The sequence below is a fragment of the Mauremys mutica genome, chromosome 9, assembly GCF_020497125.1.
Source record: "Mauremys mutica isolate MM-2020 ecotype Southern chromosome 9, ASM2049712v1, whole genome shotgun sequence".
In the NCBI taxonomy this organism is placed as follows: Eukaryota; Metazoa; Chordata; order Testudines; family Geoemydidae; genus Mauremys; species Mauremys mutica.
Genome location: NC_059080.1, coordinates 7,568,301 through 7,631,188, shown reverse-complemented (window position 1 = coordinate 7,631,188; position 62,888 = coordinate 7,568,301). Strand labels below are relative to the sequence as shown.

At 42.7% G+C, this 62,888-nt stretch overlaps 1 long non-coding RNA gene across 1 annotated transcript; it reads right to left on the bottom strand.

The window, feature by feature from the left end:
• Positions 1-13,900: 13,900 nt before the first annotated feature.
• LOC123377112 lies at positions 13,901-16,478 on the bottom strand. The gene is made up of 3 exons (XR_006582090.1): positions 16,405-16,478; positions 15,382-15,577; positions 13,901-14,430 (listed from the first exon to the last, which is right to left on the bottom strand). It is a non-coding gene; the product is annotated as an uncharacterized LOC123377112 (long non-coding RNA).
• Between the last annotated feature and the right edge of the window lie 46,410 nt (positions 16,479-62,888).

The following is a 62,888-nucleotide window of genomic DNA, read 5'->3' as shown; positions in this document are numbered from 1 at the left end:
ACCATATATTCATAGCAAAGTGTATAATTAATCCATAGAGTAAAACATTTCACCAAAAAAGCGTGTCAGACAATTAAAACCAAGGAAACTGCAACTTGCTTGTAGACATCCATGAGCAAAAACAGAGGATACATTTACCTCATAAATTATTGTATGCAAATTATTTGCTCAGATCTCATGTACACGTGGACCTAATTCAAGATTTGATTTATTCTGAATCACATAACTCATTTTGGACATAATTGTATCACTCTGAGGGTACATCTTCACTACCGGCCGTATCGGCGGGTAGCAATCGATTTCTCGGGGATCGATATATCGTGTCTCATCTAGACGCGATATATTGATCCCCGAACGCGCTCCTGTCGACTGCGGAACTCCAGCAACGCGAACGGCGGTAGCAGAGTCGACATGGGGAGCTGCGGACATCGATCCCGCGCCGTGAGGACGGTAAGTAATTTGATCTAAGGTACTTCGACTTCAGCTACGCTATTCACGTAGCTGAAGTTGCATATCTTAGATCAATCCCCCCCCAGTGTAGACCTGCCCTCTGAAATGGCTTAACAGACAGGATGAATGTGCTTAGGTATAGATTGGGGAATAGCACAGAGGCACACTTAGCTTGTTAGAACTTAAAGAGGAGTTCAGCAAGCAGTCACATAGATCACAGCACACAAACTGAAGCCACGCATAGCAGAAACGAACGTTGGATATTGCCACCTGAAGGAATAGTCTGTGTTTGGTCAAGAAGGGCAAGATTGCACATTTTTGTTTTACACATTGTCATTAACTTTGTCAGCCAAAAATAGGAGGCATATGCCCTAACTGGAACTGTCAAAAAAAATCTGTGATCGCATCTCAGATTCAATATGGTGCACTGACTCGGTAGTTGGAAAATGCCTGCCAGAAAATTATGGGAGAAGAATGTAGTCTTGAGTTGAAATTCCAGTTTTTATGTTAGAGAGGTCCAGGAGCTAAAATGGACATATCTTGATTTCCTCCTGACCCTAAAATAGTCAGAATATAGAAAAAAATTTGCTTTCAGTAAACATCCAGGACAGATGGCTTTTATTTTTGAGCCCTTCTGAGACAATGATTCAAGATCAGTTCAGAGATAGCGTACTTGAGCCATATAGCTTCATAGATTCTAGGACTGGAAGGGACCTCGAGAGGTCATCGAGTCCAGTCCCCTGCCCTCATGGCAGGACCAAATACTGTCTAGACCATCCCTGATAGACATTTATCTAACCTACTCTTAAATATCTCCAGAGATGGAGATTCCACAACTTCCCTAGGCAATTTATTCCAGTGTTTAACCACCCTGACAGTTAGGAACTTTTTCCTAATGTCCAACCTAAACCTCCCTTGCTGCAGTTTAAGCCCATTGCTTCTTGTTCTAACCTTAGAGGCTAAGATGAACAAGTTTTCTCCCTCCTCCTTATGACACCCTTTTAGATACCTGAAAACTGCTATCATGTCCCCCCTCAGTCTTCTCTTTTCCAAACTAAACAAACCCAGTTCTTTCAGCCTTCCTTCGTAGGTCATGTTCTCAAGACCTTTAATCATTCTTGTTGCTTTTCTCTGGACCCTATTTTGAGTCATATTTGATTTCTATATCTGCTTTTGGTGACCTCCTGGCTATCACAGGGTATGTTGTATGCCTATTATTTAGAAAGGGAGCAAATATGTCATCTAGGCTGTCAGTAATTCTGGGATATAATATATGCTCCCTTTAAAGATGAGGAAATGTCCGGCTGTATACATTCACAATGAACATAGACTATATATGCCAGCAAGTCACAACTATGTCCCTTCATAAAACAATGCCTGCTAACTCACACCAATAGTACAGTACTTGATTAAGGGTGGGGGAGGACGGGGAGACAGGCTTTCCATCTGGTTTCCCAGCTGTCTTGATAAAAGGCAAATCTCTCTATTCCAAAAATGTTTGTAGCACAGCCCTTTCAGAAAAAAAAGACAACATTTTGTGACTGACAAGTCCTTTAAAGATTGACACGAGTCAAGTTTTGTCTTGCATACATTACAGTAATTGTATTTGGGAGACTTTGGGGAGTTATATAGATAAGAGATGAGATAAGACAGAAGAAACTGTCAGAATATGCTACAAGGAATATAATATTTTTAAGTTAAAGAAAAAAGACAGCACAGCGTAGAGATGTAATCTGTAAGGAAATGTTTGCATTTCCTTGACTCTTATGACTGAAAAACATTGTCCAGCAGGCCAGAGGGGAGAGATGAACAAGCCCTAGAACTGGTCAGAAAAAAAAGCTTTTTTACAGCAGAAATTTCAACTAAAATTTTAAAAAAAAGTTTTTGTCAAAATTTTCTACAGAAAAGAACTATTCAGTGAAAAATGAAAAACGGAAATATTTATGTTGAAAACCAAAATATTTCAGTTTGGAAGTGCTGTTATTGTGCATCTTGGGACTTGTAGCTCGGGTGCCTCATGCTCAGATTCTTCTCCATATGCGCTGTTCCCTCATCAAACTACATCTCCCATGATGCACCATGGTCTCCCCACACAATAAAGGGAAGCGGGTGCACCGTGAAAGTTCCTGACCTTGATGCATCATCCAAGGTGTAGTCCAGTGGGGGCAGGGATTAGCCCATAGAGGAGAATGGGGACATGAAGAAACTTAACTACCTCTCCCATACGGCATTGCAACAAGGTGTCAAAGAGAAAAACTTTGGTTTTCGGCAAACGTATTTCCATTTTTTGGCTGTGTGTGCGTGTGTGTGTATTGTTGTTGAAAACAAATGTATTGTCAAAAACAGTTTTGACAGAAAATGTTCAACCAGCCCTACAAATAACAACACACAAACTGTCTACGTTAGCAGTTTTCAAACTGTGGTATACATGTAGGCCACAATCAGGTGGTATGGGGGCTGGTTTAAAGAGCAGACTCAGAATAAGCACATGCATTATAACCACACTGAATAAAATGAGGACAGAATGCCAAACACTTTGGAGGGTTTGATCTGATACAATTTAAAAGTCTGTGCACTGCTGTTACATGTAATCCAGGAGCTCAGTAAGGAAGCTAGGAAGTGTGTGTGGAGATGGGGGGAACACCGGGTGCTTACCCTACCTTATGTACCCTGTGCAAGGGCCAGACAAAACAGCAATCCTGGAATTCTGCAGCCTTGGGAGGGCTGCCCCTTCTGTACTGGCCAATGGAACTATCTGGGATGCAAGCGAGGGAGCAAGACACACAATTGCAAGGGATAGTGCAGCTTACACACTGCTCCTGTGTGCAGGGGACCTTGGGCATAATCTCCCCTCCATGGCTCCTTGGAGCACCCCCTGAGGCTGTGAGGCTCTGTGCCACCTGCAATGAGGGCTTGTGCTCCCGAGAGACAATCCAGCCCTAGCCAGATTGTGATAAAGCAGAGTCTAGCAATCACACTCTAGCAAATGTCTGCGCTAACTCTCCTGGGACGTTTTATCATTCTGCACTGGGGAGAAAGAGTGGGTAGGGAATGCATTTCCCTGACAGGCAAATTTGTGCCTGACTCACAGTGCTGATGAATGCTGAATGGAAGAGACAAGGATGCTGTGGAAATAACAAGCAGAGTCAATCTCTGCCTCCCTCCGAGGTGAGTAAAACCCAAATAATCGGGATAATTTCCCCAGATATAGTTACTGTCCGGTCCAGTGACCGTCACACACCAAGAGTGGCAGATAGAAAGTTAACTGCTCTGATTCAGCCTGGTGCTTGCCAGTATATTACCCAATGCTCCAGCATCAGAGAAGTTTCAGGAACACGATTTCTGCAATTTGCTCGTCTATGACAGACCATAAGAAATCCCAGGAACATCCCCCTTCAATCTGAGATGACCACTAGCTCTTTGAATCTTGTGTGTTTTGTTTCTTTTACTTTGATTTGACCGCTTATTGCCTTGCATTCTGTGCGTATGACAAATCCATTTACCTGTGCTCCTAATATCACTGACACTGCAACAGCCATGGCCCCGTGTGTGACAGTCTCGCTCACTTTCCTTCTGTCTGTTGGTTAGTTACTAGATGTCTCTCTTCCTTGCAAGCGTGACTGGGCATTGCCTGTGTGGAGCATTGCTGTTGCTTTTACCATCTCTGATCAAGATGAGCAGGATTTTTGTACATATACATAAAATAATTTAAGAGAAAACATCCTGAGACTTCACCTTATTAATTACTGTATTGCTTAATGGCTTTTATAACAGGGGTGAGTCTTCTTTTTTGCTCATTCAGCCTCAATGGTTTGCAGTTACAGGTCCTATGATTGTATCACTACCTTCTGGAGAGTGTGCTGAAACTTCCTCCCTTCCTCTGAAACAGTGCTTCAGAAATTCAATACTTAAAACTCATTTTAGGGTACAGGTCAACATTCATCACCAAGCACCACCACCCCCCCCGTTTGTTAGAGATGCATCGCCCTCCTGGCTTTAAAGGGGTTATCTTTAATCAAGTTTTATCATTCAAGTCCCAAACCTCATGCTACTCTCCCCTAAAGATGGCTTAAGCAGTTGTCTTAATTTTCTTCAACATTCAGTGCACTGTACCAAATTCTTTGCTTCACTCACTTCAGACAAGTGAGTAGATTTATGAGGAGAATCCAAGCCCAATAAGCCCGCCAGAACACACATATTATGAACGTCTCCACAATTTACCGAGAGCAGCATCTCATTCTAATATCTCAGTGGGTGGAGCCTGGATTGTGGGTGAAGCCTGGCAAGCAACCAGGCCTTTTCCTTTTGCATTCAGAGCTTTGCTTTCATCAGCAGAGAACTTGGCCCTTTTTCTCCAGGTCTTCTCTTTGCTAGCTCTTGTACTATAGTGTAGGATAATACTAACATTCTTCCCTTTCTAAGAACAGTTCTTTTTATTGGGTAGTAAATCCTGTGATTAATTGATCTGTAAGTTCCACAATATGTTCCATACTTCCAAAAGATTATTCTTATCATTGTGAAGGCTGATCTCACTGGTTTTGCTTTTTCTTTTCTTTAATTTTGCTGACTGATAGCACACATGACACCCAAGAGATAGTCTGCAGTGGCAAAGTTCAATTAATTTGGAGCTGTGCGGCGAAGTGTCAATAGCCCTCAAAAGACCCATAAAACCAGGCACAGAAACATGCAGATAAACTCCCCACAGAGTATTTATATTACTCATATTCCTTGTTGCAGCAGTACTCTCAAGGCTGATAAGTTTTCACCAAGGGGATTGAAATGAACTCAATTCTTCCTAGTACTTCTTCTTGTCTTCATGAGAAAAGTGGAGTTCTTCTTCTTGAATTCTGATCAGCAAACTCTCCTTAAATTTCAAGTGTAATTGAGATTTGCTTGGGTTAACTGTTGAGGAGGAAATCAAAGCAACCCAGATCTGAAGATGTAACATGGAATTTCACTAAAATGGACCCTGTTCTCAATCGTCTCATTCCAATTGTCAGCATATTCCATTCTAGTTCTCTTATTGTTTCTTTAAAACATGGCAGGAAAACTAGTTTGTGCATAAAATAATTTTGGTATCAGCAAGTAGAAGAAGCAGAAAAGGGAGTCAGAAAAGGACACAGAGACAGAAAAAACAAGAGGGAAGACGGAGAAAAATGGAGAAAGTGGAACACAGAGGCAGAGTGAAGTAATTTATATCTACATCTGCAGTCTACATGCATGGAGGGATTGAAGTTATGGGTTGTAAGGAAGAGCAGAGTTTACAGTTAAGCTTGTTTACATGTTTTGCTGGATCAGGACCACAGTGGCCAGCAGATTGCAGGCTCAAACCCAGAGGGAGTTTTTAAGGAAAGGGATGAAAAATACAATAGAAGTCTAGGGGCCAGATCCTCAGCTGGTGTAAATCCCCTTAGTCCCATTGACTTCAGAGCTCAGCATTTTAATTGCAGCTATGCCGATTTATACCAGATGAGGATCTAGCCCAGTGTACCAGTAGTAGTTGTTGCAAGACGCTCTATCAAAGTAATGCTTTCTCATATCGGCATATTTGCCTCTCCGCTTTTTAGAAACCTGATTACAGATGCCTGCTGTTGTCTCCCATGCAAAGGGCACACCTCTGCTGCAGGGAACCTTTTAATTTGTTGATTTAAAATTTTCAGACAAGCATGTGAGAAGCAGGCTACTGCGCATAAATCCTGTCCATTTCTTTATATATTCCCCCTTAGAAAAGCCTTATAGAATTTAATAGGGATGAAACCTGTAGGAGTCTATAGAAATTTAATAGGTTCATTAGAAAATACTCCAAAGACAACAGTATATGCTTTCCCTATGTCTTTTGAACTCTTATGTAGAATCCTATATCAGTGATGCAATTCTTTATTCAGTTTTATGGGATAGTTTAAAAAAAACAAAATTATGGAAAGTTATTCTATTAAGCTCTATTGATTTTTCTTGAGGCTTATTGTATTAATAATCACACTTGATCACTTATATAGTATGTGTCACCTTCAAAGCACTTCTAAATTTAAACTAATAATTAATTTATATGACAGCCTTGTAAGGTAGGAGAAAAGTCCATATCATGTCCACAAAAGAGAGGTGAGCCCAATCAACCCCTCAAATCTGAACTCTGGATTCTGACCCAAGGTCTCCAAAATGAGCCGTTGTTAATATCCCTCTCCTGAATTCTCCAGAACTTGAAGGGGTGGCAGGTGGGATTGAAATACGGATTTCCTCTGCTACCAATAGAGAACCTGACACTGAGAGAGGTGTCGAGGCCACATTATGTGGTTGAGGCCATACAGGATGTCACAGTCAGAGGCAGGATTAGAAGTCAGGAGTTGATAGAATTGGGGGAAACATGGAGAAGGAATGTCTACAAGCATATGAGTCCAATCCAGCTCCCACTGAAAAGTGGATCAGTCCCAAACAGTGTCTGTAGAAAATGACAGGTTTCAGAGTAGCAACCGTGTTAGTCTGTATCCACAAAAAGAAAAGGAGTACTTGTGGCACCTTAGAGACTAACAAATTTATTTTAGCATGAGCTTTCGTGAGCTACAGCTCACTTCTTCGGATGCATAGATTACTGCTACATATGAAGCCAGCTAAAATGTTTACATTCAATCTGTTGTGCTTGAAATTTATTTCTCTTCGTTGCCTATATTGCCTGGAATTTTTATTCTTTTATATTTGCAAGGATTAGAAACATGGAAGCTACCACGGCCAGCTAGAGAAATCTCTCGTGTTATGTCTGTAATTCTGTACATTACTGCAGCTGAATCTCAGACCATGACCCTCATGGTCTATAGACAGCAGCTCTCCCTGGTGAGCTTCCCCATGCCCAAGCCAATAGGATCTCTGCTAAATGTGCTCCAGCTGGAAATAGCTTTCTGCACATACAGTGTCATATTTGATGGGCAAAATTAATGTCTAGTATATTGACACTAACTTCTGTGCCGTTACCCCACACATGCATTTGTCCCATTTTGTCTAAATAATTTGGTCACGTGTCTAGAGATTACATATTTTATACACATTTTTCTGAAACTCTGGATACACTTTGCTAATAGCATGAACTTTAATACAGTAGCATCCCATTTAAAACATGGATTCTCCTCTGCTTTTAAAATAATTTCCAGCCAGCAACCAACACCAAACATCTAAAAATTAACCTCATAACAGTAAAATGTAGCATTTTGTAATCCAATACATCACATTTAATCTTAGCTAGAGCAGTGGCTTTTTGCTAATAGCTTATTGCTCAGCTATAGCATGTCATGTGAGGTAATTTCTCCCAAAGTTATCAGGCTACATAACAGACAGGATTTTCAAGTAACTGTGACATGAACCCAGGGGAAATAAGGTACTGTTAATCTTAATGAGTTGTGATTAGAAATAAGAAGCTAAAAATATCAGAAACTCATTTTTTATATTATTATATTGTACCACAATCTTGGTGTCTCTCAAAGTGTGTGTGTGGATTTGTGCAAATATTTGTAAGTTGCACGTATAATTTTTCCCTCCCAGAAGTTGGTACAGAGGAGAAAATAACAGGAATTTAAAACAGCTAAATGGAGAAGTAATTATATTATCAATGCTCCTGTTAAAGTCAATAGGAGTTTTGCCATTATCTTCTCTGAGAGTAGGGTCACATCCCCATATCTTGCTTAAATTACTCACATCCGTAGCCCCAGCAAAGTCAAGCAGTAAAGCGCATGTGGCATTCCAGAAAGTGGCGCAAGGCTGTGGAAGCAGAAGAAAATAGCTTCTGAAGCTGCAGAAAGTATATGTGAAGTTTTTGTAGTGAATGGAACATTAGATTTAGTCCTAATTCACAACTGCATTACTCTAATTTTATGCCTGTGTGACTCCACTGGATTAAAATTGGAGTGACATGGTGGACAAAAGGCCCATTTTATTTTATTTCCATTGGGCAAGTACAAGGTATGCTACAGAGATCAGCACTGCGAATTGAGCAGGATTTTGCCCTAAGGGCGTGATCCTGCCTTTCTTCTTGGGCAAATCTCCCTTTGACATAATGGAAGTTTTGCCAAAGTAAAAATATCAGGAACAGACCCATAGCTTGGCTGAAAAAGGGATCCCACCGATTCTCGCCATATTCATCTCTACTGACCAAACTTGACCTTTGCAAAGTTAACTTGCTTTGCAATACAGCTGTTATCATGTCATGTCAGGGTCTGAACCAGATGGCCAATTAACTTATTGCATTCTGGGACCTCATCTCCCCAGACGGCAAGCTGCAAGAGAGGACAGCCTACAAGGTCAGTCGGAGAAGAAGAGGTTTTCATCCTCTATGTGGCAGGTGAGTGCTGCCTAGATGTTACAATGAATGACACAGAAGAGCTCTTATCAACAGTGGAGTGGAGGGTGGAGACAAGTTCCAGAGAAGCCTTGTGCTCAAAGACCCTTTTCAAGGTGCAATGACAGGAGAAGGTTGTGTTATGACCACACTAATCCTGTGGTCATCAGCAGGATCCATTATCTCACACATGTATTGGATACTAATATTAGATTTCTTTATGGCTTCACGCAATAACTCAGTTTCAGATTGCTGCAGTTTGAATAAGTCTGGCTTAGTATTTTCAATAGCTACCATTTAGTAGGAGCTTATGCCAAATAACCTTCTAGTCTCTAAATTTTAATTTAACTCCAAGACTGTACTGATAACCATATTGGCTTTGAAGTAATCAACAATAAAAGGCAGATTGGCATATAGGAAAAGGATAGGTAGTCCTTTAGCCACTAATTAATATTGCTAGACTGAGCACTTTGAGAAACACAGGGACCTCAGAGTTCTTGTGTCCTAGCTGGAAACAGTTCAGTCAGACTGATTTTTGGCTTTCATCCATATATATTAATTTTGCCCAGACGCATTCCAGAAACTTAATTAAGCTGGCAGGTTGGGTCTCTCTTACGGTCCATCTTGAATATACAGTTACATGTTTTAAATTTAGAGCAGAGAAGAAATTCAATTTTGGCTTCCCATATCAAACTGTACACTCAAAAAAGGAGAGAACAAAAAAGGAAAGGTGAAAAAAATTGCTTCAAGAATGATATTTACTTTGCCATCAAAAGCTGGCTTGCTTATTTAAATATATATTTCACAAATTTACACCCTTTGCCAGAGCAACAATGAGAACTTCGCATGTAAATAAGTGGCCTAGGCATTAAAGGTAGCTGGGCTCTCACCTGCCAGTTCTTTCCTGCAGAATTACAGTTCATACCCTGACATTCTGCCATATACTAAAACCTTGACTCTTCACTGACTTTTCTATGGCTCATCACTCCTTACTTTTTTTAAGCACCCATGAAGGTCTTTTCATTTATTACAAATCACAACTAGAGATGGGCCTGAACCAATACGTCACCTTTGGAAGTGTTCTGAATCCTAACCTGAATGTCAGTGGACTCTAATTTCTAAAAAGGAATAGAGGGTAGATTTTCCAAAACAGCCATGGTTTTTTTCACCCTCCTTCCCTCTCTCTCCCTGCCAACTTGAGCTTGTGTAACCCACCGGTTCCCCTCTACACCCAGCTGCTGAGGATATGAGCTGTTACAGCCACAAACCTCGGCTCTGGGTCTTTAGCTCAAGCTGAAGCAGCTTACACTTTTAGTGCTGGAGTGGGTCCAGAACGTCAGCCAAGAGGGCAGCCATCATACATGCAAGCTATGGTGCATAGGTGTCTTATGAGCACCACAGGACAGATTCTCGGGCAATGGGGCTACATCGATGTATACCAGCTAAGAATGTGACTCCATTTTTGGAAATTACAGTAGCCCTTACATCTCCCCTATGCATCTCAATTTAGGTTATTACTCTGCTTTGTGGGTGCTCCCTGATAGAAAAAAATGGGTATTTTGGGAAAACTGCAGGGGAGAAAGGTCCCCCATAAGCAGTGGCGCTGCTTGGCTCTGGGAAGGTCAGCTTACTAAGGGATGGGACCCTGGGCTTTTTCCAAGGGAGAAATCCTATCTCACACTTCCAGATGACAGAATAAGGAGTAGGAAGTTCTGGGCATGAGTTTGAATTCCACTGCATGGGTTCTTCCCACAAAGAGCCAAAAGTCTTACAACCCAGTCCTGCAACCATTAATCCTGAAAGCATCCTCATTGCCTTCAAGGCCTATTCAGCTGAGTAACGACTACACGATCAAAGGCTCTTCAAGTGCAACATTAAAGATTGTGAAGATCTTTGAGATCTACTGATGAAGAGTGCTGCTTAAGAGACAGGTATTTCTATTGTTGGTTTGTATTTGAACCCAACATGAATTGTGTGGGGAGAAGAGGGGTTTGTTTACTTTATGATCTGTTTCATTAGATAGATTTGCATGCCTTACTTCTGTAACGGGAAGGTCCTCTTGTGAAACTGGAGAATATTATTTCACTGACCCTTCTTTTGTCAATATCTGTATAATGCATTGACTGAAAAGAATTTGCAATAGGCTAATTCAATGAATAGTTGCATGAAGGTTACATGACTTCCCAATGCTGAATCCACTCTTAGAAGGTAGAGATTTGATCAAAACAAGGAAGCTCTTTGGTTTTGTTACTCATTAAGTCCCTAGTCATCTATGTTCAAATAACAAATTCTCTAGTCTGCCTATAGAGGATTTAACTGAAAGAAAGTTATTCCCTACCCAAAAGAGAAAATTATGTCTATTCAAGAAACAAAGTTAGAAATTGAATTTCAAATTATTTAATTACACTATATAATTACCTTCCTGAATCTGTAAGGTATTCACTTAACAATAGCAATTCTTACCTAATTCCCCGACACACATTATGCCTTTGAAATATAAAATATCTTAATTTTTTTTCTTTCACTGAGCTCCTGAGAATGTCAAATTACACTAGTAAAGGTTGACTGAACAACTGAAAAAATGGTTTCAAACATTATTTGGGATGATATAGTATGTTTCAAGAAGGGAAAACATAGTTAAATACGTTGCTGAGGCATGAATCCAGTTACCAGTGGTTAATATCAGTGGACATTTTTAACTATGGTTTCAGCATTATTTCTCATCCATCCATCATTTAGGAACTGTAAACCCAAATAAATGAAATTTCATAGACAACTGCTTTGAAAACAAACAAACAAAACTCTCCTAGGGTCATTTAGTTAACATGCTCGGCTACAGAGTTAAGGTTCTTTAGTTTAATTCAGATTATTTCTAATTGTGTTAGCTATTGACATGCAAGGGAAAGAGAATGCATGACTGATGCCTTAGCAGGCACTTTGTTGTCTGCTAGTTGGATCTAAGAACTCTGGATAGTAATTTCTCGAATTCAGAAGAGAACATCCTGCTTTCTTCCAGCCAGGCACTGTCACTGAGACATTCAAAAGAGCTCAATTTAGTTAGGTACCCAAATCCCATTGACTTTCAGTGGGATCTAGGTACCTAACTCCTTCAGGTTCCTTTGCAAATCATGGCCCATATGTCAGCACCACGTGATAATAGCTATGTGTGGAATTCCAATGTATTTTTTAATTTTAGCAACCAGTTTTATGGTGTCCATCTCCAAGAGTCTGCATCACTATATGAACGCATGGCCAATTTTTCAGTCCACACATTCATACAATGATGTACTAGTGAGTCACTTACATGACTGAGTGCTTCAGAATTTTGGATGACAAAATAATACATAACATTCAGATGTGGGGGACAACAAATAAGGCGATAGGGCCAGCAGTAGCATAAGCACACTAAGCAATTGCTTAGGGCCCCAAGCAGCTCAAGAGGGACAACAATATTCCTGCTTAACGCCCCAATGGGCTAGCGCCGCCTCCGTGCAGCGGGGATAACACAATGACACTTCTCCACTTAAAGGCAATGGGAGTTAGGTACCTAATTACCTTTGCTGGTCTGGGCCTAAGACATGACCACAATGGGGGCCAAATAAGGAGATGGATAGAGGCCTCCTGCACAAGACCCAGGTTCATTTGCCATCCCTATAATACGCTCAGCAGAGTGCAGGACAGATCCTTGCAACCTGGCAAACCATGGGAAGAAGACAGGTCTACGGCTTCCCCACCAGCCTGTTGAGGAGGCTCAGAAAAGGAAGCGAGCTGTAGTCATCCTAAAGGAGCCACATGAAGGACTGTGCCTCACAAGCCTCTGTCTGACCCAAAAGAAACTAGGAGGGTTGATCCTTAAAATGAGAGGGGAGATATTTTGCTATAAAATAAAACTTAAAACAGTGACTGACCTGGACTGAGCCCTGTTGTGGAAACGAATAATTCTATCTGCCTCAGAGTAGAGAACAGATACGGAGGTCTGAATATTTCATGTGTGTGCTAGGAACAAGTTACCCCATACCTGCACTGGCCTTTGTCAAACTCATCATCCCTATCTTCTCAGTGCTGGCCTTAGAACTCTATCCACAGCTGCCAGCCTACAGTGGCTCCACAGGCCATGGGGACTAATCCATCTTCTTACTCCAGCTTAACAAATGTTTCCCTTTTTAGTAGCTGTGACACAGCACGTTAGACACCCAACCTGGCCCTCTGCACTACCCGAGAGCAGACCGTTGCAGAGACAAACTGAACAAAACCAACACCACCGAAATAGAATCTTACTCTAAGTGTTATTACTGTCTATTTGTGTGAAGATACAACTGGTGCCACTGTGCTATTAATATTAGGCCAGGCCGAAAAACAGAAATTCTGTTTTGTTAAAAATGTTGATGTTTCACATTTGTTTTTTGTTCTGTATCAGAACAAAACCGAGACCTTTGGGAATTTTACATGCAAAAAACACACAAACATCCACTCCAGAATAGACTGGTAGGTCAGGCACTCACCTACGATGTGGGAGGCACAGGTTCAAATTTCCATTCTACCTAATTCAGAGTTGGGATTGAAATCTGAGTCTCTCACATCCTAGGTGAGTACCCTAATCCCTTCCCCCTCAGGATATATAGTCAGACTATGGTAATAATCACTGTAGTACTTTATTATATGCTGAATGGCAGAAAATTGCACAGAGATTCAGAAACATCATGAAACAAAGATCTTTAGTACATAAGAAATCAATATAATGTGTTTTCCCATGTAATTTAACACAGTAAATTAGCTTAGCTATGTGCAGGGATATTAGTTAAATCTGATCTTTGGGTTTTGCATTTTTGGCTCTTCACCTAATTTACTCTGGATACTTCACAGCTTCGCAAGAGCCTAGCTAATTATGTAGGCTTTTCATTTGGCTAAGATGACAAAACAACAGAAAATATGTATCACTAATGATGTGAAAGATTGCTTTCTATTTGTATTTCTTATTATTTAATTCTCTATGCATTACATCTTTAGCTTCTTGGCTAAGATGTATTTATATGACAGTGGAGCCTCCACCATAGTTAAGATTGCACACATGGTTTCATTTCAACAGGTTGAAAACCTATAAATTCTCTGTGTTGGAAGATAAATTTCAAATGTGTATTGTAGCTTATGAACTGCTTGAATGTTTAAGGACATGTTGAATTAAATAAGCAATATGAGTTTAGTTATAACCAGGGCCTGTGTATTCCCCAGTTCTGTCATGCAAAGCGTTAACAGTGACCTCAATAAATGTTAAAAGCAGAATAACTTTTCCAAATAAATAAACTATGTGACAATGGAGTCGGACTCAACGAATGCCTGAGACAAGAGACTATGAGGTCATCATTAAGGTTTTGCATGACAGAGCACATTGGAGGAAGCTGATATATGTATTGGTTTTCAGTACGTGCTGGAGACAGAAGTGAAGGTTTTATCGAGTACTGAAGTGTGCTGTCAACAGCATTGCAGGTGAAAAAGGCAAGGAATGCTGGAGACTTGTCCCTTGTCTTCGTGGCTTCAAAGATTTGGGTAGGTGAGGTACAGACTTAGCTGCCACATTATACAGTTCTTGTTGATACATGCAGAGATAGACAGATGCACAGGCAGGCCGTAGAAAAGAAAGATAAGTGGAAGGCATGGGACTCCTATTAAAAAAACCAGGGACTTATTCAGCTTAGTGGAGTTGTTTTGATGCAAATTGGTGTGAAGCATATTTTATTAATCTATTGTCCTGGTGACATTTATTAAGTTTAAATACATTGTAGGTATAACTGTAAAGAGTGATAATTCAGGAGCCTTCAGGTGTCAGGTGCAGTGTTTTATCTCCTACACATCTTTAATGTTTTGGACACCACAGTACCTCTACGACCACCACCACCACCTTGCACAGTATTCACAACAGCTGGGGTCAATCAAGGCACTTGAGAAACCCCTGCTTTAAAGGGGTGGAGTGCAGGCAGCCTGTTCAAGAAGGGGTCCTCAGCTTTGGAACTCATTCTTCCCACTGGCCAATCTCTCTCTCCAATAAGAATGGGAATAATATGCAATCTGACCATGCAAATTGCATAGCTGACTTTCCACTATAAGGGAGGGCATGGTCCGAAATACCTCCAGTCTTGTTCACTTAGCTCACCACTTCCAAACAAAGCCCCTCACTAAGTGGAGACATCTAGAAAGGTCCTACCCATGCCTATGTCTTCCTTGGGTTGAGAATTAGGTAACTGACACACACAGATAGCCATAACATTGAACATCCCTCCAAGCTGTCAGAGTTCATGGGGCAAGAAACATATAAATGGGTGCAATCAGAAACAGCTGATGCTTTACCATTTATTTAGAAACATTCTTAGCAAGAGGGAATGACATACTAATAACTGATAGGATAATACCATGAGGAGCACTGCATTTCAAACCACAGAAATGACACACAATTGTCCATCACCATAAGGCAATTCCTATCTTGTAGCTATGACTCATAAGAGAGCTGATTATACCTGCCCCCTCTGCTCTACACAAGCTGCAATGTCTAAGGACACAATTCAAGGCTTAGCACAGGAAGTTTTTAGCATAGGAAGTTTTTAGCACTTTTCGATTACCTTTCATACTATGTGGCTGTAATTCATGGTCATCAGTGTTTGGTTCCTAGGTTCCACCAGAGTGCAGGCTACATTTTATCGATTGAGAACTCTGTTTCTGAACTCCCTCTTGGAAGATATCCTCCAGATTCCCTCTCTGGCTGCTTTTAGTCATGCTCCAGTGCCGCAGGATCATGGTTCTTAGACTGCAAACTTCCTGTTGGGGCAGAAACCATGCCTGTTTTAGCACTGAACTCACATTTGGTTCCTCAGTGAATAAATAATCATTAACAAGCAAGCAAGCAAGTAAACATTATTATTAATGAACCACAAAAGGTTTGTGACTTTGGGTTAGATAATAAGCACTTAAGCTGGGATGCTTATCTGAACCATCCAAGACTTTTCAATCTGTTAAGTGGGGCTAGAAGTCATATGGGGACAAACTTTCTAATCAGGTGCCCAGAGCTTCTTGCTTCCAATCAGTAGTTTCAAGATACTCTGGCTCTTCAGGCAACCAGCGCTGACCAAAGTGCAAAAGACAAAAGCCTCATAAAAAAGAATGGTTTCAGATGCTCAAATAAATTTGTTAGTTTCTAAGGTGCCACAAGTACTCCTGTTCTTTTTATTGAAAAAAGAATGTTTCCAATTAGATCTAACCAAACTTCCAGCCTTCAAAAATATTCCATTCTATGTAGGCTCTTATAACATATTTATTACCAGACCAGTAGTCCATTAAGTAACATGACTACGCATCTGTCACAGGTTGTTGGTTCTCTCGTCCTCTCCTTTGGGAAGGAAACGTAGGCAGTGGAGTGTCTTGTTTTGGTAGGGCATTTTTCAGTTTTGTTTTGTTTTTCTGGAGGATTTCTGTCTGGTGTGAACCAATTTGCCAATATCTAACAACATGTCTGCATTTGATCCATCTCTGGTTAAAAAAATTCTGAAACAATGTATTCTAAAAATGTCTTCTCATTGAAGAAATACCATTAAATATGTTGATAATCATGTTGTTTCTGTGTCACAGAGAAATAGGCATTCATCTACCTTAAGTGTCAGCATGTAGTAATCATACTGATTTGGAGTCAGCAATCTCCAAAAGTGCTGCCATCACAGAGTCTGGGGGAAAAAAATAACACCACCTTTTTGTTGTTGTGTATATCAATCTTCACATATAATTTATATATCTTTCCTGCACTCTGTAGTATATAAAATATAATTACTGGTTAACTGAAATATAAAGGACAAACATTTAAATTTTTCCCAGTGTTCTCTTGTAATTAGAAATCATGGAAGCAAAGAATGGTATCCTCACAACTGATTTATTTATAACCTGTTGTTCCAGCTATATCTGTCCCTGCTACATTAAGTTGACTTTTCAAGTCACTGATGGTTTGGAAAGTGTCAGCACTTCCTTTGTGAGTCTGTTACTCAGCCATATAATTAATTTTGGCTGGAAATTGAACACAAAAGGTCCCACTCATGTTTTGTTTACTTTACATGTGTTTAAAGTACAGGGAAACCCATCTAAGATGGACACCAGAGGACTGCTGTTTTTGTGGTCATCATAAGAAATGGACAGATAACATGAGGAACTATGTTCACAAGTCTCCCTTAAATTCATGTTTGTGTCTCTGTAGCTCTAGATACTTATATGGCCTCCAGTGCCATAGTATCCGAGTGCTTCGCAATCTTTAACGTATTTATCCTCACTAACCCCTGTGAGGTAGGGAGTGCTATTCTTCCTGGTTTACAGATGGGGAATGACACGCAGATAAAGTGACTTGGCCAATCATCACACAAGGAACCTGGAACAGACCTAGGAAATGGACTAAAAGTCCCAGGCTAGTGTTCTAACACCGGAACACGCTTCCTAGTTTCCATTTTATTTGGATCCTGCATAGTTAGGGACCTGTTTTTTTTTGGAAGAGGGCAATTTATGAATTGTACTTTACCAATGAGATCTTACCCTACTATGGGAGTTGGAAGGATTCCCACTGAATTCAAAGGACTTTGGGTGACACCTAGGGTTATTATTGCTGATGCTTATAAAATTATTATGCCTCGGGGGATGCAGAAAATGCAGAGGAAAAATTGGGGAGTAAAGCATGTACCTCAGGGCTTGGAGGGCTCTTTCCACTCCCTTCTGCCCTGAAAAGGAAAGTTTTGATTACTTCTTTGTTTAATCGTTATTATATTCTATCAACTTACTTTTTTGAAAAGTTATTAAAATATCTACACTGCTCAAATTCAACTCAAATAATTATGGCGAAAGGTACAGCCTTGAGTGGAAAATAGAAAATATGGAAGAGAAGTGGCAATAAAAATAATCATATATTATACCTTTCAGAAATGAAACTTCTGATTTTTAGTATACCTACCAAATACAATTTATAGTTTCTGCCCTGAAATTTTAATTGCAGTCTGAGCTTTTAAGATAGGAACCTTGACATGAAAATGGCAGGAAATATACTATTTTTATGAATGTACTACATACAAAAGACAGAAACCAACCTCCGAATCACTAGCTTGCTATGCAATACTTTTGTGAGTGTAGTAGGGCGTGTTCAAAAAGTAGGTTTTTATATGGCACAATCTGCACACAAAAAATCTCCTCAAAATTATTCTACAGGGATTTCTGCAACATTACTAAGTGACCATTGACAGTTTCATGGGCCATATTCTGCCTTTTAGACCAGTGAGAATCTGTAGTCAAAACATTGTCAAGACTCCAGATTTATACCATGCAAATGAGAGAACATTTCATCTCCTTACATTACTCTGTCAAACACTATTGACCAATTTCATCTAATAATTTGATGGGATTATTCATTAATCCCCTCCCACAAAAGGCCATTTTTGCCCAATCCCGCTGTGTTCTAATAAAAATGGTTTTCCCCAACCTTTATTTGTTTTCCACCAACATTGGTACTAATATTACTATTTTTGTTCACAAAGTGTTTGTGGAAAGTGAATTTCTAACAAATATGTCTCTGCACAAAGGCCTAGGCTGGAACTGTGCATGCAGCCATCTCAAAGCTTCATGGATGGATCAAATGGATCAAGTGGTGCACAGAGCCTTAGGTGGGCTCTCTCCAGTAGAATGCATTTCAAAACTTTAGGGGCCTACCGTGAAATCCAGAGTAACGCTGTAAACACTTATTCAACTATGCACATGAATAAATGCTCTCCAACACCCAGTTGCCTTTTCCTCCTTCTGGTTTGCGTTTGACCTCCACAGGTAGCTATCCCCTCTTCATTCCTACCCCAAGTGTTGGATTGGTTGGGTAGAAAGATTTCCTTTAATGGGTGATGGTAGAAAGGAGGGAACTTCTGAGGGCTTGGGTTGAATGGGGTAGGTAGTGGGAAGGGCCAGATTTAGGGGTGGGGTTCTTGGAGGCTCAGGTTTAAGGTGGACCTTGAGAGACTGGCTTCCTATCAACTCCTTCCAACCAAATTGCTGGGTTCAGTTCACAATCCCTTTACAGATTAAGCCTGCAGGGTTTTTGTAGAGCTCTAGTTACAATTTTACAGTGCTCCTGAAAGTGTTTAACTTCCCTTCTGCATATTATTTGTCCTTGGTATTTGGGATGGCAGATCCTCAGAAGCAAGGTGCTGGAATGATTATTTCCAATTTCAGAAGATTCAATTAGCTCATTATGCAAATGATGCATCAGTCTGACAACTAATCATGCCACATCTAGTTATATAATATAATCAAAAGCAGGCGCGGAATTATATTAAATACAAATTAGTGTTAGAATAAGGTGAATTCTCAGAAACAGCCTCTGATAAATAAAGAGATTTTATGTTACTCTGTAATATATAAAATATAATTACTGGTTAACTGAAATATAAAGGACTTTTATATTTTGTGATGGCCAAGGAACCATTATGAATCCTCACACAAATGCATAATTATGGATATTTTTTTCAAAATGTAAATTATATTATCAAATACCATTATAATGTGGCAATTGGGGTCCTAGATTTACAACTGCATTATAAAAGGGGTTCCTGCTGAAGGAAAAAGTAACTGAGGCAGATCATCATGGCAAAGTTTAATTAAAAGTGTATTAATACTTTAATGCACCGCTGTTTGAGTCATTCAATTTATAGCACATAAAATGTAATACATTATAATTTTTAAATTAATAAAATAATCTGCAATCTGCATTGCAAGCTGGCACTTTATCAGTTGCTTTTTCTTTATGTAAAATTCCAGTCTCTGTGGGTATGAAAAGGCAGCAGAGAAGTCAGCAATCAGCAAATCATCTCTCTCCAGAGATCCTTATCTGGCCTGTCTCATGAGGTTTTTTTTTTTTTAATCTGAATAGCTAAACTTCACTCACAGCAAAGTCCATATCACCACAGCATCCCTTTGAAAAATGTCTCTAATTGTATCTTCTTTATTGGCTCAGACACAGGCAGGCCTCCTTCTCTGCTTGAACTAATTGTAAACAATCACATCCCTGGGGTTCAATCTTAGCATCTGTGCATGCTTGTTCATTTCCTGGCTAGTCCAGCTAACAGTCTGATCACAAACTGATGCAGTTTAGTCCACTCTGATGGCCAATTTCTTACAGATACATTTTTGCTCTTGACCCCAAATCTGGAGTTATAAGACATTGCCTTGGGGGAATCACACCAGGGCTGCCCTTAGGGAAAATGGTGCCCCCTGTGAAGTTGTATTTTGGTGCCCTTGGTCCCCGCTGCCTCCCCAGGGTCCCCATCCATCCCCCCATCATCCCTGCTGCCTCCCCAGGCTCCCCACCCCCTTCCACCCTCAGGATCTGCTGCTTCACCCCTGCATTTTCCCGCTGCCTCACCCCCCCCCCATTGCCCCGAGCACCCTTCAGTGGCCTCACACCCCAGGCCCACCCCACTCCTTGCCTCTTGACCACGGTGCCCCCCTGACCATGGTGCCCTGGGTAGTCACCGACGTCGCCCACCCACAAAGCCAGTCCTGAATTAACTGAAGAGAATTCTCTTCCCTAATGCACGAGAATGGGTTGGGGCAGCTGTAGGGTGACCAGCCAGCAACTGTGAAAAATTGGGACCGGGGGTGCAGGTGATAGACCCCAAAAAAGAAAAAGACCCCAAAATCGGGATATCTGGTCACCCTAGGTAGCTGTGCAGAAATAGGAGGCTACTACTGGGGTGTTTGAGGAGCAGCAGATGTGGAGAGTTGTCCACTATGTAACCTTCCATGTTACTGGGTTCCCAACCCCCCACCCGCAGCCATAGTGAGTGGTACAGAGCTTCCAGGAATCTCTACCATGCTTGTGTAGAGGCAAGTGGAAGCCCTGGCAAAACCCTTCATAGCCTGAACTCCAGCACCCGCCTACTTACCCCTCTCCCCCCCAAAATGTGTATTAGGGAAAATGACCCCAAAGAAATGTGGGAAAAGGTACCCCCTCGGCCTCTCCATTGAAATCTCAGAAATCGGTCATGTGGGATATACCAATCTGATCATAATGGATTACTCCTTTTTAAAGCAAAACCAAGACAAAACACTGAACAGCTAACCAAAGGGAATGGCCAACATAACTGTAAAATAGCTTCCTGCCTCCCTTATCTGCTGATCACTTTATCTCTACTATGGGTACGTAAACAAGATTCACTATATGGGAGCTAAATATCTGTCCCCGACTGATGCTTATTTTAGTTTGCAATCCATCAGCCTAAAAACCTCAAGACTTCACACTCCACCTATCTAGCAAGGGATCCCTGCCCCACAGGGGAATTCCTTCTCACAACACTGTGTTACTGTATAGAATAGGCACCCTATTCTATACAGGAAGAACTGTAAAGGCTTCAAGTTTGTATGTTCATGAACTATAGATTTCTTCACACAATGAACAGTCAACTTGTGGAACTCCTTGCCAGAGGATGTTGTGAAGGCCAAGACCATAACAGGATTCAAAAAAGAACTAGATAAATTCAAGGAGGATAGGTCCATCAATGGCTATTAGCCAGGATGGGTAGGAATGGTGTCCCTACTCCCCCCTTAGAGGCAAGGAACAACAAATATAGACCAGACCTGGGCACTTCAAACCTACAGAAACCCTATGCATCTTCAGGGCATGAAGGGGTCACTCAACAGCCCATGTTCCCTGGTGGAATTCTGAGATACCTGGAGGCTTACCGACCGCACACATGAGCCTGTGTGCTTCACCACTCTTGAGGAGGATACGGTACATGCACACTCCCCATTCTATGCCCAGTCAAACTGCTGGCCAAGCTGAAGAGGGGAGCAGACCCATGCTCTCTAGTGGCACAAGGAGGGAGCAAGGACTATGCTTCCCAACAGGACTGTAACCTGTCCTTGTGCAAGGAGTCAGGCAGTACCTTGCAGCCATGCAGGGTTTGAGCCAAACCTGGCCTCTGTCAAGCACATTTCCCCCTTAATCATGCTACCTCTCCAGCTGAGGGATCTGGGATCTACCATTTAACTAGAAATGGGCCCACGCCACAGATTTTGGCTCCAGATTCAGAATCTGAACAGGCCAAGGGGTATAATTTTGAAACCTAAGTTTTCTTGGAGCCTAAGTCTCACTGAAAGTCAATGGGTGGAAGGCTTCTTAGTACCAAAGTCACTACTGAAAATGGGATTTAGGCTCCTAAGTCATTTAGATGCTTTTGAACCTATTATCTAAAGTCTGGGCACATATTAACCGATCTCTACATTTAACTGCTTAAATATGAAGCCTCCTGCACTAAACTGAAGAGCACTGAAAATATGAGGCTTCATTCTATCTCCTTAGTACAGTACAGCTGTCATGTCAGGGCCTAGAAAAGGGGTTATTAGAGCATTATTCATTTGGTAGCTCATCGTGGGCACTTTAGTCCACTGGGGTCTAGTGTGCCAAGGTTTATGGAGAGGGGATTTTTTTTTATTTCACAGCTCATTGAGTCAATGGATGAAGCGGTTTCAGTCTGTTGGGTTAATGTGGGTCCCTCTGACACACAGTAAATCCATTTACAGTATTTAAAGAGCTCTCCAAAATTTCCTAAGAAAAAGCACATAATCTGTATGTAGAATAGCCTCTTAAGTGCTGGCTTCATCATCCACTTCTCGTTCCGGAGTTAAGCAAGCCCCAAATGCATCTGTGAAGGCCCTGTCCTACCAACCTTTCCTCACAGGTGTAGCATCCCTCACACAAGTAGCCCACTGATGTCAACAAAATGATCTGTTTGAGTACAGTTTTGTGGGATCAGAGCCTAAGTTAATTTTGTGGAGAGAAAAAAAGGGTTTTGTTTTTACTTCAAATTATACAAACAGATTTTGCAATGGCAAAAATAAACAAACAAACAAACAAACAACCCAACCATTTCTATCAAGACTGAAAGCTCATGCACTTTGTCTCAGGCTGGAGTCAATTTTTGTGGCTAAATGATGACAACCTCCCTTAATGTGGGGCTTAGTAATGAAACAAACACTGACAGAGCTCTCACAGTGGCGGCACAAATGGTGCTGCTTTAAGGGTAGCCTTTTGTTAAAGTCATAGTTACTCAATACACATCACATTTAATTCATTGAGCATCTGAAAGCCTTGAAGGGCTGGCAGTTTCACAAGAGACACTGACTTCATTGGCATTTATACTCTGCTGTTTTGCTGACACTTACTTTTAGGAAACTATAGGACAATATGATAAAGGTTACAGACAGGAGGACCATTGACTTTCCTTATTGCAAAAGAAAGCACAAGCAAAGCCAGATAAACAGCTCAGAGTCCTCTATGGCTGCGTTAATGAGCAATAATACAGATTAAAATAAACCTTCTCTTGCTAAATGAAAGCTCATACTTTCTACTAGGGCATGGGAATAAATAATTATAATTTTTATGCACTTGTTTAAAAGTCATTTGGTTAATTTTATTTCAAGCATGCTAAACTTAGGATAACATTTAATGTTCATTTGCTGATAAAATTATTTCTTTATGACACTGTTGAAAGGAAGTCTTAATCAGCGGAGGGGAGCTGGGAAAACTGTGTCCTTCAAATATGTTGGTTTTTTTCTCCTCATCCATATGATGCTCCCCACTCATCTTATATTTAAGGAAAGGTTCCATTCGAATAAACAGACCCATTAAGTTTATGCAGTACATTGCTGACCCTTTAAGATTTTTATCATTTTGGAAGAGTACAATTCCTCATAGGAGCACTACTTAAGATAAACAGTGTGGTCCCATAAATAGGGCATTGGCCAGAGACTTGGGATGTGTTCACTGCACAGTTAACATGAGTGCTTACTCGGGTTTTAGTCCAAACCCCATCACCATCCACACAAAAAAAACCTCTGGCCCAGGACTTGTGGGTGCTTTAAGCCTGGGGTTAGTTCACCTACCTGGGGACACAAGTTACAGCCCAGGCTCTGGTTTAACTGGAACCTGTCCACTTTGCAGTGAGGATGCAGTCAAAAATCACTCAAGTACTGATAGTTCTCCAATGCCCTTCTTACATTCCCCGCCATCCTCCCACAAAGGAGAGAGAATTTCTCTACAATTGACACAACTGACTGAGGAAGAATTCGAGAGCCCCTCAGCACAAGGAACTCTAGGATAGTCTCCCAGGCAAGAGGACTGTGATCAATTGTTCTCTGTGCCTACTGAAGGTAGGGCAAGAAGTAATGGGTTAAATATGCAGCAAGGGAGATTTAGGTTAGATTTCAGAAAAAAACTAACTAACTGTAACGATAGTCAAACTCTGGAATCAGCTTCCAAGGGAGGTAGTGGAACCCCTGTCAATGGAGGTTTTTAAGAACCAGTTGGATAAAAACCTGTCAGGGATGCTCTAAGTTTACTTGGCCCTGCCTCCAGATGACTCTGTGACACTGGTAACACAGTAGTGCACGTAGGGCTTTGCTATAGGAATGCTCGCACCAGGGATAGGACAACCTGGATGCTCAGATCTGGTTGCCAATCACCCAGGTTAATGGTGCAGTGAAGACATAACCTTAGAAGACGAGGGGGGTATTCCCACATCAACCACTGACCTTCTCTGTTACTTTGGGCAAGTCATTGCAATCTCTTTGAGCTTTTCTTTTCCATCTTTTCTATTTGGACTGTTTGATCCTTGAGGCAAGGAGCGTCACTCCTTATGGGAGCATACACAGCCTAGCACAAACTTCAGCTGAGGAGTCTAGGCACTACTGTAATATTAAGGGAGTGTTTGTAAAGTAATGGCTTGTGGGATCAGGCCATGTGTTTTCACAGTTTCTCAAGATCTAAAAATTGCAAAGGATATTATAGAAATTACCACCAGCAGCCTTATGTTCCTTAAAACACAGAGGAATATTCCTCTGAGGAATATTTTCCATTTTTAAACGTTGGCCACGAAATGCTATTATTTAATTAAGAAAGTATAGAATCATAGAAATTTGGGGCTTACCATTTTAATCAAAGCATTTAAACGCAAAATAAAGGAAATTGGCAAACAGAACAAATCACAAAAAGTATTAAGCCCCAATTCAGCAAAGCATGTAAGCAAAGCACTTTAGAAGTTCCCACTGAAGCCAGTGATACTCACATGCTTAAAAGTAAGCTTTACTGGATTGGAGATTAAAATTTTAAAGCAGAAAAACTGAAATGTGTGATTATGGAAAGATTTCAATAACAGGTAGCCCTTCTCATCAGTCCTTGAAGAACAGTCTTCACATGTAGAATGATCACTCTGGTTTCTGAGTACATCATTACGTAAATGCTCCTAAATAACTTCCTCATCATTATCAGTGGAGCTTCAGGCAGGATTTTACAGTGGCTCAGGGCAGCGGGAAGCCTCTGGTGGCCCAAAAAAAGAGAAGTACTGGACCTGCAGCCCAACAGACAGTTTTTGTGTGAGTGGCACCTGCTGCCCCAAGTAGAGGTGAAGGTGGGACTATGACAGAGACAGCTCTATCGGGCTTCTCATGTTAAGGTTTTTCTAGAGCCTTGGACTGCCATAACCTGACAGTGGCAGGAGGTGGAGAGAAGGAGTCCAGTCCTACTTGCTCGAATAGCCCTCATCTGTGTCTGGGGAGAGAGGGAGAGTTGGCATGCTGCTGCTGTGCCAGTTACCAATGAGAATGAACAACCTGGAAGCTGGGAAGTTGCAATCAGAGTCTGCCAGGCATGGATCAAGGGATGAAAATGAGTTGAGTTCCATTATCTAGCATCCCCTCATCAACATGCACATCCCAAAATATGTTGGAGAAGGGACACATTATACATAAGCTCTTCCAATATAGCGACCATATTTCTTCTGGTTGGGCATCAAGATTATGTATTTGTATTCTGGGTAGCTAGCCTCAGTGATTTTTGTGTAATAAGGGACAGTGGTATGGCCAGTTTAATTATGCTACATAATCCTTTGGATTCAATGAGACTGTTTAGCCTTAAACCCAGCAGAATCTGACCATAAATGTGTCTGACTAAACCAAATGCTACCTTTAGGGTTGGCACTGGACTTCTTTTCCCCTTATTGTGCTTTGATTGTAATTAATTTTATGCATATTTTTCCATAGTTTTAAATAGATATTCCAGCCTTGTAAATTTTTAACTTTATTTTCTAAAGGCAAAATGTGTAATTAAATGTCAATATTCATGTTTTATTGATTTCTTTATCAAGAACCACAAGAATAATACTACACAGGTGGCCACATCTTCCAAGTGGTCTTGGACTAACTTCTGAATTTGCACTCCCTTTTGAAAGCAGTGGAGCTTCAGGAGGGAGTTTACACCCTGGCCCTGGCAGAAGAGGGTAGCAGAGGAGAAGGAAAGTCCTGGAGTGGGACTGAGAGAGGGACAACCCACAGGCAGAAGGCCTTGGGAGTAGACTGGAGTTGAAGATCCAGACTGGGTGAGATGCCAGGGAGGTAACCCCTGAGAGTCAGCTTTCTGCAGAAAAAGAGAGCTGGGGATGATCAGGATGGATTAGAAGGTCAAGCTCAGGGAAGGAGAAGCAGTTGTTTTTTCTGGGTTCCATTTTCCTTCTGAGATTGGCTGAGAGACTCCAGGGAGAAGCTCTGGAGCCTCTGCTCTGCCAGCAGAGTGGAAAGGAAATGGAGCCTGGAGTGGCAGAAGGCAGCAGATTGAGGCAGCAGTATTCTGTGGGCCACTGTCTGGGTGGGACATTGACATCCTGGAAGAGGAGAAACTTTGAAGTGACCTGGCCTGACGGCCAAGTCACGAGAACAGAGACCATCACAGGGCCAGCACAGTTGTTGGAAGGGAGCGCTAGGGGATAAATGAGCTGCTATGCCACCCTCAGGCATGAGGGGCTGCCCCTGTGGTGAGTGCACCATTTGACAGAAAGCTTAACGGCCACCCATGTACCCTTGAAAACTTTAACCCACATCTGATATTCCTGTTCCACCAAGGACTTTTTGTGTCATCTTGGACAGATCACTTGGCTTCTCTGTGTCTCACTTTCCCATCTGTAGGCTGGTGATAATAGCACTTCCCTACCTCTTAGGGATGGTGTGAGAATAAATACATTAAAGACTGCGAGATGCTCAGCTACTGAGGTAATGGGGCCATCAAAATGCCTTAGACAGAAATAGCATGGAATCAAGCATCTCAGACTAAGTGTATCCTAGCTTTCATTGGGGGGGTGGGGGCGGGGGGTAGATCCATAGGGCTACAGAGTCTTTTCAAATATGGACTACAATTTACCTTGGTTGTCCAAAGAGGTTGATCCTAAGAATGTGGATAAGCTTTTGCATTTTATTTTAAAAGGATTAGCAGATTGACTTGCCAGAAACGACTTCAAACAAACATCTCAGCTGTAACAGTAAAGACCAAACTGAAAAATTTCCACTGACAGAGGAGAAATGTCTCTCTCCCACGAATGAACACTTGAAAGCGTTAGAAAACAACGTAGGTTATTGTGAGGAAAGCATTATCTTCCTCAAATCCCTCCTCAGAACTCGCCTTTGCCACGGTGCCGACAAAAACGTGGATGCTCTGAAAGGGGAGAGACTTTTAAGTGACCTGGATGGAGGCTCAAGTCACTAGAAGAGAGACCACCACAGGGCCAAAGCAGCTGAGGTAGAAAGGGCTTGGGTGCTCTGCAACCGCTTGCTATCATGGCGACCAATATTGTCTCATTGTTTCCTTGTATCCACCATTGCTCTGTCTCCACCTATAGGCTCTTATCATATACTTAGATTGTAAGCTCTTTGGGACAGGGGCTGTTTTTGTTCTGTGTTTGTGCAGCGCTTAACACAATGGGGTCCTGGTGCATAATTAAGGCTCCTAAGTGTTACAGTAATACAAATAAACAACAATAACAGAAAGGAATGGTGTAGCAGTCCAGGATTAATTATTGCAAAGTGCTTGGTCATTGCTTATCCGGTGTTGTATTTGTTATTTTTTTTTGTTATAGTGTTGAATCTTGTTTTAATACCAATAAGGATATTATTAGGATTTGAAAATATACAGGCAAAATTCACCAGAACATTCTGCATGGTTTGTGTTGCTTTGGCAATGCAAAGCAGCCATAAACCCAGCTTCGATAGCCAGTTAAAATAGGCTTAAGAGGTTTGACATTACCAGAATGGCCCAACACAACCAGAACATTTCAGTGAATTTTGCCTACATATACTTAAAAACAACAGGGAAAATATCTGCTTCGTAACAAATGTCATTACACCTTTAGGAGAAAATACCTGACTGGATGATTCAATAACTTCATGAACAGCTCCTCCTCTTATGACAGACTGATGGTCTGATTCTCCACTGGCTGACACCTTGTGCAGACATTTATACTTGTGCAAAGTGGGTACAGAATGTCAACAAATTAAAAGGGTGGTATTGCCTCCATTTTGCACTGCTGTAAAGCAGCATACCATATGAGAATCAGGCCCTTAGATTTTATAAGCCTTTTCCAAATGATAATCCAGCCTCTTCACCATGCTGAAATGAACACTGCATTGCATAAAGCAGTTCCACTAAGAAAGACCCCTTCCCATGTCCAAGAATACACAGATGCTTTTAAGGCTGAGATGATTTTAAGTCTAACTGGCCATGAGCAGATAAGTTAACTAAACCTGTTACAATAAGGAGAATTGGGGAACAATCACAGTAATAATTAAACTGAAAATGAACATCATAAGTTTGGGTAGTTTCAAAATATATTGAGTTATACTTTAGTTACTGGTTAAGCTACTTTTTTAAGAGTCTGACTGTGCTCTTCTTTTTTCAGGATAACTCCCACTGATTTCACTGGGAGTAAGGAATGAGATGGAAAGTTTTGCAAGCAATGAAGCAAGGACTCCCGCCCGACTGACTGAACATGTGCAGGACACAGCATTTTACTGCAGTCTAGCAAATGGTTGAACATGATGGAGATTGTTTGTTGCCACTCTTTTTAAAAATTCCATGCCAAAACCACACTCACATACACACCACACAGAGACAAATTGTGACAGCGTTCTTTCCACTCACTGCTGTGGCGCCTCCTTATGGTTCATCTAGGGATTAGCTCACTACTACTTTGATGCCTCTTCTTGCGGTTTCTCAACCCCCTTGTCCCAATCTCTCACACTTCACAAGCTGCAGTGCTTCCTCTTCATGGCTTGGGGCATCAAAGTCCCTCTACCTGAACTGCCTCAGGCAGTGTTCAAAGTCCACTGCCCTGTCTGTGCCACTTCCCCACGGCTGGTAGGGGAACCCAGGCCCACCCTCTACATGGGTTCCAGCCTAGGAATTCTATCTTCGGTAGCTAAGGTCCATGTGGTCTCGCCCTTGCTGCTGTTTTCCCTATGCTTCTTCCTACTCCATTTTCTCAATCCTGAGAATGGCGGCCAGCTGTTTCCTCCTGGAGCGCCCTTTTCTGCTCTCTTTTCCCTGGCTTTATACAAGCCCCTCCTCTTCCTGCCCAGATGGGCTTCAGGTTCATTAGGGCTATATACAAGCCAACACCAGCCCCGGGGGCAGCACTTCCTGTAGCCCCTTCTGAGCCATTTTAACCCCTTCAGGGGTGGTGTGGGATGAACACCCCAACACAATCCCTCATCCACAAGTTAATGTATCTTCTCATTGCTTGGGGTGCTATTGTTCTTAAAATGCCTTGTTTGTGGATTTGTAATGACCGGCTAGTAAACAGCAAAAAAGGACATTATCAATAGAAGAGGGAACATATTTTATTAACAGAGCATCAAGGCTAATATTTCAAATAAGTCAAATCTCGTCTATGCTGTTAATCTACAAATGAAACTCAGAGAAGAGAGATGAAAAGAGGTCACAAAACAGGTCACTTTCATTTTATAATCCCATGAAAAAGTGGGGAAAACAGAGATGACTGATTTCTTAATGAAGAGGTGCTGCTCCCCAAGCACAGCTAAGTTTTCTCTTCGCTGTTGGTTTCCTTTGTTGTTTTCCCACACTTTCTTGGTGTTAGACAGATTGCTCTGAAACATTATAACAGTGATTTACATTTTCACTTTCAAGCTTGTTTTGGGTAGCTGACCCTCTAGGTAGCTAACAGAGGGTTATGAATTGAATTCTCACTTTTAAATATTTGGAATTTTCTCCCTTTTATTATCATTATTACAATAATGCCTACGGGCTCAAACAAGATCTTGTAGAGAGTAATTCTGAATCTGTTCCCGCCTCTCACAAAAACTACCTTTTTTAAAAATCCCACCCTCCTTGTGTGTCTTCATGCCAGTTATCATCTTGCTCCATGGCTTTTATTACAGGACAATGTATGAAATCTTCCTTTTGCCTTCCTTTCTCCCAGTCAACCAGCCAGGCTATTAAAGAGAATGCCCCTGTGACAGCTGCTCTGTTGTTTAACAGTTAGACCTGTTCAGTCTTCATGTCTTTCAACCACTGGTCTTGTAACTGTGGGGGAGTCTGCTGAAGCCATCTACTCCCCCTGACGGTCCAACATATCATCTCAGTAGGGTGACCAGATGTCCCGATTTTATAGGGACAGTCCCGATTTTTGGGTCTTTTTCTTATACAGGCTCCTATTACCCCCAACCCCCTGTCCCGATTTTTTACATTTGCTGTCTGGTCACCCTACATCTCAGACATCCTATACAGAAAACGCATTTTGACGTACAGATCAACATTCACCACAGAGAACCTTCACATTCCTCACAATCATCTAGCCTGACCTCCTGAACAACACAGGCCAAAGAATCTCACCCAACAGTTTCTGCATCAAGCCCATAAATTTTATTAGAGCTACAGCAGCTCTTTGAGAAAGACATCCAGTCTTTCTAAAGACTTCAGGACAGCAAGTGATGGGGAAGCCACCACATCCCAAGGTAAAAAATTTGCACTTTATTTTTAATTTTCTAGCTTTTATCATTGACTTCAGTACAGACAGGATTTCACCTTAGATGACTTGCCCACAGTCACGCAGGAAGATTGTGACAAAACTGTGGTAAGTACCAGTGCAGGGCCTTGATCACAAGATCATTCCCTCTTTAATCCCTATCACCAAATCTTCATGTAAAACTTCCAAGAGAATTTTCCACTTTGTGATTTTCACATATCATGGAGCTAATCTCTCTCTCTCATACCCATTTCCTGTTGACAGTACAAATGACTGTATTTTCCGAATCTGCTTCATTTTAATTTCTTTGCCATATGCCACACATGCAATCCAGATGATATTCTTTTAGCACTGATTTAGTTACCATAAATATTTCCCCGGATGTTTTTGAACCAGTTTCCATGTTTTATCCCGTAACTGGTGGAAGCTCCCCAGTTGTGTCATCTGCACACTACACAGTCTTTGGAACATAGTCTCACTATACTGTTGTGATGTGAAATGAATAACTAATGCTAATAATTAACGCACAAAAACTTTGTAGTGAAGATGTTAGGGTGGCTTCCCATGTGGCGTAACTGACACAAACTCACAAAAACACGACATGAAAAGTTAAACCACTTACCATTACAAACCTCCATCTCCTTCACTCACAGGCATGTACCTTCCCAACATTACAACCACACAACATTAACTTCTATGCATCCGATGGAGTGGGCTGTAGCCCACGAAAGCTTATGCTCAAATAAATTTGTTATTCTCTAAGGTGCCACAAGTGCTCCTGTTCTTTTTGTGGATACAGACTCACAGGGCTGCTACTCTGAAACCAACATTAATTCTGCCCTCCCGAGAGATGCCACCTTTTTGTCACCTTCTTTAACTGTCCTTTTAAACACAATCTTTCCCCAAGCTCCTCTACCAACACAACTACTAAACTACTACACCTCTCCACACAACTGAAAGAGTTGGGAAAAAAGGGGTGGCACAGAGTTAAGGCTGCAGGGAATAGTCTGCGGTGTGCCATAGTTGTGGTAATGGTAAGATGAATGCTTGTGGGTAGAAGTTAGGAGGGTTTATACTATTAGGGCTTAATTTTTCCTTCCTTGCTTTTTCAGTTTTGAGCCAGGCATTTAGTGTGCATGTGGCAACCCTAGCTGTTTTACAACAATATTTTTGTGATTAATTTCCTAGTTGTTCTATTTTTAAATAGTTATGGGCGGTAGAGTGCTTAAAGGCAAGCCTGTGCTTGAGTACCATGCTTAAACAGGGCCTAGGTATCGAAATATGGATTAAGGTGTCTAACTTTAGCCATCCAACTTTCAAAATGGTATTAGTACAAAATTGAAAGCTGATTTTCATAATAAACATTACAAAGAAATATTTACCGGTACTTGAACTGTGAATATTACACTTCATAGCCTGATTCAACAGTGTATTGCTCCACTAATGAAGGTAATTCCACTGGTGTCAAGCTGGAATAACGCTGGGCTGAACCATGCTCTGAGAATGTAGAAGTAGGTCTGCAAAAACTAGCAGCATGGAAACAACCGATGAAAATGATTAATGTAAAAATATGTAGCTGACCCTAAATAAGAAAGTGTGAATGTCGGAAGTGGACGAGTTGGAATCAGATAATCCATTTTCAGTACAAGGAGGTATTAAAAGTATCCAAAATTGCACAAGCCATAAAGAAACCACATGAAAGAGAGTGGTAATATTGCTGGGTATCAGCACAAGAGGAAGGCATGGTTAGGCATGTTTATTAACTGTAAGGATAAATACAATCAATGTCTATATCCCATTGCCCTATAGGAGGGTGAACATTCGAATGACGTACTAATGGCATTTCACTTTATTATTGTTTTTGTGGGACCTGGGAAGAATACGGCTATATTTGCAGTACAGAAGTAGAGTGCAGGGATAAAACATGTTTAAGACAAGGTTAAACTGAATGGTTTCTTCAAAGAGAATTTTAAAATAGGAGTGGACCATAGAAGGAGCTGTTAATTGTGGCACATCAGCCTGGTAGAGTAGCAGCACCATTCTGGGAAGCATGAATGGATGCGGGGAGGAAAGTTTTTCGAGGCGGGGAGGAGAGGAGTGAGACACAGAGTAATCGTAAAGTTAAGAAATTACTGAGCTCATAATCATGATCAGGAGACTATATTCCTTCACTGGGTGATCCGTTGGGAAGTCAGAGCCAAAGGAGTAATCAAGATTGGGAAGATCTCTGCACAGATAGGAGATCCCTGCCTATTAAGGAGGCAGCAGGAGAAATGACTGTTTCATTCTTATTACAATAAGAATGTTCAGCTTCCCATGAGAATGTTCCTATGCCCATATATTCTTCCCTTCCCTTCCTCCTCAGCAGAGCACAACACAGTTATGTTCTGTGGGAGAGAGGAATGAGGTTTCTATTTTCTTGTTTATGAATCTTTTGCATGTGCAATTTGTGCCTGTAAATTCTGGCCCCACATTTTTTTTGCTCCCCACAGAATGAATTGTGGGTGCAGATCTCAGTGTCTGAACGTGCAGTTAGGGGGCAAGCACTCAGAAGGGTGCCCAGAGATCTTTTCATAGGCACACGTTTTGTGGGCACAAAGTGCACCTGCAAAAGGAAAAAAGACTTATTTGACTCAAATCTAGTACCTCCCTTTGTACTGCACTTATCACCATGGCAACACAAAGGGTGGTTGAAACATGCAACTAACCTTTAAGAGGCAGAAGCAGAAGGTGTATTTTGAGATGAGCTGTAAAATAAACAAGAAGCATATTTCAGAAAGATAAACAATCCAGCTCTGGTACAGAAGGGTCAAAACCAGAACCCTTTCTTTCAATCCCCCAAACTTTGACAGGTTTTAGTTAAATGGGTCCAAATCAACCCTGCATTTGGTTTTGTAAACTCTTTTTGGGGGCCTGATTCACTGACGCTGGCTTAAAATCAGGATTAACTCCTTTGAAGCCAACAAACGTAGGCTAGTTTCAAATGGGTGCAAGCGAAGGTAGAGGGGGGGTCCCTATAGCGTCGATCTCCTCTCAGCATACAATGCACAGATATTGCTGCTTACACTTCATCTGCATCGGGTAAAGAAGTAAACAGAAGGGTCTTCTAAGAAAGAGGTTTTTAATGCTACTCATTACAAAAACACACTGCATCGTGGCTAATAGAGAGTGAGCACCGATAGACTGAAATAAATATCTGGCTGCAACAATGCAGCTTACAAAGCCCTTTCTGCATACAAGCAGACACAGAGTTGCGACAAAGCCACTCAGACCTCAACTGTCCATAGGATTTATGGGCAGGATTGGCCAAAACAAGGGTCATGGGGTCCACTGGAGAACTGCATCTTACTACAAATGGCCTAGAGAAACTAGCTGGCTTGGGCTCAGAATCCACCTGGCTCAGCAATAAAAGTTTTGGTGCTGCAAAAAAATTCCCATTTGCTGCTTCCTGCATCTGGGACTCCTTCATCTTGATGTGTCAACCCATCTGCTCCCCTTGGTTCCTAGTGTCAGGCACGTGGACACCAAGTTTTGTATGTGTGTTGTATTGCAGACTGTCAGCCTGTGACTCCCAGGTTTGGTTTCCATATGACATGTAACACAAAACCAATGATCTTTATTAACAATTGAAAACACTGGTCCTTCATCACCAGTCCTTGGCTAGAGGGAATTCCAAAGAGCAACTCACTTCCCCACAACCAGATGGGTCTCAGGAAGAGAGTCTTCTACACTGTAAGGCAGGGGTCCCCAACACGGTGCCCACGGGTGCCATGGAGCCCACGGGGACATCTAAATGCGCCTGCGTCCTGGCTGGCGGTGGAGCATCTGCTGAAATGGCGCCGAATTTCGGCAGCATTTCGGCAGCGACGCCTCTCGATGACTCCGCTTGTCGCCGACAAGTGACGTTATCGAGAGGCGTTGCTGCTGAAATTTGGTGGCATTTCGGCGGGTGCTCCACCGCCGCGATGGTCCTTCGTCTGGCACGCACCAGACTAAAAGGTTGGGGACCACTGCTGTAAGGCTTCATTCTTTTACATGGGAGAAAGAGAAGGTGAGGTCTATTCTATACCCGACTAGGTCAGAGTTACAGCACAGTCAGCTATTCGCATGCAGGCTCCCCAACAGGCAATGGGCTCTCAAGATATAATACCCAGCAACCTAGAAAGCAATTGACAACTGCATTATATAGGGGAGTCACCTAGAGACTCAACAGTAGGACTATGGTTCTCTGTGTCTCATAGCAGTATCCCATGTCCCTCCTGGTATTAATGGAGTGACGTAAATCAATTCAGCAAGGGCTGAGTGCCTGGTGCCATGTTTTCACTGTCACTAAAGTTGCAGCCATTATTTTCCACATAAACACTTCTCTGATCCTTGTGGAGGCATGCCCCTGGCAAACAGCACTGTACTCTAGATGTTTTCTATCCTTTGAATAGAGTAGGTCCAGAAGTGAACAGGATTCCACAGCTCCACGCTGCTTGCTCCAGGCAGACATCTGTGAATTGCAGCTAACGTGTTTATCATCTGACCGGTTGTCTTGGCTAGGATTTGGTCAGCATGTACGACAAGTGGCATGCACCACCCTTTCTTTACCTCCCCCCACCTCACCACCGCTGCATTGATGAACCTCCAATGTTTCTATCAGTGTTAAACACAACAGACGTACAGTATCTAGAGCAAGACAACTTTCTTCTGAAATATATCCCAGGCATCTCTAGTCTGCTCAACCAAAGACTCTTCCAGTAATACTATCACTCCTTCATTTCATTTTGTGGACAGCCAGGATAAGGTGATAAAAACGGTTGCGAGACAAAGTAAAATTGGCCGTCTGGTGAAAACAGCTGCCGCAAAGCTGTTTGTTTGTTCTGATCTGTAATAGATAGCACTAGGAGAGAGTAATTTTTCCCCCTAGTGTATCTGCATTGCTGATGTTCTTTCCAACTCACATTAGTCTAAGAGAACAGAGATCTACATTAGCATATCTAGCTCTGAGATGGGGAGCTGGAACTAGGGGTGCTGCTGCACCCCCTAGCTTGAAATAGTAATAACACCAAATACATTATTTCCATCAGCAGCAGCCCCACTATAAAAATTGTTCCAACACCCCTGCTCTGAGCTCTTTTGGGTGACTGTGGCGTCTGAAATGATTGTCCAGTCACTAGCCACTAAATGGCACTAGTTTTGAAAATAGTTATTTCTGCTTTCAAGCTTTCTTTAAGTGCAGTTTCCAGTCTTCTAATGTAGGATTTTTTTATGATTTCAGATTTGTCAATTGATCCTGCAGACTTAAATCTGAATTATTTGTTCAGGGGGGAAAAAATGCCAAAAGCTGCAAATTAAACTGCCCAAATGATACAATTGCCCAAAGTGTAAAGTTGAAAAAAAATGTTTAAAGGCAAGAAATCACATAATTATGTGCCACATTAAGAAGTGAGAGTGAGCCACACAGAGCAGATGTCAAGCACATTTAGCTCAAGCTTAGTTATTGCGTGTCAGCTGATCATTGCCTATTTGACAGATATCAGAGTTATGTTTATTGAGGAGCACAACACAAGTGTTTGATGGTTTAAAAAGTTGACTTGACTACTTGCACCACAGTGGGCTTAATGTTGTTGTAGACATGTTGCCCTTATGTGTTAGCTAGTAGTCATATCATGAGAGAGACAAACAATTTACTGTTTGAATGAGTCTATTTACTCCATTTAGATCAAATTTTGAAGGAATCACATAAAAAAATTGAAGGTTGTTTTAAGTTACCACTGTTTATTCTCATGTTAATATTAATTCCAAATATATAATAAATATAAACATAATGTAATATAATATTTTATGCAACATGTCAAAAATTCTAGAGTAGAATATTCTTTTCATTCATGCTTCTCTTTTCTGTTGCTTCACCCTTGAATTGAGTCTCATTTAATTTTCTTTTCTCAAGCAAAATTGATCTACAAAAGGCAAAAATGGGACCCAACCCCTTAGATGCTTTGCAGTCAAAGTCTATCTATTTGTCTTTTATGGTGAGCAATTCAAATCTCAGCTTGTAGAAATAACCTTATTAGGTATGCATGCTTTTCTTTAGAAATGCTATCATAAAAAACACAGCTAAGTCATTAATCTTTTCAAAAAGCTTGTTGAGATCCCCATAGGCACTGAAATGGATCATAACAGCCGCACATATGAAATGTAGCGCTGCAGCCAAGTGTTTCACAGAGCTGCAAATTTGGGCAAATAAGACCATCAAAGCTTGCAAGCTTCAGTTCATGAGCTTGCTGTCCTTTCCACAAGATAAGGGTTGGGTAGACTCACAATGGAAGATGAACCTACCACAAATAAACAGACAAATAAAATATAATAAAGGTGCTAAAAATCATGCAGATCTACTCAGCAGTAGATGCAGGGTGTAACAAACACACTGCTTGAAAAAGCATTCTGCTGTTACATAACGATATTTTCTAGAAGACTAATGCAGCAGAGAAATTAATGGGTAAATTTTCAAACAGCTAAAGAGGCCACACCTTTCTTTGTGTTCTTATGTCTGGTACCTCCCCTAAAAAATGGCCTGAGAACACAAATCTGAGTGCTAGAGCCTCTAACCACCTGCTGGATGATGTTCAAAAGTGCTAAATGGACCCACAAAAAATGGGTCCTTTTTCAAAGGGTAGCACTTTCAACTGTCTTCAAGAAAAGCTGAAGATGTCAAAAGAGGTACTGGCAAAAAATCATTTGAATAAAACCCACAAATTCACTTCCCCAGTAGTCATGACATCCAAATATTGATTTTTTTTTCACTGGCATTTATACGAGTGTGGGGTTTTTTTCCACGAAAGTGTTCACATCATGGGAAAATCTCCTCTATACGTGTCTGCATTTGACGTTCCTGTGTCACGATCTTCAAACTTTGATTGAAGCGGTGCCGTCCAAAGGATGTGCTGGCCACCCTTCCCGCAGCCCCCATTGGCCTGGAGCAGTGAACCGCGGCCAGTGGGAGCCACGATCAGCCAAACCTGCAGATGTGGCAGGTAAACAAACCAGCCCGGACCGGCAGGGGCTTTCCCTGAACAAGCGGCAGCCCGACTCTGAGAAGCACTGCGCAGGATGTGTGATAGGTAGGTTTGGCAGAATTCAATCTTTATTTTTTTTTATCATTTCAATAGATAACGTTTAATTTTAAGCATTTTAATCTTTTATTTAAGTAATTTTTTCACAGCTGTCAGAAATCATGGGGGGGTCAGGTAATGGGAAGGGTCAAACAATAATTATTTAATGACAGCAGGCACTGATATTAAAAAGTTAAAGTTTATAACTGATAAAACAAAATTTGTCAACATCACATGTCAAAATATACAAAACAAATATCCTTAAATCAAATTCTAATATGTACATAACATAAGAACATAAGAATGGCCGTACCGGGTCAGACCAAAGGTCCATCTAGTCCAGTATCTGTCTACCGACAGTGGCCAATGCCAGGTGCCCCAGAGGGAGTGAACCTAACAGGCAATGATCAAGTGATCTCTCTCCTGCCATCCATCTCCATCCTCTGCCAAACAGAGGCTTGGGACACCATTCTTACCCATCCTAGCTAATAGCCATTTATGGACTTAGCCACCAGGAATTTATCCAGTTCCCTTTTAAACATTGTTATAGTCCTAGCCTTCACAACCTCCTCAGGTAAGGAGTTCCACAAGTTGACTGTGCGCTGCGTGAAGAAGAACTTCCTTTTATTTGTTTTAAACCTGCTGCCTATTAATTTCATTGGGTGACCCCTAGTTCTTGTATTATGGGAATAGGTAAATAACGTGCTCAAGAAGCATTTTTCCTACTTTGCCTATCTGTAAATTTTGACTATTATCGATGGGAATATTTTTCCGGCAGTTTATACGTGTACGGTGAAATCAACATTTACCAATGTTTACCAATAAAAATCTCATCCTTCCAAGCCTAGTTATAAGTGTACAGTGATCACTGAGACTGACTGAGGTTAGTCGGAGCCGGGAAAGAGCTTGGATTCAGCCCAAACCCGCCACTTGGAAGTGGTTTTGAGACAGAGAGTAAGAGTGGGCCTGATAGGAAAATAAGAGACAGCAAATATGAGATGAAGAGTAAGACACTTGAAAAACAAACCTCACAGCGCAAAAGAAACAAACAAAAAATGATTTATTTAGATTCTGTAAGCCTCAAAGAGGCACTTTTCAGCATCCACCATATTTGTTTTCCTGTCTGACTTCAATTTCTATCACTGGAAGCACAAGCCAGGTGAATTTAAGACTTTAAAAAAACCCCAACATTAGTATTAAAATAATACACCTATCAGCTCCAGCTTTCCCATGCTTACCCAGTGCTAATGAAATGTTTAATGGCATGTAGGAAAATAACAAGTGCCTTATCTGGCATTTTAAAAGATATGCAGCCAGGGGATACAGAAGAATGAGAATGCTTGTTTGTGTTGAAGAAGGAGAAATATGCAGCCTTTGTGATAAGTTTTTTTCCATTTTACATGGCCATCTTTTCTGAGATTTCTGCAACCTGAATTCATGGTGATAAACTCATTTTTTTAAACTACGTGTAAAACAACTTGGAAATATTTAACTGCACACAGAATTATTTCCACTTTCACTTGGCTCAATATGCAAATAAAGGATCACTCTGGTATCCAATCCTGTCATGTCTTGCTATAAAGGGTCTGAGGAGCTGGTCTGCTCTAAGCAAATACCGAATTTGGGAGAAACAACTGCTTCATGATGTGCATGGTTCTGAGAGGCTGCAAATAAAAACAGAAATATAGCAGCAGCCTTTTGGATCTGTTACAGGTTAGTTTGTTTTTCAGACTGTAGAAGTGTGAGCTCAGCCACAGCCACATGGATCAGGCTCTCCATCCATGGACCAAAGCTCAAATCCCAGCGGACAGTCACCACTATACAGTGCTATTAGAGATATTCTGTAGCCACCCAGCCTTGGCTTCTCACCCTGCAAACTGTCAGCGACTCTGCCCCCACTTCCATGGATGGCAGTGGGGTTGCATTGGGAAGGAGGTGGTCCCTGTGGAGCAAACAAGTATTTCCAGCTGAGGAAGTCAGCAACACTCTGAGTGTCTCCCCTCCCATCCCAAGAGATGACATTGAAAAGGAGCCATGAACCAGCAGAGGAGTTCAGCTGCGTGAAGATCCCCCAACCTTGCAGCCAACGTTCTCACTCCTTGACAGAAGTGGACTTCATCTTCACCGGGACTCTCATGTGAGTAGGGGTTTACTAGCTTGGTCCATGTGTCATAGGCATGTGCTTAACTCATAGTGAGGAGCGTGACTGTCCTAAAGGGGGTGTCTTGTTTCTTATATGTGTGTTAAATGAAGCTCACACAAAGGGTGCATAGGTAGCAAACTGTGGAGCAGGGATACCACCAATAGCACTTCCCTTTGGTCTCAGTCATTAGACTAGTTGTGTGCATACACAACCTTTACTCTCCCATATTTCCAGGGCCTGCTCAGTGCTAAAGTAGTGGTTATTGGACAACTAATCCTTAGAGTTTGTCGGGAATTTTTCAATAATTTTTTTTGCGGGGGTTCATAAAATACTGAATCCCCCCTACTAAAACTTTCTGCAGAAATGTATGTTTGATTAACATTTAATTGGGAGGCTTCTCAGGTTCAGGATAGAATTTCTGGTCAAAATCAGAGTGAGCAAGAGACTGACCAGAGCCAGGCAGAACAGAGACTTAACCCCAGGTATCTCACGTCCCCTGGTCTATTGACTATTCTGAGCTGGGTCTTAGTCTTGCTCTCCCTTTTTCCCCACACAAAAGGTCTCATTTTTGTTCCAATGTTGAATGAAAACAAAGGTGAACACCTCAAAACAGAATTCTTGCTTTCCAGAGACCCTGCTAATTCCCCTCCCATGCCAGTGGATGGGGAGTGGGTGGGCAGGGGTGGACCCTTAGCTTCAAAAGGCTTGGTGCAAATTACTTCCCACTCCCAGGGAGAAACTGAGACCAGACTGTGACTCTCAGAGTCAATCTAGTCCCTGCCCTGCTTTTGGGGCATCATAGCTTCTTACCCATGTTGGATGGTACAGTAACAAACCCGCCTTACAGAACCCCATATAGTATAGTCTGTGTTTTCATTTTGCTGCGTGTACGAAAAACAAATCAAACCAGAAGTAGAAATTAAACAGAGTAATAACACCTTTCAAGTCTCTCTTTTCATAAAGGATGTTTCCTCCTTGATTCTTTTTTATTATTATTTTATTAACGCTAAACAGACAGTACAAGTTGCTTGTTTTCTTAAATAAGCTGCAAGAGAGCGTGTTCACTATAAAAGACTGCATGCAGCAGAGCTGAGGCAGTGTAGAGTTACAGCAAGTAACATTAAAGTGATAGCAATGATTTATTTTTAAGCAAGTCCCCATGATTGGCCCTCAGCTAATTCAGCTGTTAATTCCCTTTTGTTTTTATAGTTATCAGTTTACCTCAGGAATGTGGAATCATAAAAACAAGGTTACGGAAAATTTGCTTTTGCTGAAGAATTAATCTCAAACTGTATTCCATTTCCTGCCCTTATATTTTCTTAATGCCTTTCACTGCGGACTTTGCCCCACATCTCATATTTGAGCTATGAGGGACTGAGAGATATCCTTGTTAATGCAAAAACAATGCTTCTAGTTCTTGACCAAGCAGTGCCTTATGACTAGGAGACTCACATCAAACCTGATTTTTATAGGTGAAGAGCATCTCCAACTCCCACTGATCTAAGCAGGAGTCATGGGTGCTCAGCACCTTTGAAAATTAGGTTATTCACTTTCTGTGACTCAGTTTCTCCATCTGTAAAATGGAGATAATATTGATCTACCTAATAGGAGTAGGTTGAGTCACTAATGATTGGCACTGGCCACTGTCAGAAGAGGGGATATTAGACTAGATGACTCATTGATCTGACCCAGTACAGTATAGCCATTCTGCTATTATGTACATGTTGAGATTCTTAGATGGAAGATGGATAGAACTCTAAAGTGGCAGTATTATAATTATTAGCAGCACTCTCATAACAAATATTAGTGTCAGCCTCTCAAAACAAAACCTAAACCATGGGAATTTAGCCTCGTTTGGGGGTTCATTGTGAACTTGAAACGTCGTCCTTTTCCGTGAACCTTGGCTGAATTCCCCTTACAGGAGATAAAAGGGAAAGATTGGCAGCTATGAGCTGCAGCTTGTCATGATACCATATATTAAGAAGAAAAAATATATTTTAAGTCCAAAATATGACTTATTTCAGATTAAGGGAAAGCAACAAGAATGACCAATAAGTAAATTCTCCTGGAGAGAGCACATTGTGTATATCTCCTCTGTCAGAGTCTGGAGCAGTTTGGAGAGCAAAATCTCCGCTCTCTCTGCAGACAGTCAGAGTTCTTAAGAATTTAAATGTACAGTGAACAGCACAGAAAGAAATTAGTTTCATGTTAAATGCCCCACCAAACAATATATGTGGCGTTTTTAAAACATATGCAAAGATTGACCATTTGAGATTAGTTTGGCTTTCAGTTTTTACATTATTTCAGGTCCAAGGCTTCTTGAACCTCACACAAAGCAAAACCTCCAAGTTTCACAGAAAGTGATTTGTAGGCACTGATTTGAATTATAAACGCAAAGGATTTTAGCTGTGCACTTTTTCTAGAAATATTTTCTATAATTCCCTGTAATATTAACACATCCTGTATCCGTTTGTAGCCCCACAATAACACACCTGCATAGTCCATTCCTTCTTCATGGCTGAGGTGCATCATCATGTGTTTTAGTAGGGATATAACATCTGTGTTAGCTGACATACGAGCATCTAGGCAGGCTGGAAAAGTGTTTACAAAATGGCTTCATCTGTGACATAACTATGGGATGATATGACTACAATGCAGAAGCTGTTGAGTTAATGAGATTGTCACCTGCAATTTGATGGAGACAGTTCTGATTCAATACGTGTCATCATGCAGGCTGCAGTGCTTCCTCAATGAATGCAAAATATCTCATTTTCCTCCCCTAAACACAGGGGCACTGATAACAGCAGAAAGGATGCAGAGAAACATGAGCTGTGTGGCTGTGATGAACAGTCACTGCCAGGCACAGACTGCATTAGGCTGGTGATACTCTGTTTCCTTAAATAAGTCAGGACACCTGTGATTAGCAGCCAACATAAAGGGGCAGGGAGCATCATGGAGGAACAAGAGAAATTCTGCTCTGTCCCTGTTTTTTCTGTAAGGGGCAAAAAGAAGCAACCCTTCCTGATAGTGAATAAGGGATGGCTAACAGCTAATCACGGCTGAATGAGTTAATTATTACACACACATATAGGCACAAAATCACTGCCAGGAACAGCTTTGATGGACGTCGAGAAATCCGCAAAGCAGCCTTGCAAAAGCTCAAGAAGCCTGGAACAATAATATCCCACACTGAAATTGTTTATGGCATCTATTTACACTGAAGATATATTGTCTGGTTTTTAGAGCAGGATAGTGAAGACTCTGGGGTGTTGCTCCCAGCCCTACCACGTTACTCACTTTGCCCCCTTATAAAATGTGTCTATTAATAATTATCTACCCCCATAGAAGTCTTGGGAAATTAATTTAAGTGCCCAGCTCCCTTACGCTCCTTTGAAAAGCTCAACTTTAATGTTTGTAGAGCTTGTAAAAATATTTTGGACCAAAAAAGAACCCCAATCTGTCGAAAAATGCAATTTTGTTGACAGCCCTTAGCTGCTGAGCATGCTTTTTGTTGTTTCAAGTCCCTGCTTCAAATCAGTCAATCTCCCACATCCCAAGCAAATGCCCTGAACACTGAGTTACATAGTAAGAGAGTCAAAATCTCTTCCTGCCTGGTTCTCTCTCATTCCGCATCAGAATGAAAAACAAATCTTGACTCACTAAATGTTTTGCTACACAGAATTGTTGTTTTCCAGCCAGCTCTATTTGCAAGTTAGCTTGGGCTCTTCGGCTGAAAGGGGCTATATTATCACCTATTAGCTTGCCAACTCAGGTAATCTGCTAGTCCCACCATTTCCATAGAGACTGATCCCACAAACGCTTACTCCTGTAAGTAGTCACTGCTCATGCAGGTAGTCTCAGTGAAATCAGTGGAATTACTCATACAGGAAGAACTATTCTCATGAACAAAGATTTGTAGGAGTCAAAGAAACATACGGAGGACAACCACATTATTTATATGGAATAGCAGTATATAATTCAGTTCTAAAACATGATCTTGTAGGTGGTAAAAATAAAATAGGGCATATGTAAATTCTGCTCTCATAAAAAAGAAAGAAATCACTCAGCTGTGGTTACATTTTTATTGTGATCATGCAAGATTCACTTTTGTGTTAGCTTTGACCGGCTAGAAATTTACCCTGCCAACCCCTTCAGAGGGATTGGATGTAGAAATAATTATTTAATCAAGATAGTAACTGACAAGACTGGTGTTTTGATGAATTGGTATACACAAAACTCAGAGATGATGAATTGCACCAAGTTTAATTCACTAAACAATGCCTAACATGTCCATCGTTTGGTTTATGAATTTTTCAACATAGAAGAATAATCTCATCTCATGTACAATGAAGTTGCCTAATCAATAAAAGATGGTGAAAATACAGCCACTAGATATATACTAACTTGCACGGTATAGCATTTTCCATTCTTAATTAATGTAATTGCATGATAGGTTGATCCAGCTACCCAGATTTGACTGGCTGATATGCAGAATTGACTTATAAGTCATTAGAGAGACCACTGGTGAATATGACCACATTTTCAGCAATATCCAGCTTATCTTTCTGGCTAGCTGGTTAAGCTAAACAAATGATCATCTAGCAAAGTCAAGTATCTTTCACAACCACCACAGAGCAGAATAATTTATATAGACTAAAATGCTGCAGGTTTGGGGTTCGATTTATCATATTCTATGCCTTGCACCAAAACAACAGGCAGCCTTACATAAACTTCACTACCTTAAAAGCCTTATGCAATATTTGAGTTAAAATCCATTTCTCCTGCTGCAGAATGGGAGGAGGGGAGGGAAAACAGTCACTTTGTTTTAAAGAAAAAGAGAAGTGTTTTTAACTCCGTCCTCAAGGGCACCACCATGGATGTTTGCACAACATAAGATACTTCAGAACAAACTGAAAATCATCTGGGGAGGGGAAGAACTTCAAGATCAGCCAAATATCACAGATGTCAGTGTTTATTGCTCCTGAGGACTCATCAAAATGTGGAGCAAAAAGCTTTAAACTGTATATAGCTAAACAATCTGGGCAGAAACACTTTTATTCCAGCCACAAACTGTAGAAAGTGGAATCAGGTGCGTCTCAGACTCATTTCTAAATGTCTTGAAATAAACCAGGAAAGCTTGAATCTAAAATACCACAGCAGCCACTGCACCTGGGCTACCGTGCCTGTCACTCTGGTGTACAGGGCTCTGTTCTTCCTGGAGCTACGTCCCATCATTCACAAAAGCACAACAAAACCCTGAGGAGTTGGGGTGCAGCGCCTGCAACCTCCAGCCAGAAAACTGCACTCCTCACTCCTAGAGCTCTTTCTCGGCTGGGACTGTCCATACTGCCATACTGTCCATACTGTCCATACTCGCTGCAAGCAGTGCCTAGGAGGCCTGTTGGGAATAAAAACCTCAGTCAAAAATGGCAAACGTTTCCATTCACTTCGGAGGCTCAGCTTTAGACAGAAGTAGGTGCTGATCCAAGCAAAATTACATCCCTATGTGTCATCAAGTTGGACACCCCAAACCAGGTACGTCTGAGCATTCTGGGCATATTGATTTAGCACAGACCTGGATGGGAGGGTACCACTAGGAAGACCACTTACACAGTCTCAGAATACTGCCATGAAATGGTCCACCCAAGCAGAAAGGGATCTTCTGCCCTTTTCCACTTCTTTGCTGCCGCTCAGGTGATGCAAAAGGAGCAAGACTGGCCACATCATCTGTCTGGGGATTCTTCTGACATGGAGGAGTTCACAGTGAACCACACTCCTCCAATGGGCATGTCAGGAGTGGGGATGAGGAGGGGATGGAATGTGCCATGCTCTGGCTATGCTCAGCGGGCAGATGGCCCATTGGGGATCCTTGCCTGCTGGCGTAGGTTATAGCGTTCTCTAACCTGCTCCAAGGCTGAGGACTGGGCAGAGCATTAGAGATCTGTAATTTACATTCCTCTCTCTTTCCCAGGTTCACTGAGTATAAACTTGGCAAAGCAAAGAATCCAGCCCAACATCCACTCAGCCATATGATGGCTTATAATGAAAAAACAAATGATATTTCACTGGCCTGTCAGAATAATTCCTGCCCCGGAGTGAGAATTCTGAATGGCTGATAAATAAGGTTGGAGTGGTAAGATATGGGAGATGTTAGGTTTGTGAAAATAACAGAGTGGCTGAGTCTGAGAGGAAAGTGCAGAAGGGCAGAAAAGAAAAGTAGAGTAGGAGGGGTGAGCTACGTTATTTTCAAAGATCAGGGAAAAAACCCTGAGGAAAAGATTTGGATCATTTCTTGTTTTATCCAAGCAGGTTTGTCCTTCCCAAGCTTTAATGGGCTGGATATCCGTGTGCTGTGCTCAGCTGGATAGTTTAGTGGCTTCTCAGCTCCTCTCCAGTCTCTGAAAATTATGCAGAAGAGTCACTATTCCATGGCTCCTTGGCAATCCATCATCTCTAATCATAATTGCACTGGAAAAAAAACTTTCTATTCGTTATGGAAGTTTTTAAGACTGAATTGTTCAGATGCCGTTATAAGGAAACTAAACAGATGAACAATTTAATTTAATTTATTCACTTCTGGCTCTTGTTTTCTAAACAGGAACCATAGATCATCTGAGTTTGAAGCATCTGAAGTATTGATTACAGTCTGTTTTGTTCTGAGAGTGACACGGATCAAATGAGATTTTGTAATTCAATAGGGGTCATAATAAAGAACAGGCAAATGGCTTATGGGGTAGATCTTGGGCTGTGCAAAGGAAGGTTTGCACCACTCCTTAGACACAAAGTGTGAATTAAAGGAGGCTTATTTTACCCCAAAAGGATCTACCCTACATAGGGTATAATACTGCAGTAGCAACTTCTACATGGAGCTGGTCCAGGGGGGCTGATTGGGGAAAAGGCAACTTGGCCAAAGAATCCCTAAGTTCTGGTGATTTGCAGTAGTTGGAATGCTTTCTCATGGTCCTTGAAAGCTGGTACAAATTAGAGCAGCCCTCAGGCTGCTCTACGTTGTGCCAGAGGGACTGTCTTAGAGCAGATCAGCCCAAGATCAGATGGCTTAAGGCTACTTTTGTACCTTCACTTTTCAGCTGCACTGCATCCTCTTGAGCCTCTTTCTCTCATTTTACTGACACAATATGCAGAGTGAGAAAAATTTTGAAAATCAAAGAATTACCCATGACTTCACTTGTAGCAACCTTGTTTAGGCAGCTACATTCCCCAGAGCTCAAATATAGGCTGGAGAAGGGGAGAGGGTCGTCTAACTACTAGAGATCCAGCTACCTGCATTTGAAGACAAACAAAAAGGGCAGTGTCTGATCAAAAGCATCTCTCACACTGGAGAAATCCAAATCAGAGAATGAAGAGCTCTGCCAAATATAAAGCACTGGGTCAGATGCTCCTCTGGAGTAAACTGAATCAAAAGAATTCAAAGGAGATACGCCAATTTACGGCAGCTGAGGATCTGCCCTACGTTTTCCATAAAAAGAGCTATATCAGAAAAGGGATAGTCATTTTAATGGTCATTAGACAAGGCACTGAAATCTTACTTGGCCTTTCTTTCCAATTTGGAGTTCCCACGAGCTCCTTAATGAACCTGAGGATTGGAGCCAAGTCAAAATAGACATAACTGAGTCTTGTTTAACTAGACCATATAATCTGTTAAACCTGTTTGCTTCAATATATTTTCTACTTTACTTTGATTTATTTGCATTTGCTCATGTGGAAAATGGCTGATTTTCCTGCATAATAAATGTTTTTTCTTCCTAAGGACTTCCCAAGTCTGTCCTCATCAGTACATAGAGCTATTTTGACTGGCGAAAATGGCATCAGTGAAACTGTAAAAACTGCAACAAGTCTTAAGCTATAAGGTGTTATTTCAAACTAAATAGAAAGACCCAGCATTCACGAACACATTTTTTGATTTACATCTAATTTTGCAAAAATTGGTGTTTTAGCTGATATTGTTCAAAGCAAAAAATGAATATATTGTCACATCTCCTTATCAAATCATCAACCTCACATATTAACCATGTACCCCTGACAGAATACCGTCTACTTAATATCACCCTTTTCTTCCATCCCTGCAAACATTGACCTCAGACTACATCCGGCACCCTATTGAAATGTCAAAAAATCATAAATACAGCCACAGCAAACAGACCAAAAAGGCACAGGGACAGATCCTCAACTTGTGTAAACTAGTGCAGCTCAAAGCTGATGGAGCAATGACAATTTGAAGTAGCTGAGAATATGGCCCATAGTGGAAAAAATCATAGCTTGAGGATCAAGAAACCTCAGCTAGTCCCCTGAACAGTCTGTAAACGCGCTAAAGTACATTCAGGAGAAGAGGCAGCCTTTCCACTGACTGACAAACTTGTATTGTAAGCAGTTCAGTGGGGGAATCAACAATCTGGCCTAAGGACTGGAAATGGTGACAAAATATGAGCTGATGGATACAACAATGAAGTCAAGGAGAAGACTCTTGACATGGACAGTCCTATATTGGCCACATTTTAAAGTCTTAGTCTCCTGGTTTGTGCCCGCCATGATTTGTGGATGGACCAATGTCAGTGAGATCAACGTTCTAACTATAGAATCATAGAAATGTCAGGCTGAAAGGGACCATGGGAAGTCATCAAGTCCATCTCCCTGTGCTGAGGTAGGATCAAGTAAACCTAGACCACCTCTGGCAGGTGTTGGTCCACCCTATTCATAAAAATCCCCAGTGATAGGGATTCCACAACCTCTCATGGAAGCCTATTCCAGATCTTAACTACCCGTAGAGTTAGAATGTTTTTCCTAATACCTAACCTAAATCTCCCTTTTTGCAGGTTATGCCCATGACTTCTTGTTCTACCTTCAGTGGACATGCAGAACAATTTACCACCATCCTCTTTATAAAAGCCCTTAAGATATTTGAAGACTGTTATTAAGTCCCCACTCAGTCTTTTTTTTTTAACCTTTTCATATAAGTCAGGTTTTGTAAACCTTTTATCACTTTTGTTTCTCTTATCTAAACTCTCTCCAATATGTCCACATCTTTTCCTAAAGTGTGGCGTGATACCTGGAATTAAACAATGCTCCAGCTGCGACCTCACCAGTGCCAACTAGAGCAGGATGATTATCTCCCATGCCTTACATACGACACTCCTGTGAATACACCCCAGAATGTTGTTTTTTTGCAGCTGTAACATATTGCTGACTCATATTCAATGTCTGATCCATTATAACCCCTAGATCCTTTTCTGCACTATTACTGCCTAGCCAGTTATTTCCCATTTTTTATGTGTGTGTTTGATTTTTCTTTCCTAAATGAAGTACTTTGCACTTGTCTTTACTGAATTTCACCTTGCTGAATTCAGACCAATTCTCCAATTTGTTAAGGTCATCTTGAATTCTAATCCTGTCCTCCCCATAGTGCTTGGAACCCATTCCAGTTTGGTGTCAGCTGCAAATTTTAGAACTATCCTCTCCACTCCATTATCCACATCATTAATGAAAATATTCCATAATATCAGACCCATGATGGACCCCTGTGGGGCCCCACTATATACACCCTCCCAGTTTGAGAACAAATGATTGATAATTACTCTTTGAGTATGGTCTTTCTATCAGTTGTGCACCCAACTTATACTAATATCTAATATGTCAGATATCTTTACTGCATCAGTTTAATCGCAGGTGTAATGTTGTGTCCACAGAATTTGCCCCATCAAATTTCAGACATAAAAAAGAAGCTGGCATTTAGGTAAGAATGAAAAAAATCAAGCCTGGCTGAGGTATATACTGTGTGTGTTAAATAAAGATGTATATTGACTTCTCATAATCACTGCAGCAAATTATAAATGATGCATGAAATGAAAAATTCCTGCTGAGTGCATAGAGAAATATGTAGACAGTGCTCCAGAGTCAGAGCACTGCCATGTTATTTGCTTACATATGGTAGTTGGCTCAGAAGCCAACAGAAAAGCCAGCCTACAAGTTACAGTTGATAAAACAGCCTTCAACAATTTATGTGAATTTTGCATTTATTTTTCAAAAGATCTAAGGGCCCATCCTGCAAACAGACTTCTCTCTCAACCCCACCCAACTCTACAATCCCTGTCGTTAGTGGAATAGAAAAGCAAGTGCTTTTAAAGGGCACTCATATTTATGTACAGAAGGTTCCTTAAGTGTGTTCTTATAATTAAAAAGAAAACACCCACTCAGCAGTCGTTTCCCATCTGAGTGTTAGAAACTTATAGAAATAGCTGCTTCCATAAAGTTACAGAAGGATCACAAGAATCAGGTGACTGCTACATCTGACTTTGATTCTACATTTTTAAAGTTGTATTGGTATAACCACATCAGTGCAGGGTGGTATTTTTGACAACTTAGCTGTGCCAGTAAAAACTCTAGTGTAGACATGGATATACTGGTGCAAAGGTACTTTATACTGGTATAACTTATTTCAGTTCATGAATTAAAATAAGCCATACCCTCATATGCACTTGTAGATCAGTATAACTGCTTCTACACAAGGGTGGTTTTGTGACTTTAACTATGCTATCACAGTTAAAACACCAAAACTTTAACTTACAGACAAGGTCCAAGTCTGACAGTCTCCGGGCACCAGATTTTTAGGCGGAGTAAATCAGTGAAACTCCCTTGCTGCATTGATGCTACACTGATTCACCCAGCTGAAGATGTGGCCCTTTGCTTGTAGCAATAATGATATTGTTCTGGAGCCATTAGCTAACAATAGGTGTGGGTCTAGACATACTGAGTTCCACTGATGCTGGCTTGGCCTTGAAACCTATCAATAAACAGAAGCTAGTCACATCATCTATGTTAGTGGGAAGGTTGTGTCCTTCATGTAATCCAGCCATTTGTCACAGACTTGTAGGACAGTCTGTCGTCTGTTGTAAATGATGGTTGATGTGGATGGTTCAAAGAGTTGGGAAAATTCAGAGATGGGAAAAGGCAGGGAATTGAAAGAGCCTCAGCAAGGCACTGAAAGTCAGAGGGTACACCATGGAACTGGAAGAACTCTCTGTGTGCAAAGGAATACGGGAACGAACACAGTCCTCACCAAATACCAGTGTGTTTGAAAGACAATGTTGGTGAAATGTAATATTATTAGTTGGGTATAGAGTAAGGATTGGTTGGTCCTGAAGCACTAGTGGAATAAATAGGATGAATAATTGAGGATTATTTTAAAAACAGCATGTACCTAACTTGTGTGTTGCACAGCACTCCATATGCACATGCAGTTCAGGGCATATACACATCCATGCAAATCCCAACCTGTGCAATAGCTTGAGTGCTGTACACATGCAAGCGAAAAAGGGTGTGCATGCAAGTCATTGCTGCCATTGGAAAGCCTGAGTGTTAGTGATTTCACAGTTTAGTGCAAAATGCGGAGATGTTGTTCCAGTTTGAGTAGCCATTCAGGGTTTTAGTCTAAGTGGAAGCACAACATCTATATCATCTTGTCTTTAATATATTAGATGTTGGAATAAATTGCCACAATGGCCTACAAATCAGTTCACGCTATTCATAGCTAAAGTAAATCTGAAGGGCCATATTTTCACAAGTCCAGCATCCTTTTCTCGAGGCACATTTGCATGTTTAATTCAGTTGCAAATACAATCTGTGTTTCTAAATAGTGCCTGATTGCAGGGATAAATCAGATAGTCAAAAGCACAAGTACTCAGTTTGAGCCTGCTATTCATTTTGGCAAAGGCAATTTTAGCCTGAAAAAAAAAATCTGAACTTTAGCCCTATAATTTGTACCATAAACATACCTGATGCCACTTTTGTGCCCCAACAAATATGCTGCTGTTGAACAAACTTAAGTAATGGAAAATGAAAACAAGGAATACATTTATTTTGACAGAGATAACAGACTTAAAGCTCACTAGTATTTAATGTGATCAAGACAAAGGGTGGTGTAGGGAGCCAGGGTGGCTTCCCTCCGAGCCTGAGGGTAAACAGCCACTCTCTCAACCTGAGTGGGCGGGGCCAGGCCAAGCTTGCTCCACCCCCCGGAAGGGGAGGGGTGGAACAGGAAGTACAAAGGGCGGGGCCCTTAGCTCAGTCAGGGCAGCACCATGGAGGGAGGCAGATGCAGACTGCATGCTGCTCCCTTCGGACCCTGCTGCCACCCCAGGGGAGGCCCTGGACCAGGGGAAACCTGAGCTGGAGGAAGGACGGGGCTCACCAGGACTGCCTGCCGCCGAGTACCCCGAGGAACTGGAAGAGCCTGAGCCGGGGGGAGAGCTTGAGCGGCCAGCAGCAGTCTACCCGGACGAACTGGAGGGACCAGGGGGATGCGTAATTGGGTAGGAAGTAGCCCAGGGACTGAACGACACGGCGGCGAGTCTATGTTGCGGAAAGAACCCCGCTAACCCAGTGGCGGGACCCTCGTCTCGCCCCCGCCAGGGCCCTGGGCTGGAACGCAGTGGTATAGGGGGGGCCTGCGTTCCCCTACCCAGCTGGTCCACCTCAGGAACCGGGCCCCGACAGCGCTACAGACTCGGGCCGGCGCTCCCCTGCCTGAGGGGCGCGCTACAGACTCTTGCCGGCGCTCCCCTGCCTGAGGGCGCGCTACAGACTCTTGCCGGCACTCCCCTGCCGGAGGGGCGCGCTACAGATTCTTGCCGACGCTCCCCTGCCTGAGGGCGCGCTACAGACTCTTGCCGGCGCTCCCCTGCCTGAGGGGCGCGCTATAGACTCTTGCCGGCGCTCCCCTGCCTGAGGGGCGCGCTACAGACTCTTGCCGGCGCTCCCCTGCCTGAGGGGCGCGCTATAGACTCTTGCCGGCGCTCCCCTGCCTGAGGGGCGCGCTACAGACTCTTGCCGGCCCTCCCCTGCCTGAGGGGCACGCTATAGACTCTTGCCGGCGCTCCCCTGCCTGAGGGGCGCGCTATAGACTCTTGCCGGCGCTCCCCTGCCTGAGGGGCGCGCTACAGACTCTTGCCGGCGCTCCCCTGCCTGAGGGGCGCGCTACAGACTCTTGCCGGCGCTCCCCTGCCTGAGGGGCGCTACAGACTCTTGCCGGCGCTCCCCTGCCTGAGGGGCGCGCTACAGACTCTTGCCGGCGCTCCCCTGCCTGAGGAGCGCGCTACAGACTCTTGCCGGCGCTCCCCTGCGTGAGGGGCGCTACAGACTCCTGCCGGCGCTCCCCTGCCTGAGGGGCACGCTATAGACTCTTGCCGGCGCTCCCCTGCCTGAGGGGCACGCTATAGACTCTTGCCGGCGCTCCCCTACCCGAGGGGCGCGCTACAGACTCCTGCCGGCGCTCCCCTGCCTGAGGGGCGCGCTATAGACTCTTGCCGGCGCTCCCCTGCCTGAGGGCGCGCTACAGACTCTTGCCGGCGCTCCCCTGCCTGAGGGCGCTACAGACTCTTGCCGGCGCTCCCCTGCCTGAGGGGCGCGCTACAGACTCTTGCCGGCGCTCCCCTGCCTGAGGGCGCGCTACAGACTCTTGCCGGCGCTCCCCTGCCTGAGGGGCGCGCTACAGACTCTTGCCGGCGCTCCCCTGCCTGAGGGGCACGCTATAGACTCTTGCCGGCGCTCCCCTGCCTGAGGGGCACGCTATAGACTCTTGCCGGCGCTCCCCTGCCTGAGGGGCGCGCTATAGACTCTTGCCGGCGCTCCCCTGCCTGAGGGCGCGCTACAGACTCTTGCCGGCGCTCCCCTGCCTGAGGGGCGCGCTACAGACTCTTGCCGGCGCTCCCCTGCCTGAGGGGCACGCTATAGACTCTTGCCGGCGCTCCCCTGCCTGAGGGGCACGCTATAGACTCTTGCCGGCGCTCCCCTGCCTGAGGGGCGCGCTATAGACTCTTGCCGGCGCTCCCCTGCCTGAGGGGCACGCTACAGACTCTTGCCGGCGCTCCCCTGCCTGAGGGGCGCGCTACAGACTCTTGCCGACGCTCACCTGCCTGAGGGGCACGCCGCAGACGTTCGCCGGTGTTCCCCCTGCCACTGATTCTCCCGAGACCGGGGTGGGGCTCAAGCCGGCCAGGGAAAGAGTAGCTCACCATCGCCCCTAGCAGCGGTAAGCTAGGCGACGCAGTTTACAGGTGGAAATCTGAATACAATCAGCTTCCTTCAGAATTTCAACATTATCTGGCTTTATACCAATGATTAGATACATCAGAAAAGAGACACTCAAGAATTCGGTGGGGGCATGGGCCTGATTTGTATGAAAATACTTTTTTCATAATGCTTCCCAAGCCTTCACTTGGCATGTGTCATTTTTCGTGCCGTAGATTCTCAGCTTTGTTTTTTTTTTCAGCTAAACAGCATAGACATCTGTAATATCACAGACATCTGCAATACCATAAGCTTCAGAGCTAAATTGAGTCATGAATCAGTGGATTATAGCCATAACACCCTATTTGCAAAACATCTGACAACTATTTAATCACCCCATCCAGGTGAAAAACAATTTCCAAAGGAAAATAGCCTGAATCTCTACTTTAAGTTCTCATCAAAGTCTCCACAATTAATTATGAATTTATTACACTTACTCAGCTCTGTCTTTTCTTTTTTCCTCCCATCATCATCCCTGTCATATAGAAACTCGGCCAGCTGCTTGGTTCTCAGCAAAAAGTACCTTCAGATTATGTTGATGCAGTCTACAAGTCTTATCCTTTCACACATGGCTTTCAAACATTGCCCGAGGATCCCTCTTCTCTTTCTGGATCTCTGTACATGCCCTACCACCAGCTGAAAACTTCACATGAAATTCTCGGTGGTCTTTGTTATTGTGCCGTGAATTGGAACTAACAATTTCAAGGGACAAGGGACCTGACTGTGAACCATCCATAGAGCATAATAAACAGTCACTCACCTAAATAGTTCCACAGAAGTCATTGGGTCTACTTGTGCGAGTTATTCTGGCCAAATTAATCTAACTCTAATCTCAGTTACATATGAGCAACTCCATTTAACACAATGGTGTTGCACACATGAAATTACAGCAGAATGTGGCCCAATATGGGGAAATTGCTTCAGCACAGGTCCGATATTGTTATTTGTATAGACAGCTACATACTGGGGCAAGTCCTGTCCTCGGTTACATGTGTAGTAACCAGACACTAGTTTATTGCATGTGGAAATGTCTCCCTCTTGTGGCTGGCTTTCATAAGAAAGCATAAAACTTTCTACTTACTCCGGCTATGTCTACACTACCATGGTAAGTCAACCCATGCTACGCAACTCTATGTGAATAACGTAGCTGGAATCGACGTACCTTAGGTTGAGTTACTGCGGGGTCTACACTGCAAGGGGTCAACGGGCGAAAAACTCCCATCAACTTACCTTACTCTTCTCGTTGGGGGTAGAGTACAGGGATCGACTGGAGAGTGATCTGCTGTCAATTTGGCGGGTCTTTACTAGACCCGTTAAATCAACCACTGGTGGATCGATCTCAGTGCGTCGATCCCTGCCATAGTGTAGACCTGCCCTAACAGACAGTGATGTTACTTCTCCAGCTCACTGGTAGCGGCTTATGTTTTTGGCCCTGTCTTAAGCCTGTCTTAACTTTAAACACATGAGGGTCATGGGATAACTCATGTGCTTGAAGTTAAGCATGTGCTTATGTGTTTTGCTGGATGAGGTCCTTGATGCTGAAGACCTCAGGCTCCCTGATGACAATCCTGCCAGCATATAGGCAGCCACGCATTTTGCTCAATTATCTGGTGTAGGAAGACATCCAGGGCTAGTTTCGGTCTATTTACCTCACACCAGGAATGAATTTGGTCTCTAAGCTTTTCCACACATGAAGTCATTTATTTGTTGTACACTAATCCTCACAATACATTTTTAATCTTTGCCTTACACCTTCCTCTTCGCCCACCTGTAAATTTGATTGTGGGCTTACAATCAAATTTGTTTATTTGTGAAATTGTTTTTCTCTCCTCTCTTGCTGTGGGCAAGACCATCACATACAACAGGGAAAAGTAACTGATAATGAGGAAGAAAGATGAAAGTACTTAATAGTACTTTCAAATCCAAAAAGTAAAATAACTATAACTATACATATATAATGATGGGGTCTAAATTAGCTAGTACCACTCAAGAAAGATCTCGGAGTCATTGTGGATAGTTCTCTGAAAACATCCACTCAATGTGCAGTGGCCGTCAAAAAAGCGAACAGAATGTTGGGAATCATCAAGAAAGGGATAGATAATAAGACAGAAAATATCATATTGCCTCTATATAAATCCATGGTACGCCCACATCTTGAATACTGCATGCAGATGTGGTTGCCCCATCTCAAAAAAGATCTATTGGAATTGGAAAAGGTTCAGAAAAGGGCAACAAAAATTATTAGGGGTCTAGAACGGCTTCCGTAGGAGGTGAGATTAAGACTGGGATGTCAGAATGCAGCTGGAAGGCTGCCTCCCGAGGACCCCCTCCAAGCCCCAATGTAAGGCCGGGAGTGCGGCTCCAACACAGAGTGCTGCAGACATTCCAGGCAGTACTGTAGTCCAGAGGGCAGCCCTGGGAGGTTGCCATAACCTTGTACAGGCCCCCAGGTCTAAATTATGCTAGGGACTTCTCCAACTCCTGAAGCCACTCAGCACTGGGAGAGTGCAAAAGTGATTTGAAGACTGAGTTGGACCTGTATAAAGAACAGGAGTACCTGTATGAAGCACAGCCCAGAATCTCACCCTTAGTTTAGGTCAATGCTCTTCCACGACCATGCGGGTTCATTGTTAAGCAACTTGGGACAACCAGATTTAGGTCATGATAAATAAGGATTAATAACGGCAAATCGCTGAAACAAAATACTTAAGCAGAAGCATCTGCCTCTTCTAATCTGGTGAAAAGATAGTGGGTCTTGAAATTTCCTCACATTAGTTCTGCCTTGAATCATGCCCAAATACAAAGGATCACACCATAAGGGGTAAAAATGTCATTTCGTTTATCAGTCTTCAGTGTAAAGTTTGAAAGATCTTATCAGGTGCGTCAATAATGTTAAAGAAAAGAAAATCTATCATTTGCTTCCAGTTTCTTGTGTTTAGCACATCACTTCCAAATCCCCAACCAGAGGGAACATGGGATGTGCAACAATACACTTATTAGCTGAAAGCAATTTCAATCATCTGATTCAAAATGATTCTCAGGCTCTGAATTTTTCTCTGTGATCTTAATGGTATCTTCTTCCATCTCCCCTAATATGTACTTCTTTTTCTGTACATCTTTGTCTAATAGCAACAGCCTTGATTGAAGGCTGTTTGTTGCTTATCCTGTCTTATTCATCAGAAAAGGGTAATTAATTTAAATACCATAATCATAGCCAATATCTAACATCTGCTCTATTTACTCCGGTTAGGATATCTTTTGAAATACACTTCCCTTATTTTCCATTCTAAATCTAGCCTATATGCCTGTTTGTAGAATGTCATCATACACAATCTGCACTATAGATTGAGTGGAAAATCCTCAGCTCAACACCCAAGTAGCTGAGCCAGTCACTGGATAGATGCACGGTGAGTCAAAGGGTACGTCTACACTACGGAATTATTCCGAATTTACATAAACCGGTTTAACAAAACAGATTGTATAAAATCGAGTGTGCGCGGCCACACTAAACACATTAAATCGGTGGTGTGTGTCCACGGTCCGAGGCTAGCGTCGATTTCTGGAGCATTGCACTGTGGGTAGCTATTCCATAGCTATCCCATAGTTCCCGCAGCCTCCCCCGCCCCTTGGAATTTCCGGGTTGAGATCCCAGTGCTTGATGCGGCAAAAATCATTGTCGCGGGTGGTTCTGGGTAAATGTCGTCAGTCACTCCTTCCGCTGGGAAAGCAACGGCAGACATGCATTTCGTGCCTTTTTTCCCTGGATTGCCCTGGCAGATGCCATAACATGGCAATCATGGAGCCTGTTTAGCCTTTTGTGACTGTCACCGTATGTGTACTAGTTGCCGCTCACAGAGGCGATTCAGCAGCGCTACACAGCAGCATGCTTTTGCTTTTGCATGATAGCAGAGATGGTTACCAGCCATATTGTACCATCTACCATACCATAAATTGGTAATAAGATGATCGTGGCTACCAGTCCTTTTGCACTGCACCATTTGCTGCTGTCATAAGTGCCCCTGGCTGAGATCAGCCAGGGGCGCAAAAGCCAAAATTGGGAATGACTCCCTGAGTCAATCCCTCCTTTTTGGTATCTAAAAATAGAATCAGTCCTGCCTAGAATATGGGCAAGTGTACTAGAGAACCACTGTATCATAGAACCAGAGAGCACAGCTGCTCTGTGTCAGATCCTGCAGAAATTATGAGCTGTATGCTATTCACAGGGGGTGCTCCTGCAACAACCCACCTGTTGATTCCGTTCTTCCCCCAGCCTTCCTGGGCTACTGTAGCATTGTCCCCCCCACTTGTGTGATGAAGTAATAAAGAATGCAGGAATAAGACACAGTGACTTGTTAGTGAGATATGAGTGGAAGGCAGCCTCCAGCTGCTATGATAGTCCAAACAGGACAGTAAGGAGTGTGGAGGAGAGGAGCCCAGCATCCCTCTGCTAGTCCAGGGGCAATTGAATCTTTTCTTTACACATGAAGGGTGGGGGCTGATGGAGCTCAGCCCCCTGTTGCTATGATGACAATGGTTATCAGCCATACTGTACCATCTACCACGAAAAATTAGGACCAGGCGCCCTTGATTGACCTTACCGATGCTAGTCAGCATGGTTACCAGTCCTTTTGCACTGCCCCATGTGCCAATAGGCTGATGATGAGGACGGATACCAGTCATATTGTACTATCAGCCATCCATGGCGTGGGGGGAGCAAGGATGTTGGTGTTGAGTGCTGCACCATCGCGTCTATCTGCAGCATTCAGTAAAGATAGGGTGACATGTAAAAGAGTCAAGAGAGGATTGTTTTCCCTTTCACTTCTGGGGGTGGGTGGGGGGGTGCGTAAATTGCCTAGCTATGCCCTGACCCACCGCGGACACTGTTTTTGACCCTAGAAGCATTTGGAGCTCAGCCAAGAATGCAAATGCTTTTCAGAGACTGCAGGAACTGTGGGATAGCTTGAGTCCTCCAGTCCATGAGCGTCCATTTGATTCTTTGGCTTTCCGTTATGCTTGTCACGCAGCAGTGCGCTGAGTCCCTGCTATGGCATCTGTCTGGAGATTTTTTAAAAATGATTTTGAATTTCGTCTTCTGTAACGGAGCGCTGATAGAACAGATTTGCCTGCCCTTACAGCGATTATGTCCGCATCGTCCATGCGGGAGCTCTTTCTTTATTTTGATTTTTAACTGCATCACCACACGTGCTGATCGGAGCTCCACGCTGGGCAAACAGGAAATATTCAAAAGTTCGCGGGGCTTTTCCTGTCTACCTGGCCACTGCATCCGAATTCAGATTGCTGTCCAGAGCGGTCAGTGGTGCACTGTGGGATACCGCCCAGAGGCCAATACCGTCGATCTGCGGCCACACTAACCCTAATCCGATATGGTAATACCGATATTAGCGCTACTCCTCTCGTTAGGGAGGAGTACAGAAACCGGTTTAAAGAGCCCTTTATACCGATATAAAGGGCCTCTTAGTGTGGACGGGTGTGGTGTTAAATCGGTTTTACGCTCCTAAAACCGGTTTAAACGCCTAGTGTAGACCAGGCCAAAGGGGTAGCAATTCTCCCACCGAGACCTACAGAGCAGCAGCTCAGCAGTTACAAGAGGCTACTTTAGTCCAGTGCATGTGTATGTAATGCAGACTGGAGGGAGGAATGACTCCAGCTTTGCCCCATATCACCACCTCACACATGAGTGGTGCTGCCCATGAATCTCACACTGAGCTCTGCTCTGTACTACAACAGAGATCTGTATTCATTGCGTGGGCTCCCACATCGCAATCCTTTCTTGCTAAATACAACCTCACCTGCTCCGTTCCCCAGCAATTTGTCTCTAAATGCTTACATGGAATTAAGCTACGAAGAAACCACTGGAAACCAGTGAAGGAAAAAGTAACTCCAGAGTAAGGTGCAGGGATATGGAGGGGGTAGAATATACAAGAAGAAGAGTTGTCTCGAAACCCAAATAAGACGAAGCACATGAGAGCTGGGGAGAAAAGAATGTGAAAGCTGGAGACAAAGATTTCTCTCGGCAAAGGGGATCTGGTTACGGAACAAATTTCCAGAGAAGATAACATTAATCCAGAGTCTAATCATCTATAGAAAATGCTGCAGGACCTTCCTCTTTGGAAAAAGTCTTTCTATCATAGGAATGACACCCCCAATGCTGAGATTCCCTTCTAAGCTATACCCCGACCAAATGAAACAAACAAAAATACAACACCAACACCACAAGCAGAATTTTGATGCTGAAAAGGGAGAAGTGTCAAAGACTCCATGAAGTACAATAAGTAGGGACCTTCCAAATTCATGGCTGTGAAAAACATGCCACGGACCATGAAATCTGGTCTCCCCCATGAAATCTGGCTATTGTAGGTGGATCGCAGTATTTCTGCACTGCCTTCAGAACAACTGGAGAGTGGCGGCTGCTGGCTGGGAGCCCAGCTCTGAAGGCAGTGCTGCCATCAGCAGAAGCGCAGAACTAAGGATGGCAATACCATGCCCCTGACTCCCTCCATGGTAGCCTTGCTGCCCCCTTTTGGATCAGGACCTCCAGTTTGAGAAACATTAACTTAAGGGCTTTACATGTTTATATTTTAAAATACATATTAATGATTTGTGACAACACTGTTAAATTTAAGATTTAAATGTCTGAAACCATGAAATTCAAGATTGTAAAAATGCTATGACCGTGAAATTTACCAAAATGGTCCTTGAATTTGGTAGGGTCCTAACAATAAGGGTTTTGCTATTGCTTTTACATGAAAGGAGCTCAGATAGGACTGTGATGAATGGCAGCATAAAATGCCAAGATAGTTCCTTCTAATCCAACGCCTGCTGAAGTCAACAGGAGGATTTCCACCAACTTCATTGGGATCAGGTCCTACATGATTTTTCCTAATTCCTTGACTTGACTATAGTGAGACTATTCAGAGTGGGTAAAGCTGAGCGTGTGTGTGTGTGTGTGTGTGTGTGTCTCTTTACAGGATCAGGGCATTGACGTTCACCTCTTTCCCCCAAGGGCTTTGTGTTTAAAATGTAGAGAAAAATAAAATAAAAATCTTTAATTGTTAATTACCTGAATACATATCTCAGAAATGTTCATTTGCAATTATGAATGCAAAATGATTTATTTATGAAGTAGAGCAACATGCAATATATAACAGTTAATTAAAGCTAGCTTGTGATTCACATTCATTAAAGTTGAATGATTTCTTAATAACTACCAACACTGTATATCTAATTTTGTTGTGACTCTGGAGAATGTTCAGTGCACAACACTAGTGGATTTTGGAATCAGATGACTACTAAAATCAAAGTTATTCCAAGTAGTTATTTTTCCATTAATAAGCAAATGAGTTACTGAGTTATAAATTAAACCTTTTTTTGCCCAGAATTTAGTATAACAGCAAAATGTGTTGTTTTTTTTATTTTCTAAGGAAATATCATTTTAGCTGATGTAAATTCATATTTCATTATTACTAGTACAGGTAAAGAATTAGGATTATATTCAAAGGGCTGCATAAGTTCCACCAGCGTTAATGTACATGGCGTAGCAAAACACCTATGCATTGACATTAATGATGGGAAAGCAAGAAAAGGCTTCTCCTTTGAGGATGAGTTGTTCCCCTTTTAGAACTATTTAGGTCATGCCGCTTACTAGTTCTTAATAGGCTGCTATCATTTTCCAGAACAAAGAAGTTTATCAGCTACAGTAAGCAGTGGGGAGTGTTACACAAATTCATATGCTCCTTCAGACCCCGAAGGCCATGAAAAACAGGGTGGTGCTCAAAACTTGGATCAAAGAAGAAACCTAAGAATGAAAATGAAAAAGAATGTACTGAAAATGAGCCTACTTGAGCATAATCTCTTTGTGATGCTTATCATGGGCAAGGTGGACATCTGGGCCAACAGTTTCAAACCTGGATACCTAAAGTTAGGCTCCTACGTCCATATTTGGACACTGTAGTGGGGCAGCTGCCCCACTCCATGAGAAAAAGGGCTGGAACAGGTCAGAGAGACTGCACAGACAAGCAGCCAATCAGCAAAGCCCTGTGGAGAGCCAATCAGGGCAAAGAAAGAGGCAGCCAATCAGGGCAGGGCTGGGCCCTATATAAAGGCTGCCTAGCAAAGGAGAGGGCAGTCTCCCCCTGACTAACAAGGGAGGAGGACTGGCTCCTGAGGTAAGGAGGTAGCACCTTGGACAGAGCAGTGCTGGGCAGGCTCTGGGGAGCAGAGGAGAACTCTGGCCCAGTTACCTGCCAGGCTGCAGCCCCTGAATAGAAGGGCTGAGAAGGTGCAAGGGGCCAAAGGGGAAGTGGCCCAGGGAAGACAGTTGGACAAGGGGCGAGAAGGAGGGCAGAGAGGATGCTGCTTGAGGTCCCTGGGTTGGGACCCATAATAGCGGGTGGGCCTGGGTTCCCCCCCTGCCCCTTGTACTGCACCTGGCCACGAAGGAATCATCATAGAATATCAGGGTTGGAAGGGACCTCAGGAGGTCATCTAGTCCAACCCCCTGCTCAAAGCAGGACCAATCCCCAGACAGCTTTTTTGCCCCAGATCCCTAAATGGCCCCCTCAAGGATTGAACTCACAACACTGGGTTTAGCAGGGCAATGCTCAAACCACTAGAGCTATCCCTCCCCGAGACTGAATGCAACTTGCCCCTGAGGTGAGAGGCTAGACTTCGGGGTTGTGGCTGGCCACTGAGGCAGGTGCAAGCCGAAGGACTGCTGTTAAACCCCTGCCCCCCAGAAGGGGGTGAGAGTGGAGTAGTGGGCACTGCGGGAGGGCAGTGTCCTGAAGCAGATGCCGCCGAATGGCGAGCAACCCGGTTCCCAAAGTAGCAGAGCAGACAATGGGCAAGACACCATGTGCAACTCCACAGCTGACAAGAGCTAATTCCCAGAGCAACCAGCAGGAGGCACCAGCAGTGGTGAC